Source organism: Hemicordylus capensis, chromosome 5 (genome assembly GCF_027244095.1).
Source record: "Hemicordylus capensis ecotype Gifberg chromosome 5, rHemCap1.1.pri, whole genome shotgun sequence".
Taxonomy (NCBI): domain Eukaryota; kingdom Metazoa; phylum Chordata; class Lepidosauria; order Squamata; family Cordylidae; genus Hemicordylus; species Hemicordylus capensis.
This window is the reverse complement of record NC_069661.1, coordinates 12335977-12407852: the sequence shown is the minus strand read 5'-3', so window position 1 is coordinate 12407852 and position 71876 is coordinate 12335977. Positions and strand designations below refer to the sequence as shown.

The window sequence follows — 71876 nt, the reverse complement described above, 5'->3', positions numbered from 1 at the left end:
CAGGGCAGTCAGTGGCATTTGTGCCCCCTCAAGTGGTGCCCAGGGCACGTGCCCTGGCTGCCCCACCCTGGATACGCCACCAGAGGCATAGCCATCAGCGTGCCTGTAGGCGGCTGCCAAAGCCAGCCACCAGAAGTTCATAGCAGCAATGACAACTATGGGCCTATCCCAATTAGTTTCTGAACCAACTCATGTTGCTGGGCATGGACTCGATTTGGTCTTTTGTTCTGATCAGGGGGTGTTCTGTGGGTGGGGGATCCAGTGGTTTCCCCATTGTCATGGACGGACCACTACCTGGTTAAGGTTGGTTTCACAGCCACAATCCACCCCTGCAGGGGTGGTGGACCTATTAGGATGGTCCATTCGAAAAGGCTGCTGGACCAAGCAGGACCCTAGCCTGGGTTTGGCTGCTTGTGTGCATAGCCTTATTCATTTGAATAATAAGCTTTTGCTTTAACTTGGGGAAATATTTCACCCTTTTAACAGTAACACCTAAAATGTTGCCTTCAGTTTTTCAGAGGGTGTGCATAATAAAAGGATTCATGCCAAACGGGACAGAGGTACCCAAAGTGTTTCTTCCTTGCCTACTACTATCCTTGGGTGTCATGAAATTGGGCTGGGCTGCAAAACCCTTTCAAGGGTAGGGCCCAAATTAAAAGTAATCTCAACACAACGCACTGTAAGGTAAGTAAAGTAAAGTGTGTCGTCAAGTCGATTTCGACTCCTGGCAACCACAGAGCCCACAGGAGGGGTTTACCATTGCCTCCTCCCGCGCAGTGTGAGATGATGCCTTTCAGCATCTTTCTCTATCGCTTCTGCCCGATATAGTACCAGTGGGAATTCAAACCGGCCACCTTCTGTTAGTCAAGCATTTCCCTGTATAAGAGCATAATGAATCCATGGAATTCTCTTCCATGATATGTGGTGATGGCCACCAATGTGGATCAGCGGCATAGTGAGGTTGAAGGCAGCCTGGGTGCAAACTCCAAAGCAACTTCACTCTCTCTGTCTCCCGTTCACTCCCCACGCCACCCCAACAATTTTACAGCAGAGGTGCACCTGTGCTTTAGTCAGCTCCAGCTCCCATGGTCCAGCCAGGTAAGCAACAGGGCCTGAGAAGCAATGGCTGCAATGCTGGGGATGGGCAGCACCGCTGACATGCACCATCCCCTTGCCTCCGCCATGACAGAGGCATGGCACCACCCCAGCTGCAGCTGGAGCTCTGAAGTGGCAACAGGAGATGCACCATACTGGAGAAAGGCAGTGCCACCACTGTGCCAGGCAATATGGGAGGGAAGGTGAGCAAAGCAGCCCTTCTTAGATCCAAGCAGCCCTGGAAAGCTCGGCCTCACAGGTTCTTTGGACTGTCCGCACTATGGACGCTTCGCCCCTGACTTCGATGGCTTCAGGAGGAGCTGAGACAAATTCATGGAGGACAAGTCTAACAATGGCTACCAATCTTGATGACTACGGACTCCCTATATATCAGGGCTGCACAAGTTCAGCCCTCTAGCTGTTGTTGGACTACAGTTCCCATCATTTCAAGTCACCGTGGCCAATAGTTAGGGATGATGGGAGTTGTAGTCCAGCATCTGCAGGCGGGCCAACGTTGTGCAGCTCTGCTCTGTGTTCAGAGACAGGATGACAGTGACTGAATATCAGTTGCAGAGGAGCAGTGGCAGGAGAAGGGGCAGGCCTTCATCTCCTGGTTGTGTTCTAAGCTAGTGCACCTAAAGCTCACCCGCTGACTGTCCTTGCTCATCACATGTCACTATGGCACAGGGCTTATTCTAATGTGCAGCTGGACACGTTTTGTGCAGTGGGGAAAGATTTTGTGCAGTGGGAACAAGGTTTCTGTGCAGTTGGGAATGGGGCAGGGGTTAATAAGGAACAAAGACTCAGTTGTGGAAATAAATGAGGAAAGAAGTCTCAGTCCTCAATATAGTTTGGGAAGGAAGACAAATTCATCCATTCTCTGCAAGGCACCCTCTTTTCTTTCCTTCGCTTACTTTCCTGTCCTTCCTTCTCTCCCCCGCCCCACCTCCACTACCCCCACCGTCTCTTTCTTTTAAATTCTGTATTCATTCTAATTTCTCCTTCGCTGTTCTCTCTCTCTCTCTCTCTCTCTCTCACACACACACACTTACACTCACACTCTCACAAACTCTCACACTCACACAAACAATCTCAATCTCTAAATTAGAAAAAGGTTTGGAGGTGCTCACAGATTGAGGAGGAGGGCCGTGCAAGGGCTTCTTGTCCAGTTGGGGGTCATCCCTGATATATTTTAAGTGTCCAGAAGAAAGAAAATGTTTAAATAAAGGAAAAATCCTGCTGCTCTCACCCTAATGCTAACACACACACACACACACACACACACACACACACACTTTGAAACTTTTTCCATTCCTCCTCATTCCCTCTGAGATCACCTCTATTTGTGGGGTGGGTGGGTGGGCACAATTCCTCTTTCATCAAGTTCAGACTCTTCCCACCAGTGAAAATTTGGCACAGCACTCATTTCTGGAATTCTCTGCAAAATCTGTGTATTTTTAACTATTAATATATTCAAAAGATAACATTCAGCAGGGGTTCATTCAGCGGATAAAAGATAACATTCAGAAGGGCCAGCATGCCTCATTTGGGAAATAGTGGAGTGTGCTAAAAACAATGTTGTTTTTGCAAAGGTCAGGCCAAATTAAGGGACATAAATTATAACCTTCTTTACAAATTGCTTGTATGATATTTGTTGTTGACATTTATTGCCCCCTCTGGTTCTTATTTAGAAGAGCAAGAGACAATTAGCAACATGCTCTGCACTTTCTTCCCACTGCCATTTGAAGTCGTAATAATTATAGCAAGTTTCCATTTTAAGGATTTTATCATCTTCACGGAATGTAATCATCTTTTATTCTATAATAGCTGTTTTGGTCAATAGTTGGATGGCCACTTTAATAAGTTATTTAGAATCCTTGTTACATTTACAACCCACTCAGTAGTGTTAATCTAGAGCAAACAGTATTTACACATTGAGTGCATTGATAGAAGTCCAGTTCCTATCTGTATCGTGAAGATACAGAGGACCTGTAAGGTAAAGTGCACCGTCAAGTCGATTTCGACTCCTGGCGCCCACAGAGTCCTGTGGTTTCTTTGGTAGAATACAGGAGGGGGTTACCATTGCCTCCTCCCACGCCTTTCAGCATCTTTCTATATCGCTGCTGCCCGATATAGTACTGGCAGGGATTTGAACTGGCAACTTTCTGCTTGTTAGTCAAGCATTTCCCCACTGAACCTCACTCAGGGTGACTACACAGAGCCAGAGGACCTGTACCAAGGTTCAATTTCAGTGGAAACATATACAGCCATTCACACAAACACATGTGCATGTGTACAGTCACCTGTGCACAATGTAACATAATGCCTGAATTAGTTGCCCCTGATATTACTTAATTCTAAGTGTGTGCCTGCCCTCTGATGCACTGTTTTGCAATTGGCTACAAGCCTCCTAAGCCCTGGTTCTGCAGCGTGGACCTTGCCAGCATTGCCTAGCAGTTAGAGTGTTGGACTAGGACAGGGAAGACCCGAGTTCGAATTCCCCATTCAGCCATGAAACTCACTGGTTGACTCTGGGCCAATCATGTCTCTCTCGGCCTAACTTACCTCACAGGGTTGTTGTGAGGATTAAAATAACCATGTATACCACTCTGAGCTCTCAGAAGAAGCGTGGGATAGAAGTGTAAAAATAAACAATAAATAAATAGATAGATAGATAGATAGATAGATAGATAGATAGATAGATAGATAAATAAATAAAATAGGTGTCCCTAGTTTAGGTACATGTACAATAACAGTTTCAAAGGGCAGGGAAGAACAGCATTCCAGTCTGAGAATTTGTTGATGCAGATTGTTATTTAGCTTTATCCATCGAGACCGTGGTACTCATAGAGAAGAACCCTTTCATCTCACTTCCAATACTATTACAAGGGTAGTAAAGGAAAGCTAAGCTGGATTCCACCATACACAAGACAAGATTAGATGTATGGGTAGCCAACAGTCCTAAATAAAAAATGGAGGGTGGAAAGTAAATCACCAGCAGCACTTTTCAAATATTAATGATCCAACAGTATTTTAATGTGTTCATAGAACTAAGAAATAAAACTACAAAGGAAAAAAGCAGAGGGCCCTAGTGCTAGCCAGTTCAGAGGCCGTATGAGTGCAGTAAACAGATGCAGCCCTCTCCCCCCCCCACCAGTTTAGGACTTTTGGGTGGGAGCTCCGGGTCTTTTTAAAAACCTACTCCTGTGTTAGTCCAGGGTCTGTTGTGGTCCTCAAGAGGTCTATTTGCAGAACACCCACTCTACTAACAGGAGGAGTGATGTGCATCCATACTTCTGTACAATAAGAGATTGCCTACTTATTGTCAATCCTCATTAACATGAGTTAAGTTGCTTATCATCCAGAAGCAGGGCTGGCTTAATAGGCTCTCTGTAATGCTTTTTATTCCTTACCACAAAGCCATTTTTTTAGTGTTTGGCCTCATGGGCTCCCCAGCTCTCCATCAGGCAAAACACATGATGGGTTGCTTGTTGGCAGCAAAAATTCAAAGTGTTTCAAGCACTGGCTGACATCCAGAGCAGTGTTCCCTCTAACAGGGATTCCCAAATGTTATTGACTGATTGATTAAGTGCCGTCAAGTCGGTGTCGATTCTTTGCGACCACATAGATAGATTCTCTCCAGGATGATCGGTCTTCAGTGTGGCCTTTAAGGTCTCTCAGTGGTGCATTCATTGCTGTCGCAATCAAGTCTATCCACCTTGCTGCTGGTCATATTCTTCTTCTCTTTCCTTCAACTTTCCCCAGCATGATGGACTTCTCAAGGGAGCTGGGTATTCACCACATAATGTGTCCGAAACAGGATAGTTTGAGCCTGGTCACTGGTTTGAGCCTGGTCACTGGAGAGGAGAGCTGGCCTTGTGGCCACAAGCATGACTTGTGCCCTTAGCTAAGCGGGGTCCACCCTGGTTGCATATGAAAGGGACACGAGAAGTGTGAGCACTGCAAGATAGTCTCCTCAGGGGATGAAGCCGCTCTGGGAAGAGCAGAAGGTTTCAAGTTCCCTCCCTGGCTTCTCCAAGATAGGGCTGAGAGAGATTCCTGCCTGCAACCTTGGAGAAGCCGCTGCCAGTCTGTGAAGACAATACTGAGCTAGATAGACCAATGGTCTGACTCAGTATATGGCAGCTTCCTATGTGCAGTATATGGCAGCTTCCTATATTCCCATGTGCCTTGCATGAAAATTCTGGATTGATTTGTTCTATGATCCATTTGTTTGTTTTCCTGGCTGTCCATGGTACCTTCAAAAGTCTTTTCCAGCACCAAAATTCAAAAGCATCAATGTTTTTTCTATCTTGCTTCTTCAAAGTCCAGCTTTCGCATCCATAGAGTGTCACGGGGAAAACCGTTGTCTGAACGATTCTAATCTTTGTAGGGCTAGACACGTCACGGCATCTAGATATCCTTTCCAAGGCCTTCATTGCTACCCTACCAAGTGTTAGTCTGCAGCGTATTTCTTGACTGCTGGATCCTTTACTGACTACAACTCCCATTATCCCCAAGCAAAAGCCATTACAGCTAGGAATTCTGGGAGTTATAGTCCACAACATCTGGGAATCCCTGTTAGAGGGAACACTGATTCAGAGTAATGGTGTGCTTACAGAGCATGCAGCATTGCACTAATACAAGAAGAGATCTTAGTTCTGCTAAAAATGAGGATTTGTGGAATTGCACTTTTACGCTCAACTTCCCTTTAAAACAAAGGAGGCTTGCAACTCATTTGCACAAGCAAAAGCATGCTTGCAGTAGTGCAACACTACTGTGGAGTGCAAGCTCCACACAACAAGCTAGCACATCATTTTTGCACTAGTGCACCATTCTCCTGCAAGTGCACCAATGCTTTGGATGTCAGCTATAGTGTCTGCAACGGCTGTAGAATATATATTTTTAAATGATGTGCTTTTCTAGGTCATTGCTGCAATGCATGTGTTTTATTCTGGATTCTTCAAGCAAATCCATTTGTCCCGTATTAAAGGTAGAGGGTAAAGTTTAAGTGAAAATTCAAGAATATTAATTATTAATTCAATCAATTTGAATTTGGGCAGTGAAATGTTAGCTCTATATTTCAAACGTAACTGCTGCTTAAGTCTCCATATTAACTTGGGAATTAGTCCCTTTGAGCTCAGTGGGACCTACTTTTGAATACAAATGTATAGGACGGGATTGCATGGCTACGTATCTCTTTATTTATAATTTTATTGGGGATCGGATATAAAACCTGTTACCATTTGTAAAAGCCTAAATACCAAGTCAGCTATGAGAATAATTCATTTATTAAATACTGTTGCACGTCAACTAGCCAGTGCTGTGAGATATGAAATCCCACCCCATGTCAGCTTTCAAAGTAAAATATCAGCTACTGAAATTAAAGGGCATATATCAAAATAAGGGATGTCTGGCTGTCAAATACAGATGTGTATTGTGACTATTTGGCAAATATCTGAAATATCTCAAAAGTTGCAAAGGAGAGTTTGAAGGAGATAATTTGTTTCAGCTGGATTTTATATCTTCGTTTCCATCCCCCCGCTCCACACCTTTTCACCCAATGTGCCCTCAAGGCATTTTACAGGGCAGTTGTTCTTCACCAACCACAGGTTTCCTAATTGTGGATTTGAAGATCAGCAACCGGGAAATTGTGGCCGGTCTTGCCAACTGCGACCTGAGTATCTGCGAGATTTTGGTGAGATTTTTTGAAAATTTGGGGGTTGGGGTTGGAAAATATTGGGGGTCAGGAGGTCATTTCTAGGACGATCGGAAAGCTACAACGGGTCCAGAATGCAGCGGCTCGTTTACTTATGGGTGCCAGAAAATATGACAGGGTAACACCTCTCCTGAAGTCACTGCACTGGTTGCCTATTCGCTACCGAGTCCAATTTAAGGTCCTGGTTTTGACCTTCAAAGCCTTGTGGAGTTTGGCACTGTTTACCTACAGACCCGCCTCTCCCATCCAGATACATCCCATCCGGTCAGATCTGGTCAGATGGCTCTCTTGTTGGTCCCCGATTTCCGAGAGGTTCAGGGTGCTAGAACCCGTGAAAGGGCCTTCTCGGTTGCCACCCCACTGCTCTGGAATTCCCTTCCCCTGCAGATTCATTTAGCTCCTTCTTTGTCGATGTTTAAATCCTTATTGAAGACTTTTCTTTTTTGCCAGGCTTTTACCCTGTAGTTTATCTATCCCCCTGTTAGTTACTTTAGTTTTATTTAGAATGCAATTTTAATGCTGTCTTGTTTTGCATGTTTTTGTACACTGCCCAGAGTCTTTGGAGTGGGCTGTATATCAAACAAACAAACAAATAAATAAATTTCTGGGGGCCAGGGGTGTTTTCCTCCTATTTTTAACTGCCCCCCCCGGTCTTTTTGCTTCTGTGATTCCCCTAACCCCCTGTTTCCCATTGGTTTTAATGCTTTGTCAACCACAAATTTGCCAACTGTGAGGTTTTCCAGGAATGGAACCCCCGCGGTTGGTGAGGGACAACTGACAACCAACTCTCAAAACAATTCAATACATTCCAGTTTTTAAACCCTTGAAAGAAAATCAGATTAATTAAACATTCCCAGAGGCGTAACTAGGGAAAACGGCGCCCGGGGCAAGCACTGAAATGGTGCCCCCCCGCCGCCCCCCCCAACATACTACATTATACTTAGGGTTTTCCTCACAAGCGCCCGCCACCGCCGCCAAGCCAGGCCACTGACTGGCCGCCAGGTGCCAGCAAAGCAATGGGGGGGGGGGGGGTTCGCAGGTGGCGCGGAAGGGACCGCTCGTGGGGAAGGGGGCACTGACGCGCTCCCTTGACTGCTGCAGCACTGCTGCACTGAGCAGGAAACATTTGTATTAACAAAAAATTTAAATTTTTTTTTTAAAAAAATTGGTCATGGCGGCGCCCCCCACGTGACCAGAAAAGATGGCGCCCGGGGCACGTGCCCCCCCTGCCCCCCCTATAGTTGCGCCTCTGAACATTCCAACAGGTATAAGAAAGAAAAGAATGAGAGACCACAGAAATACATGATCTTTGATTTGCCCCTGAAAGACCAGAAATGAGCTCACCCCACCCCATAGATATTTTTAGGGGAAGCATTCCACAATCAAGATGCCAATACTGAAAAGGTCCCAGTCCTATGCAAGGGCATAACTGCCCTGAGCCATTTTTGGAAGGGCGGTATAGAAGTAAAATAAAATAAAATAAAATAAAATAAAATAAAATAAAATAAAATAAAATAAAATAAAATAAACCTACTTGGGTGGGCATGTGCAAAGAACAAGAGCCCCCCGGCCCCCTCAAAAAGAGGGACCACTGAGGGATCCTCAACTGTTGCCCCTCTGCTTACCTGCCTCATCCCATCTGAGCAGGTGGATGGATGGACTCTTTGCTCTCTCATGCAAACAAAAAAGGAAAAGGCCCACCCACCCAGACTGTGCTGTATGATCTCTTTATTTTTGTTCCCTCTGAAGTTCATGTCATTTCCTTTGATTTCCATTTGACTCGCTTTCACTAAAAATATCCCCAGATTTTTAATCCCCAAATTATGAAGAACACACTTCATAGAACATCTTCATTAAAGATTCCCTTTATTACGAACAATTTTATTAGGCAATGCCAGGAAGGTTTAAGGAAATATGGGATCAAGGCTAATGTAGTGTGTTCAACCACTACAAAAGTCTTATGTTATACAGTATGTTATCTCTATGAAGAAAAAAATTCTGAATTCCAAGTGAGGGAGAGACAGAAATACCTGGTTAGAAGAATGGTGTATCTTTGTTTCTGCCCCTTGCCTTCCTTTTGTCCCCTCTGTGTCTTGTAGGCCTTTTCCTCTCTCTGTTGCTTTCTGTTATTGAGAGGGGAGTTTTATTTGTTGGTTAGCAGGAACCCCTGATAACTGAGCAAAGAGTCATCTTTTTAAAGTGGTGATTCTCTTTATTTATCAGGGGGAGAGCAACTGGCCCTATCCAGCCCCAGCACAGCATCCCTCTAGTGGCTATTGCTGGGGTCAACCTTATGTTTCTTTTTAGATTGTGACTGCTTTGCGGACATGGAACCGAAGATGGCATGTGCTGAGTTGGACCATTGGTCTGTCTAGCTCAGTATTGTCTTCACAGACTGGCAACGGCTTCTCCGGGATTGCAGGCAGGGGTCTCTCTCAGCCCTATCTTGGAGAGGCCATGGAAGGAACTTGAAACCTTCTGTTCTTCCCAGAGCAGCTCCATCCCCTGAGGGGAAGATCTTACAATGCTCTCACTTCTAGTCTCCCATTCATATGCAACCAGGGCAGACCCTGCTTAGCTAAGGGGACAAGTTATGCTTGCTACCATAAGACCAGCTCTCCTCTCCTAATAATACATCTTATTGATGTATTATTTATTTTTCTATGTAAACTGCTTTGAGAACTTTGGTTGAAGAGTGGTATATAAATATTGGTTGTTGTTGTCGTTGTCGTTTATGGAGAGGTTCTTAGCCACTCTCATCACCAGTGTAGATTAGAATCCAGAGGAAAGGTTGTGGTATGGAAGAACAAGACAGTGGAGTTGAATCCAGAATATTAATGGTTAATTAATTAATTAATTATTAATTGGTTTATTATTTATTCGATGTATATATCACCCTTCCAAAATGGCTCAGGACGGTTTACAACAGGATAGAAACAATTAAAACCAGTTAACAATTAAAATCGAAACTATAAAAATGAGACAGATATCATGTACAGAGAGGCAAGTACTGTCTGCCTTCAGTGCTCTTGCAGCTGGCTATTTGTTAGCCCTGCCTCTACTCCAGGACTGGAATAAAGTGGTCGGTGTTGACTCCTGGTGACCACAGAGCCCTAAGGTTGTCTTTGGTAGAATACAGGAGGGGTTTACCATTGCCTCCTCCCAGGGGCAGAGCTACTATTGGGCAAACAGGTTCAAAGAACCTGTGCTGTGCCCAATCAGGGGCCGCGCCTCATGGCCCCGACACCCCCCAGCGTCTGATGTCAGAGGCGGGAGTGCTGGTTTAGCTCCTGAGTGGGGGTTGCGTGCCCCCCCGTTCAGGAGTTAAATGGCTGCTGCATTTGCGGCATGGCCAGGAGAGGCTCTTCCCTGCTGTACTGTGAATGCAGTGCCAGCCTAAGTAGCTCCTGAAGGGGTCGTGCGGCCCCTTCAGGAGTTAAATGGCCGGCGCTGCATTTGTGGCTTGGCCAGGAGCGGCTCTTCTAAAAGGCAGGGAAGAGCCGCTCCTGGATGTGCTGCAAATGCAGCACCAGCCTAGGTAGCTCTTGAAGGGGCCACGCTCCCTTCAGGAGTTAAATGGGCAGGAGCAGCTCTTCCCAGGGAAGAGCCGCTCCTGGCTGCGCTGCAAACGCAGTGCCAGCCTTCGTTTAGCTCCTGAAGGGGCCACATGGCCCCTTTGGGAGTTGGACTCCATCTCCCAAATGGAGACCTGTGGCTCCGTTCGGGAGCCAGACCATGCCCCCCACATCTCACGTCAGACATGGGGGCATGGCTAGCCCAGCGTCTGATGTCAGACACAGAATGCAGGGTGAGCGGGGCTAATGACGCGGCCGCACACGGGCCGCTGGCGTTCAGGCTCGGTGCTTGCCTCCTCCCGCACAGTATGAGATGATGCCTTTCAGCATCTTCCTATATCGCTGCTGCCCGATATAGGAGTTTCCCATAGTCAGGGAAACATAACAGCGGGGATTTGAACTGGCAGCCTTGGCTTGATAATCAAGTCATTTCCCCACTGCACCATTAAAGTACCTTTCAAAAGTTGGCCTGGATCAAGGAATGGATTAACCAAATACACCACACACATTTGCCCACTTGCGCCTCCAATGTTCACACAATCACCATTTTGAATCCAGCAACAAAAAGATGTCAGATTCCAAACGTAGGTCCCAAGCTATTTAAGGCTTTCAAGTTTAAAACCATCACTTAATTTTGCTTGACTATAAAACTGAATTTGAAGTAGTGTTCGAACATAGTCAGTGCAGCCCAGGTAGGATTATTTATTTCTTTTCCTCAGAGCAGTAGTGCAGAGGGAAGGGAAGGGAAGGGAAGAGCAATGCTCTTTTTTGTAGTGAGGGGAGTTGAAAGACCCTTTATTTGTTGGTGAGGCTAGAAGATATAGGTTATTAGGTTTGGTGAGGGAGGGTCAATAGCATGAGGGGGGAATGCCTCTAATGCTTGGGAAGGATCTGCACCCCTGCCTCAGAGTAATGAAAAATATATTCTATAACCCACAGGGTACAAACTATTGTGGGAAGGAAGAGGAAGGTCAGGGCAGAGTCTAGTTTTTGAGACTAAAGTCACAGTTCAATGGGGAATAAACTTGCTGTTCAGATGGTACTTTGGATAGTTCTGCTACTTTCCATGTAGTCCTAATTTCTAATGGTTGGCACTTTTATCTCCTGGATGCCTTGGAAGATCATTTTCAGCAGCTTTTTGACTAGGACAAGTCAGATTGAGTTGCTAACTGACTCTGCTTGTGTTTCTAAAGCTCCAATTATGTCAATATCCAGGGCTGCCATTTTAACCATTAGAGAATTGAACCACAGTGGAAGGGGGAGTGGAGAACCTCACAGAAAGGTCGCCAAATAGTACCTTTTATGCTATATCAGTGTGAGGAAGTGTTTTTAAGTTGTTGGAACATCTCCTTGATGCCACTTTACCTTTTATGTGTTACAGCTGCAGCCAGGCACTTTCCCATCGGTGCATCTCTGGGCTCTGCTGTAATGTTTTTAAGAACTGCAAACGGATATGTTTAGCTAACTGTGTGACTCCTCCATGACTTGTTTTTTTTTTTGGTTTCACTTGCTATGAGCTGCCTTGGGTGGTACTTTCATGGGAGCAGAAAGTAGGGTAGCCAGGTGTCCTCTTTTTAAACCTACTTTCCAGTAGGCTTAAGAGATCATCCAGTATTGTGTGTGTGTTCCCCCCACCAACTTCACAACACATGGACCAATATGAACCAAATCATGTACAGTTGTAGGGACACATAGGGACACCTCAGAAGTGTAGATTGTGATGATGTCATGCACCCTGATCCAAACATAAACTTTTGAGACACAATTGGGCTAACTTGTGAACTGCCTAACTGATTTGAACCAAATCAGCTATAGCTGCAGGGACACATTGATTGATTGATTGATTAGAAGCTGTCAAGTTGGTGGTGACTCTCTGCGACCACATAGATAGATTCTCTCCAGGATTATCCGTCTTCAACTTGGCCTTTAAGGTCTCGCAGAGATGCATTCATTGCTTTCGTAATCGAGTTCATCCACCTTGCTGCTGGTCGTCCTCTCCTTTTTCCTTCAACTTTCCCCAGCATTATGGGCTTCTCAAGTGAGCTGGATCTTCTCATAATGTGTCCAAAGTATGATATCCTTAAAAGTCTTCTCCAGCACCAAAGTTCAAAAGCGTCAATGCTTTTTCTATCTTGCTTCTTCAAAGTCCAGCTTTCACATCCATAGAGTGTCACGGGAAAAACCATGGTCCGAATGATTCTAATCTTTGTAGGTGTAGACACATCACGACATCTAAATATCCTTTCCAAGGCCTTCATTGCAAACTTACCAAGTGCTAGTCTGCAGTGTGTTTCTTGACTGCTGGATCCTTTAATATTGACGGTTGATCCTAAAAGGCAGAAGCTATCCACCACTTCAATGTCTTCATTGTCAATTCTGAGGCTGGTTGCTGTACCCGTTGTCAGTTTTTTCTTCTTTACATTTAGTTGTAGTCCCATGTTTTCACAGTGCTCCTTGACTTTCATTACCAGAGCTTACAGATCATCCGCATTCTCAGCTATCAAAGTGGTGTCATCAGCGTAGTGCAGGTTATTATGTTTCTTACTCCAACTTTAAAACCACGCTCATCTTCTTCCAAATTAGCTTCTCTCAGTATATGTTCAGCATATAAATTGAATAAATATGGAGAAAGAATACAGCCTTGTCTTACTCCTTTGCCAATCTGGAACCAGTCTGTTTCACCATGTTCCATATGGACTGTGGCTTCCTGTCCTGTGTCTAGGTTTCTCATGAGAACAATGAGATGTTCTGGGATGTCCATTTTCCTAAGGCTCTCCCACAACTTTACATGGTCGATGCAATCGAAGGCTTTTCTGTAGTCAATAAAGCACATATTGACATCTTTCTGGTATTCTTTGGCTTTCTCAATTATGCAGCGTGCATCAGCAATGATGTCTCTTGTTCCTCGGCCTTTTCTGAAACCAGCTTGAACATCCAGCATTTCCCTTTCCATGAAGCGCTCTAATCTGCACTGGATTATCCTGAGCATTATTTTGCTAGCATGTGAAACTAAGGAATGGATATTGTGAGATGGTTTGCGCAATCTGTTAAGTTTCCTTTCTTTGGTATGGGTATGTAGACTGACCTCTTTTGATCTATTGGTCACTGTGTCATTCTCCAAATTTGCCAGCATAGTTTGGTTAGAGCCTTGACTGATTCTTCTTCTGTTTCCTGCCATATTTCTGTAGCTATTCCACCAATTCTTGTAGCCTTCCAACTTGGTAATGACCGGAGTGCTGATCTAACTTCAACTTCCCATACTAGAGGTTCTTGCAAGTAGGGAATATCTTCTAGACTATCTTAGATGTTGACATTGCTGCTGTACAGAATTTCAGTATACTCCTTCCATCTCTGTAAATTGCCTAGTGTGTAATGATGTCATCCACTCCCACTCAAGATGGTGGCCGTGTGAACATCCGAGGCACAAGCAGGCTAATTTGTGGACTGTCTAACCCATTTAAACCACATTAGGTACAGTTGCAGTGAGTGAATCACAGGGACACCTCAATGACATAGTTTGTGATGATGTTATCCACACTAATCCAAGATTGTGGAATCAAATCAAATCTTTATTGTTACGGTCATTCGACCAGCAAAACACAAAGTACAAAAGCTCTACATAAAAGCGAGCTTTACATAAAAGCAAACTTGGTCAAATAAAATAATAAACTGTTGAAACATAAAACAGAACCATAACACCCAAGTTCAATCATTACATAAAACAGAGGGCTCTTGCATTGTAATAATCTAAAATTTAATTCAATCCAACCCCATATCTCGCTTCTCAACATTTCTTATCCTAGTCTTATTAGCCAGAAAACAATACTTCACCAAGTTATAAGTCAAGATTGTGGACGTGTAAACATTTGAGGCGCAAGTGGGCTAACATGTGAACAGCTTAACCGATTTAAACCAAATTTGCTACATCTGTAGGGACTCATAGGAATGCCCTAATGGCATTGTGAGTGATGATGTTATCCAATCCAATTAAAAATGGCTGCCATGTGAACATCTGAGGCACAAGTGGGCTAATCTATACTGCCTAACTCATTTGAATCAAATTGGGTACAGTTGCAGTGAGTGACACACAGGGAGACCTCAATGGCATAGTTAATGATGATGTCATCCACCCCGATCCAAGATGGCAGATGCATAAACTTTTGAGGTGCAAGTGCATTAACTTGAGGCGCAAGTGCACTGTCTGACCGATTTGAACTAAATTTGGAACAGCTGTAGAGAGTGACACACAGGGACACCTCAATGGTGCAGTTTGTAATGGTGACATACACCCTGATCCACACCAGTTTGCACTTAATTACACATGTGTGCTTTCCTGTTCCTCACTGAACCCTGGTGGGGGCAGGAGAGAGAGGGGACAATATCTACTGCTGTTAGCATGGCCAGCACATCCAAGGCAGCAAAACCCAGGTGGGCGCTGCTACATTTGGAGCCGCCGGACCTATTGATCCCAAACAATTCAATAATTGATTAAAAATTGTCTGATTGTCCGATTGTTTTGTTGGTTGGGTGGTAGGCAGCATGCATCATGACATACCACCCAACCCATCCTGGTGTCCCTACATTCAGAACCGGTTTGGCCATGGTTCAAATTTGAACTGGACCAGTGGCTGCTTCAACAGAACCAGTACTGAAACTGATGCCCTCAATTTGGAGTCTGGTTCAAATTCAAAACAAACTGCCAGGTCCAGTTTTGCGGATACCTGTAGCCAGTGTGCAAGTTCTATTATTTTTCCAGAGGGAACGGGGGCTCCGCACAAGTGGAAGCCCCATAATTTGGATGGCCTACCTCATGAGAGGGCAATCTGACAGAGGCCCAAAGCTCACAGAGCCTCTGGTCCTGCCCAGTGGACCTGCCCTCTCATGGGAGATCCAACCCCCAGCCTGCAAACCAACAAAGGGCAACAGTATGCTTGGGTGTTCCTGGATTGCTTTGTCTAGGTCTGCCATTGTCACAGTGGACCAGACCCCAGTATCCTGTGCCCTCCCTTATATACATATTCCCTCTTAGGATCCCTTCCAGGAGTAACAGAAAAATAGTGCCTCTCCATCCTCCTATTGCCAGTAATTGTGGTTGTGTGGCACTGTTTTGCTGTGGGCTCTCACAAGGGCAATGGTGCAATTGCTGTCAGGAGAAGGGCTTAAATGCCATTTAAAGGGATGGAAATGCCCTTTCCCGGTTGAGGGCAGGCAGTCCATTCAGAAAAGGGAAGGATGCACTCAGCATACCCCTTTGAAGATCATGGCCAATGGCTGCCACCCTGCAGATATTCTGACGCCCTGCCCACAGTCTGGCAAGTGCTATGGAACTTGCTAGGATACAGCCTCAGTGGACCAGGAAGAGGGAGTGGCCCCCCTGCCCCAAAATCGGAGGTTGCTGGATTACAGTTGGATGAATTTCTGCAATGAGATTCACAGTTACCAACAACCTCAGATTCGGCTACCTGCAGTTTGCCATTATGTGGGAATGTGGCCTATGTATAAAATACAAACAAACTAGTTTACATCCAGTGCCACATTCAAAGGATATGCACCCAAAAGACTTCAGAGACAAAAAGATGGGGAAAGGCAAATTTTATTATCTTTCCAGCAATGCCTTAAGAAATTCTATGTTGCTGCACCCACAGGTTCAAAGATACTTCTCTTGTACTTCTCCATGAGGTCTCCATCACACTTTTGTCTGTCTTATAATTATATGGTTTGCTGAAAGCATGCTTATGATCATTCCTCCTGTGCACATTTGATGCATCGTGTATAGCAAAAACTGTGCCTCCTTGAACAATGTTGCATCATTAGCAGTTCTGTCTAATTATTATTATACCTAGCTACTCAGTAGCATTCTTCTCGTTTCCAAGAAGGAAGTTGAAAAGGCTTTATTTCTTTGAAGTAACTCTCCAGATGCTATCTGTATAGCCACGGGGAGGAGGGAGCTTTTAGGCAAACGGAATTGTAGTGCAGAGAGAAGAAGTAGGATTACAGGGCTTGTACACACAATTACAAGCAAATAGCTGAGAAATGACTGAGTGCCTGTCACACTGCACATAGACAACATTTAAAAACAAAGGCTTGGATCCCAAGAGCCCAATAGAGGGGTGGGGGCACCCAGTTAAAGAAATCTTAACTGATGAATCATACATGTTTCCTATTTCAGTTGCTTGAGTCAGCCCTCGACTCACACAGTTTTAAAATGCACAGGCTCAATGCTGTACACACTGATTGATAAAAACATTTAACACTTATATCTAGGAGCACAACTAGGAGAAGAAAACTTAACTAGCCATTAAAGTTTCTTTTTTAAACCAACTGATGAAGATGGAGGCTGACAGTCAGACTATGGACGTGCCAATGCTAGGTGAAAAATGTCATCCCGATACTGCGTTCTCAACTAGTAGTGGTGATGGGATTTCAATGACCTCTACTTCCTCAGTTTGTGTTGTGTTCCACACAAAGATGTGACCCTCAGGTACATTTTCAGGTGGCACACAGCACTCCTGGAGGAAGGATTCACTCTGATCAGGGTGGTGTTCCGTGGGTGGGGACTCCTGTAATTTCCCCATTGTCATGGATGGACCACCATCTGGTTAAGGTTGGATTCACAGTCACACCCGACCTTCTCAGGGGCGAGGGGCCCATTAGAATGGTCCACCTGAGAAGATTATTGGATGCAATAGGGTGCCAAGAAGCCTTAGAGGGATTTAGTGTTGGCTCGGCTGGTGACCGAGTTGATGCCCTGGTGGAGAATTGGAGCAGCAAACTCACCGGGCAGTAGACATGATCGCTTCTAAGCATCCTCTCCAACCTGCTTCAAAATTGGCCCCTTGGTATACGGAAGAACTAAGGGGACTGAAGCAGCGAGGTAGATGACTGGGGTGCGAGTGGAGGAAGACTTGACTCAAATCAGACAGATTACAACATAGAGCACATATGAAGATCTATGCTCTGGCAATACAGGCGGCAAAGAAGCGAATCTTTTCAGCCCGTATTGTGTCTGCAAGTTAAGGTCCAGCTGAGTTGAATCAGAATTTGGAACCATCAATTACCTGCTGTGACATGTTTAATGATTTTTGTGTGGATAAAATATCTTGTATTCAGGCCAACCTGGATTTAGACTCCACATTTACTGCAGTTTCTGAATCAGAGGTGTCCAGCAACTCCTCTTACGTGGTCAGGCTGGATCAGTTTCAGTTTGTGACTCATGAGGATGTGGACAAGCTGCTTGGAGCAATGCGGCCTACCACCTGTTCTCTTGACCCTTGCCCAACATGGCTAATACTAACCGGCAAGGAGGTTGTTGTAGAAGGCCTAGTAGAGATCATAAATGCTTTTCAGAAGAGGGCAGGATGCCTCCTTGCCTTAAGTAGGCAATTATTAGACCACTTATGAAGAAGCCCGTCTTAGATCCCTTAGAGCTGAGTAACTACAGGCCTGTCTCCAACTTTCTGCGGCTGGGCAAGGTAATTGAGAGGGTGGTGGCCTCCCAGCTCCAGGCAGTCTTGGATGAAACTGATTATCTAGACCTGTTTCAGACTGGCTTTCGGTTGGGTTATGGGGTAGAGACTGCCTTGGTTGGCCTGAAGGATGATCTACAATTGGGAACTGACAGAGGAAGTGTGACTCTGTTGGTCCTTTTGGACCTCTCAGCGGCTTTTGATACCATCAACCATAGTATCCTTCTGGAGCATCTGAGGGGGTTGGGGCTGGGAGACACTGCTTTGCAGTGGTTCCACTCTTACCTCTCAGGCAGATTCCAGATGGTGTCCCTCAGGGACTATTCTTCAAAAACTGAACTTCAGTATGGTGTCTCTCAGGGCTCCATATTGTCTGATATGCCAGCTGTGTTCGGTTTTTTTGAGATAAATGACCTCAGAACAGTAGTACATCAGCTAGTCACCTCCAGACTTGATTACTGCAATGTGCTCTATGTGAGGCTGCCTTTGTATGCAGTCTGGAAATGGCAGATGGTCCAGAATGCAGCAGCCAGGTTGGTCTCTGAGTCATCTCGGAGAGACCATATCACTCCTGTCTTAAAAGATCTACACTAGTTGCCGATAAGTTTCTGGGCAAAGTACAAGGTCTTGGTTATAGCCTATAAAGCCCTAAACAGCTTGGGTCCTGGGTCTTTAAGAGAATGTCTTCTTTGCTATGAACTGCACCGCCCATTGAGATCATCTGGAGAGGTTTGTCTGCAGTTGCCACTGGCAAATCTGGTGACAACTCAGGGACGGGCTTTCTCCATTGCTGCCCCGAGGCTTTGGAACATACTTCCTGCTGAAATAAGGGCCTTCCCAACTCTTACAACTTTCAAAAAGGCAGCCAAGATGCATTTGTTCACCCAGGCTTTTAATTAGATATTGTCTTCTTAGTAGTTAACATTTAATTATCATTGTTGTAATGTTTTAACCTTTTTATCTGTTTTTATTATTTTGTTGTAATCCACCCAGACACTTGTGTTTTGGACAGTATACAAATGTGTTAAATAAAATAAATAAATAAGGAGAAGTCAAAATTTCTCCCCCCTGCACAAGTACCAATGCTGCATTAGTCAAACCCATTGCCAGGACTATGCTTCTCATGTAGCACCATTGTTTTGTTAGTTAGGATATCAGCCAGTGTTTGAAATTGTTGGGCATTATGGGAGTCTTCAGTTCATCAGTTTGTTGATTCTTACTTTATATTAGAGCCTTATTCCAAAGTAAAAACCTTGGCTGACATCCAGACAAATGAAGCACTTGTGCAACAAAATCATGCACCACAAGAAAATTGTGTAGCTTAGCAAATTCCCAAAGGTGCACTCTTGAGCAAACAAGCCCTGCAATGTAAACTGTCAAGGAGGTTTAGTCACACAGGCGCACCACTGTCTGCACACCTAGTTATTTGCAGTAGCACAACACTAAACTGGAATGGAATGCAAGATCTCAACTTAATGCAACAAGCTAACACAACAACCTTGAACTGGTGCAACACTGGCTGATATTCATCTGGATGCCGACTCTTGTGTTTTAAATCTTACACGTTTTTGTTTAAAATGAATAAGGGGAGAAGATCCTAAAACACTTTAGACTAGGAGCATGTGCCAGCCCACTTATTTTCCTATTGCTGCATGTAGTTTGGCTTATAGTTCTGCCCTAATGAATGCAAGTCATCTAGGTAACCTTTTACTTGCGAAAAGCAGCAAAATAGAAATCCCTGCAAAAAATCACTCACGGCCTCTTAGGGATGTGATGAAAAAAGTAAAGTATATTATACATCCCAGATCATTTACAAGAGGTTGCTTGGGGTGTGGATCCAAGAAATATTCATCATTCAGAAACAAAAATGGCTTAAATGGTATAAAGAAGGAGAGATATTTAAGTGTATTATTGAATAAAAAGAGCTTGTTAGAGAATTTCCAACGAGTTGGAGGGTTTTAGAACTTGACAAATATGAGAGGACAAAATGCCCTTGAGAAAGGAATACTATACTTAAAAATATAAATAATAGTCTTTTTCCTACACTAGGGGTAAGTTAGCTTAAGTAACGTTCATGTATAAAGGTAAAGCGTGCTGTCAAGTTGAGTTCGACTCCTTACATATTGTGCCCTGTAAAACCCCTCAAAGCTGTTCAACTTGGCGCTGGGCCAAATATTTTTGCCTCTCGCATTTTTTATGAAGTTTGCCAAGCTGGTGAGTTTTGGAAGAGGAAGGAGAAATGTTTAGACTTTTATTGGGGAGGGGTCCATTTTGGAGTTGTGGAAGTGGTTTACCAGTAGTGGCCAAAGAGTGGTAATCCTATTATTTAAAAATGAAACATGGCGCTACTCCTTGTCCTGGTGTTTGATAGCTGCCATTCTCTTCCCAGTGAATTCTGGGAAAGAAAAAGGCAGCTGGCAGTCACTGGGGGAACAAACCAACAAAGCCCAAGTGCTACTTCAGTGGCCAGTTGCATAGATGGAGCTATTTTTTATTTAAAAATAAAAAGATCATTGCCATGACCCCACTGCTAGTAATTGCTTCCTCAGCTCTAAAACTGTTCACGTTTGTGGGTAGAAGTGATAAATGGCCTCCTTCATTGCCAACTATGTCACGCCATTCTCATGAACTCCACAGAGTCTCCTGGGCTCGCTCTACTATGAACTGCTGGGAAGATGTGGAGAGTCACTGATTACCGAGGCAATGTGGGGACATTTACCTTTCTCCCAGCACTGTGCTGCAAGGCAGGAGGGCAGGCAGCAGTGGACGCTCTGACAGGGACTTCTGAGTTTTGTTTTCAAATGGGAGTCTCCAGTGCTGGTTTGGGGGGCTGCCATTGTTTTAAAACCCAGAAGCCCCCATCAGAATAACACTGCATTGTCACATAGCATCGTTCTGTGGGAGTTCTGAGGGGGGGAAATTGAGTCTGCCAGGTGGAACGCTGTGTACTTGTGCAGTTTGATTCCTCCCTCCCAGTGTTAATTTATTTCCTCTGGAAACTGATGGGCGTTTCAGCCCCTTTGTGCCCCACATACCCTCTAATTTTGAAAAGAAAGTTTTCCAGCAAGAACTGTGGCCTCAATCCAAATATTCTGTATTAGATAAATACATATTTAGACAACATCCTTTCTAACAGCCACACAATTACTAGTCTTTTTCTCGGCACATTCAGTGCCCTACTTTATCTGTGACTCACAGCCTAGTTGGCAGCAATCAAGCAATTCCTTTGCCTTGCATTACTTTATAAGATTCCAAGGACAAGAAGGGGGCTTTTTCACTTTGTTGCTCCTTTGTCAAGGCAGGGCTGCCATTGAGAAAATGGCTCCCTCCTCCACTTTTGGCAAAGCAAAACAGCAGCTTTATAAAGAAAGTGCAGCATCCTTTGTGAAACCTAATAATGCTACAAGATTCGTGATATACAATTTATTCAACAATGCCAAAAGTACTTCTGACATACAGGAGCACTTTTAACCCATGGCAGGAAATCCACCCCCCCGGTAAAAATGACTCACAAGCCCCCACCCCCAAACCAAGACAAACCAGGGTGGAGGTTTGATGGGGGACAAAACCGAACTGGCCCAGTCCGGTTCAGACTTGAACCAAACCGAGCCAGCCGGTTTTGTGCACACCCCTATTGGAACATAGGAACATAGGAAACTGCCATATACTGAGTCAGTCCATTGGTCTATTTAGCTCAGTATTGTCTTCACAGACTGGCAGTGGCTTCTCCAAGGTTGCAGGCAGGAATCTCTCTCAGCCCTATCTTGGAGAAGCCAGGGAGGGAACTTGAAACCTTCTGCTCTTCCCAGAGCAGCTTCATCCCCTGAGGGGAATATCTTGCAGTGCTCACACATCAAGTCTCCCATTCAGATGCAACCAGGGCAGACCCTGTTTAGCTAAGGGGACAAGTCATGCTTGCTACCACAAGCAAATTGGAGCTCTCCAATTTGGAATTGCTCTCTTTTAAAACAGAGGAAGACCCTCAAGACACACCTATTTTCTCAGGCTTTTAATTGAAATTAATTTTAAACTGACTTTTTATCCTAGAGCAAAGAGGCACCTTTTAAAAGCGGCAATTCTCTTTATTTAGCAGGGGGAGAGCAATTGGCCCTATCCATCCCCAGCACAACATCCCTCCAGTGGCTATTGGAGCCCCTGGTGGTGCAGTGGTAAAACTGCCGCCCTGTAACCAGAAGGTTACAAGTTCAATCCTGACCAGGGGTTCAAGGTTGACTCAGCCTTCCATCCTTCTGAGGTCGGTAAAATGAGTACCCAGAATGTTGGGGGCAATATGCTAAATCATTGTAAACCGCCTAGAGAGCTCTGGCTATAGAGCAGTATATAAATGTAAGTGCTATTGCTATTGCTATTGCTGGTGTCTGTCTTATGGCTCTTTTTTAAGATTGTGGGCCCTTTGGGGACAGGAAACCATTTTATGTATATCTATGTAAACCGCTTTGGGAACTTTTGTTGAAAATTGGTACATAAATATTTGTTGTATTCATACAATTGGAATGATTGTGGGACTAATGTAGTCTGTGCAATCTGTAGTTAGCTTCCTGCTGGAAGTTTGGCAGGACCCAAAGAAAATAATTTGCTTCAGATGAGAAGCCAGCTGTGCCCTTTCCTAGAAGAGTGTGATTTTAAGACAGTGGTGCACATGCTGGTCACCTGCACCAGGCTTGACTACAGATCGAGAATCCTTTATCCGGACTCCCGAAATCCAGAAAGTTCAGAAATCTGGACACCATGCTGAGAAAAAAACCAAACCCCACTTGTATTTTCTGCTTGGATTCTCGACCTGTATCCTCAATCTCACAAAGCCCCCAAACCAATCCCAGCCCCAACTCAGCAGCTAACAGTAGCAAAGCAGCAAAAAGCCCCCAAACTAAGCAGAGAGGCAAAGCAGCACCCACGGCTCCATCTGCAATGGCACTTGCCCGGCTCCCTCCTCAGCCTCGGCTCTTCTTCCCTTCCCACATGGATGGGCACTTTGCTGGTGGCATTTAAGGGCACTTGCAGGCAGGGCAGGGGCCAGGGAAGCAAAGCAGCACCCGGGGCTCCGTCTGCAATGGGAAGAGTCCTCCTTCGGGGTGCAGCCAAGCCGGTTTTGTGAATGGGGTTGCACTGCCACTCACATGCTTCTTAATCTGGTCTGCGAGAGGGGAAGGAGGGGAAGTGGGAAGGAGCTTGGCTGGAAGGGGGGGAAGGAACTTCAGGAGTTGTTAGAGGGGGAAAAACAACCAGTAACCTTTCATGCCCAAGATATCTCATTTATGAACATATTCAGAAATCCAGAAGAATCCGAAATCCAGAACACCTCCGGTCCCAAGAAGTCCGGATGAAGGATTCTCAACCTGTACTATAATCTTGATGTGGATGCCTTTGGTTGATGTCAATGTCATCGACCCTTTAGGGAACAGTGACAACAGTGTGATCAAATTCAGCATACATGCAGGGAGAGAATCACCAAGGAAGCCTAACACATATTTTTTGAATTTCAGAAGAGGAAACTTCTCTAAAATGAGGAGTATGGTGAAAAGAAAGCTGAAAGGGAAAATCAGGAGAGTCACTTCGCTCCAGAGTCCATGGAGTTTACTCAAAAGCACAATATTAGAAGCCCAGTTAGACTGTATACCCAAAAGGAGGAAAGGTACCACTAAGTCCAGGAGGATGCTAGCATGGCTAACTATGTACTGTCAAGGAAGCCATAAAAGGGAAGAAGACTTCCTCCCGAAATTGGAAGGCCTGTCCAAATGAAGAAAACAGAAAGGAACACAAACTCTGGCAAAAGAAATGCAAGGTGACAATAAGGGAGGTGAAAGAGAGTTTGAGGAATATTTAGCTAAAAGTATCAAAGGGAATAATAAAAACTTCTTTAAATACATCAGAAGCAGGAAACCTGCCAGGGAGGCTGTTGGACCATTAGACAATGAGGGAGTGAAAGGGATTATTAAGGAGGACATGGAGGTTGCAGAGAAGCTAAATGAGTTCTTTGTGTCCGTCTTCACATTAGAGTATACTGAGCATATACCTGTTCCTGAACCAGGCTTTTTGGGGATGGAGGCTAAAGAATTGAGTCAGAAGGAGCGATGAAGTTCTAAACTGTCTGGAAAAACTGAAAACTAGCAAACCCAAGAGTCCTCCAATAACTCAAACGTGAAATTGCTTACCTCCTTGCTAAAATATGCAACTTATCCCTGCAATCAGTCTCTGTACTGGAGGACTAGAAAGTAGCAAATGTAACACCGATTTTCAAAAAAAGATCCAGGGGTGATCTGGGAAATTACAGGCCAGTTAGTTTAACATCTGTTCCAGGCAAATTGATGGAAAGCATTCTCAAGGATCAAATTGTAAAGCACAGAGAAGAATAGGCTCTGCTGGGAGAGAACCAGCATGGCTTTTGAAAGGTAAATCTTGCCGCACGAACCTTTTGGAGTTCTTTGAGATGTCAACAAGTGTGTGGATAAAGGTGATCCAATTGACATAGTATACCTGGACTTCCAAAAAGCTTTCGACTAAGTTCCATATAGGAAGCTGCCATATACTGAGTCTGACCCTTGGTCCATCTAGCTCAGTATTATCTTCACAGATGGCAGCAGCTTCTCCAAGGTTGCAGGCAGCAATCTCTCTCAGCCCTATCTTGGAGATGCCAGGGAGGGAACCTGGAACCTAGATGCTCTTTCCAGAGTGGCTCCATCCCCTAAGGGGAATATCTTACAGTACTCAGATGTAGTCTCTCATTCATATGTAACCAGGGTGGACCCGGCTTAGCTAAGGGGACAAGTCATGCTTGGTACCAAAAGACGCCTCTGACGCCCGAAGAAACTTAGCAGTCATGGCCCATGGGATAAGGGGTCAAGTACATGTGTGGATTGCTAACTGGTTGAAGAACAGGAAACAGAGGGTAAGTCTAAATGGAGAGTTTTCACAATGGAGGGAAGTATGAAGTGGGGTCCCCCAGGGATCTGTACTCGGACTGGTGCTTTTTAATTTATTCATAAATGATCTAGAAGTTGGGGTAAGCAGCTAATTGGCCAAATTTGCAGATGATGCCAAACTCTTTTAGGTAGTGAAATCCAAAACTGATTGTGAGGAGCTCCAAAAGGATCTCTCCAAACTGGGGGAGTGGGCGACAAAGTGGCAAATATGCTTCAATGTTGGCAAGCGTTAAATGATGCACATTGGGACAAAAAACCCCAACTTCAGGTATACACTGGTGGGATCTGAGCTGTCGGTGACTGACCAGGAGAGGAATCTTGGGGTCGTGGTGGACAACTCATTGAAAATGTTGACTCAATGTGCAGCAGCTGTGAAAAAGGCCAATTCCATGCTAGGAATTGAAAATAAAACTGCTAATATTATAATGCCCTTAGACAAAATGATGGTGCGGCCACACCTGGAATACTGCGTAGAATTCTGGTCACCATATCTAAAGAAGAACACTGTAGAACTGGAAAAGGTGCAGAAGAGGGCAACCAAGATGATCAAGGGCCTAGAGCACCTTTCTTATAAGGCTAGGCTACAACACCTGGGGCTTTTTAGTTTAGAAAAAAGACGACTGCGGGGAGACATGATAGAGGTCTATAAAATCATGCATGGTGAGGAGAAAGTGGAAAGAGAGAAATTCTTCTCCCTCTCACATAACACTAGTCATCCCATGAAATTGATTGCCACGAAATCTAAGACCAACAAACGGAAGTACTTTTTCACACAATGCGTGATCCACTTGTGGAATTCTCTGCCACAAGTTGTGGTGACAGCCAACAACCTGGATGGTTTTAAGAGGGGTCTGGATAACTTCATGGAAGAGAGGTCTGTCATCGGCTACTAGTTGGAGGGCTGTGGGCCACCTCCAGCATCAAGGGCAGGGTGCCTCTGAGTACCAGTTTCAGGGGAGTAATGGCAGGAGAGAGGGCACGCCCTCAACTCCTGTCTGTGGCTTCCAGCAGCATCTGGTGGGCCACTGTGCGAAACAGGATGCTGGTCTAGATGGGTCTTGGGCCTGATCCAGCAGGGCTGTTCTTATGTTCTTATGACCATTGTGACCTATTCCTGACAATGGAATGGTTGATTAGTAGACCTAACAATAGCTTTACTGCTAAGATGACTACAAAGTCAATACAGAACAGAATTTCTGTCACTATTTCTTCCTCAGGATGCCTGCCCAAAGGTAAGGCATAAGTGCCATAAAACATCTTAATTTGATGTCACCACTTGGTGTCTATCCACACTCAAAGAAATTTATGAAGTGAATTTATGAAGAAACTGCTCAGTCCAGGCTTTCCAGCCTTTTGATCTTTTGTTGTCAGGATTGATTTGCATTAAAAACTTTATTTATCTGTAACCTGTTGACAAAGTGTGTGTGTGTGTGTGTGTGTGTGTGTGGTGGTGGCGGTGGTGGCGGGGGGAACATTCCTTCCAAGTCCAACAGATCACTGTCTCAGAGGGAGATGTACGACACCTAAACAAAAATGGTGCTTACATTAAAGAAAACCAGCTGTAAATTTCAGTAGTTGCTGTCAGCTGTGACTGTTTCAGGCAAAAGAGATAGCATGAGTGGAAAGAACTGAAGCTGGCCATTCAAGCCTTCATCATAAGCGTGGACTATAAAAATCTGTCTGTAGTTTGCATAACATAACCCTTGTGCTTAGTATTCTTAGGCCTGGTCTATGCATGCAGCAGAATACAGATGGTAGACTCTAGAAGTTGTTAAGGTGGACTGCAGCATTTCAGGAAGCAGGTGAGAGATACTGCTTTTGAATGCTTCCCCGCCCCCCCAAAAAGTTCCCTGCAGAGAGAAAGCTAGTCCATCAAGGAGAACTGTTGTGGTCCAGTTCATTCATTTCTCCTTGCAGGGAAGTTTTTTTTTTTTTAAAGTACTGTGTTTAAAGGTTTCCTTGTATTTCCCACCTTCAGTCTAAAGTGGTGAAGTTTATTCTACCAGCTCAGAACTCTTCTTCTAGTTCTTTAACCTGCTCCCCAGCTGCTTAGGGCTTTAAAAGGTATCTTAACAACTACCTTCTATAGGACGGACACACACACACACACACACACACACACCAATCCACAGGTGAGATCCTGCTCTGGGTCTTGACATTTCTTAAGTTTGACAGCTGATCATCATAAACAGGGCCTTTTTATTGGGGTGCCAATTCTCTAGAAGGCCTTCCATGCAGAGTGCTGATCCAAATTTAAATACATTTGCATTCTCTGCACATTTGCCATTGAGATATTTGTGGGGAGGGAGGAAGAAGGGTAATAACCCTTGGAGTATTTCTCAAGAGTGGACATACTCAATTTGGTGGTCATGGGGTTTCTTTCTTTTCTGCTTCCAATATAGGGTCTGGAGGAACTTGATGCCTTCATGACCTGCTCATGGGCTTTCCAGAAGGATTTGGCTGGTCACTGTGGTAAGCAGGTTGCCAGCTTAGGTGGATATTGTGTTCTGATTAGGGATGAACGAAACGTTTTGTCCCCAAAATGATTTGTGCCTGAAAATGGCCATTTCGGGTGATTTGTCAACAGAACAAATCACCCAATTGCATTTCCAAAACAATTTGTCCCCCGAAATGAATCACCCCTGCTTCATTGCCGAAGTATTTGTAGTTTCGGGACTCCATTTTGTGACGATCTCTGAGTCTCTCTCTGCTTTCTGTTTCCTTGCTGTCTCTTTAAATTGCCCGAGCTTCCAGCAGCCTTCCAGGGGTGCACGCAGGCATGATCTGACCAGCTGATGACTCCCTCTCCTTGTTCCCCATTGGCTCTTCTCCCTCTTGCCACTATTTGCTGACCCCACATTGGCCAGGGGGAAGGGGCAAGGCTGGGTGGGAGTTCACGGAGGGCTTTTCAAGTTGCCATTCTGCCTTTCTGTTTCAAAGTGCAGCTGTTCTTTATATTGCATGCCTCAAGTTGCTTGCCATGATCATGCCATGCCATGCCAGCCTGACAGCAGAGGAGCTATAGGCCCTCTGAAGGAGCTATGCCTTCATTCTTCCTGACAGCAGAGGAGCTATCAGCCTTGGAGTGGGATGCCTCTACCACATCCCTGAAGGTCTTGTCCGCATGCCTCTCTGTCTCTCTGAGCTTCTCCAGATCCGCCACCTTGGTCTCGAGGGAACGAACCTGTTCTGAGAGCCAGGAGCTCTTTGCACTGAGCACACACCCATGACTTCTGCCCATGGAGCAAATAGTCATACATGTGGCATACACTGGGAAGTGCCCCCTCGCCTGCTGACTTTCTATCGTCATACTGGTTTTGTTGGCTGTTCACAGTACTTGGAGATAGTTTATTAGCAAGTTAGGTCTTAGCTGTATTGGTGATATTTAAATGTTCAAACTTCCTTTATCAAGAATATGAAGGAGGGAGTCTCTTCTCTTCCCACAGGGCTCCTTGTGATCAAGAGGACTTGTTTCAGGCTCCTGTGCACACTTCCCACTAAACTCCCACAAAACTCCAATGCCCTCGGGCCTTCACACTTGTATTCAAGACCAGCAGACAAACTGACTGTGCTCAGGAATGTGACCTCTCCCACAAGCTGAGGCACTCACCTGGAGTGAATCCCCATGCTCTGGCTACTCTTCAGTCAAAGACACAAACACTTCTGCCCAGCCAGAAAACAAACCCTAGAAAATCTCCAGCCCTAACAGACTTAGTTTCTCCTTGCCCTCTTGTTTTCTTGGCAATCTAATTCCTTTGCTGTGTTATCTTGCTTGATGTCTTCTTTAGGAGAGAAATACAAGCTTGTTGCTTTCTCTTGCTCTCAGACCAGCAGGCAACTGACTCTGTAAACTAGCTTGAAAGTGATTTTTGAGCAGAATAGTGACTGCACGTTTTGCTCCATAACTCCACCTCTACAAGGGCTAGAGCATAACTTTCTTTTTTAAAATGAAAGCGGAAATCTGGGCAAATCTGGGTGTGCTAAGCAATCTGGGTGAGATGCTTAAAATCTGGGTAAAACCCAGAATTTCAGGGGGCATGGCAACTCTAGTGTTGGGGGGGGGTAGTTAATGGGCTACATGCATTATGGGAAGAGAGGTTAGAGTTGCAAGTAGCCTGCTCTTTGAGAGAAAGGAGCTGGTTCCAAGTTGGGCTCATTAGAGAAAGGAACCAGTTTAGCCTAGCTCAGGAGGGGTGGTACAGTAATCTTATCTCAGTTGAACCAAAGCAAAAGCAGTCATTAACGGATTAGAGGCCTTTAAGCTCATGTATACAGAGAGTCTTGTGAGCATTGGTCAATTCACATTAGCTCTTCAGGGAGAGTGTGGGAAGAGGGAACATGCTCTGTCAATTTAAAGTTGGGAACGTGCTTAAGCAGCAGCAAGGAAGAGAGGCACAACAGAGGAAGAGAGGCACAACACAGTCTGTGGAAGCTACCATCTGAACTAGAAGACATTTTAAATACTTCAACCACCAGACATACCAGCCACAATACGAGTTTCAAAGTTATATCTGTAGCCAAGTGGAGCATGAATACTCTGAAACCTTGAATCACATTTGTAAATACAATACAATGCAAGTATTGCTGTTTTTACACAGAGTGCAATGGTCACATCTTTTCACCAGTGTCTACACACCTTGTCCTTGCCACGAATGAATTACCACAAACACTTGGTCAACCTGAATTGTGGCAGCATAAGCAGGAGTGCTAAACCATACTGTATCTCTTATTGTTCTGTATTGGGCAAAGAGGCACTAGAAATTCCCTGGACCCTCCAGTTGCCGCCATCATGGCCACAACATCCTGCATTCAGCTGGATAGGGTTCACAATGCTTTCAAAAGCTCAAGAAGAGAGAGAGAGGACTCAATACAAGCTCCTACCTGAAGAGGCACAGCCTCTCTCAAGTCAGCTCCAAACTACTGAATTCTGGGGTGGATTCCAAATGGCGCTCCTTCAACCAGCTTCTGCCTTCCAGTCCCATCCACACCAGCAACAAAGCTTTCAGATGGAGACATTGACGGTTTAGACAGGAATCACATGCTAGTTTGCAACTATGGCCAAGCATGCTCAAGGGCACCATTGGCCTTATAATCTCTATTACTTTTCCAGGTAGGAGTAGCGTACTCTGCAGAGAGCTTGCACGAGAGCCAGCGTGGTATAGTGGTTAGAGTGCTGGACTAGGACCAGGGAGACCCGAGGTCAAATTCCCATTCAGCCATGATACTTGCTGGGTGACTCTGGGCCAGTCACTTCTCTCTCAGCCTAACCTACTTCACAGGGTTGTTGTGAGGAGAAACTGAAGTATGTAGTACACCACTCTGGGCTCCTTGGAGGAAGAGCGGGATATAAATGTAAACAAACAAACAAACAATCTTGTGTGATCTGTTGGGGACATCACAGATGTAGCTGACTTCTTGCAGTCTTTTCAAAAGTGATAGATTAGTCACAGAGTCATGGCTGGTCTTGTGGTAGCAAGCATGACTTGTCCCCTTAGCTAAGCAGGGTCCACCCTGGTTGCATATGAATGGGGAGTGTGAGCACTGTAAGATATTCCCCTTAGGGATTGAGCCGCTCTGGGAAGAGAAGAAGGCTCCAAGTTCCCTCCCTGGCAGTATCTCCAAGATAGGGCTGAGAGAGATTCCTGCCTGCAAGCTTGGAGAAGCCGCTGCCATGAAGAACAGGGACCCTTAGAGTCCCCTGCCCTGAAGAACAGAGTTTATGAGTCCCCTTCTCAAGTAGAGTTCAGGAGTTTTTTTAGGGAGTACTGAAGATTTTAACCTGACAAGCATTTTGAGGTGATCACTGGCCTTCCAAAGGAATTGGGAGTACTAGGTTTCTTCCCCAGATCTCTCCTGGTTTGTTCAATCTCACAACAGAAGAGATGACCTAACACTTTCAAGAGAGACCAGTTCATGTGGAGAGGCAGAACACAATAGAGGAAAATACCTGAATAAGTACATTACACAACCATTAAGAAGCATTTATTATTTTTATTCACCTGCTTCAAGGACAAAGTTGAAGCAAGGAGCACGCAATCTTATATTTTTTAATAATCTGTGACTAGTCACTAAGCAGACATTTCTTTAATAAGTGCACAGACACCTCAGGGTTTATCAGGCCTCAGAAGAATTCTTATTTGGAAGCATACACAGATGTTTCACACATATTTGATTGGGATTAACTAATGAAAAGGTGAAATAGAGACTGATCATTTGATGAGCTGCAAATGAATTCACACAAGCAAGCAGTAACCAGATTTGTAGAATTAAGAGAACATAAGAACAGCCCTGCTGGATCAGGCCCAAGGCCCATCTAGTCCAGCATCCTGTTTCACACAGTGGCCCACCAGATGCCAATGGAAGCCACAGGCAGGAGCTGAGGGCATGCCTTCTCTCCTGCTGTGACTCCCCTGAGATCAGTAAACAGCTCACCATAGACAGATAAACATAGCTGGCACACAGCTTCATCATTTGGTTCACAGCAGCCTCACACTCAGCATGGAAGTTTTGGCACACCTGAGATGCCATCATCACCAGGACACTGGACCACTAAGGCAAAACACCAATACAGCTATTACTCAACTACTGCTCTCAATTGTGGCCCAGGTAGCATTTATACCATTTAGCAGTAGGGAAGGCTGTGATTAGAAGAAGTGCCCACCAATGGAAATTCTCTCCCTTCTCCACCAACCAACTTTGTGGGTGGGAGGATGACTCAGAAAATGGGATTTCTTGGGGGCAAATTTAGCAACTACTAAGGTGAGGTGGGTAAACCTGGCCCTTCAGCTGTTGTTGAACTACAGCTCCCATCATTCCCAGCCACAAGTTGTTGAACTACAACTTCCATCACCCCCACACAATTTATTGTTGCCGGGGATGATGGGAGTTGTAGTCCAGAAACAGCTGAAGGGCCAAGTTTGCCCTCCCCTGAATTAAGGGTTCGTCCTTCACTAATTGCTTTTGAGATGGTTGTATTCTGCCTGTGGTGTTAACTGAATCACCCCTTCTTAGTTCCCTGTTACTGGAGAGCATCTATCCAATTCTGCATGTACAGAGCTGTTTGGAAGACAAACATCTGGAATGGCAAACAGTGTGTACATTTGACAATGATATTACTCAACATCACATCCTCAACAGAGACTGAGAATGTGATTTTGGAGGTAATGAGGCAGAATTAAAGTAGCTAATCCAGTTCTGAGAGTCAATGTGATGTACTGGTGCACTTTGACTGGGGTCACCGGGTTTTCAATCCTTCTTGAACTCTTGGCTGTGGACAAGTCACCAGTTCCCAGCTTCCTCTTCTTCAAAGTAGGAACACAGGAAGCTGCCATTTACTGAGTCAGACCATACAGTAGGTCCAGCTAGCTCAGTATTGTCTACCCAGACTGGAAGCGGCTTCTCCAAGGCTGCAGACAGGCATCTCTCTCAGCCCTATCTTGGAAATGCTGCCAGGGAGGGAACTTGGCACCTCGATGCTCTTCCCAGAGCGGCTCCATCCCATGAAGGGAATATCTCACAGTACTCACACATCAAGTCTCCCATTCATATGCAACTAGGCCAGACCCTGCTTAGCTAAGGGGACAAGTCATGCTTGCTACCACAAGACCAGAGGATAAGATAGGGGGATGCCCATTTCTGCTAAGCTGGAAGGAGGAGGGGGTTGTGATGGGAAATGTGATGGTTATTGGTAAATTCTTGAACTGTCTTTGTGTGATCAAAGAATCATGTGGCTCTGTAGCCAGCTCTAAGGGCAGCAAAAGAGGGAGGAGGTGCATTGCGTGGGATGGACAAGGCAACCGTAGGCAAAGTGAGAAGTGGTGGGTGTGGAAGGAGGGCTGAGCGGTAACTGACTGCTCCCTTGCACTTGTAAAAAGAGTTCTTATAGCCTAGCAACAATCAGATGTGTAGCAGCAGAAGTAAGCCGTTCCTTCCATGGAGATGTGGTGAAAGGGCAAGCTTCACCGGCTGAAGTTCTGTTCCTCACAGAACTGCTGAAGGCATAGAGAGACAAAGAGAGAGAGAGAGAGAGAGAGAGACAGACAGACAGACAGACCCAGGGTTGTGGACACTTCTCATGCAACAAGCCCTTTGAAACACTCTCTCAAGGAAAATAATAATGGAGACAAGTGCATTGGCAGAGATAGGCAACCCCAAGTCCTTTGACATTAATGGACTTCCATGATGTGCCTCCCATAGGAGCGGGCTAGAGCAGGGATCCTCAACGTTGGGCTCCCAGATGATCTTGGACTTCAACTCCCATAATCCCCAGCCAAAGACCACTGGGCCTGGGGATTATGGGAGTTGAAGTCCAAGAACGTCTGGGGGCTAGAGGATTTGCCATACTCTCTCCATGAATGGCCAAGAAAAGAGAGCACCAATGCAGTCCCTATGATGCATCCAGCATTTCTTTCAAGAATTATTGTCCTCACTGGAGCTCTGGTTCCACTAAGGCCTCAAAGAGTCTAAGGAGCAAGCATAGCAAATCTTTATAAAATGGGATACCCAAGGGTATCCCAGCTCATCCATCCCTCCTATTCTTAAAGGTAGCTGTGTAGCTGGCAGTGTGTATTTTCTAAAAAATGGTACACCAACCCCATCTAGAACACTGGAAGACCACCAGGGTGCAAGAAGTGCGTAGATATTCATTCGTATATATTCCATGGAAGAGGTCAGGCTTTCAAAACTAACTCCAAGGGCAATCCTTGTGAACCTTGCATCAAATAATTTCCCAATTCCTGACATTAATCTCTATTTCGATTCAAAATCAATTACAGCTTTGAAAGTTGGCATTTGGTGGCTCATGGGCTATATTGTATTTTCATCAGGAGGCAACAGGGCAGCATACAGAATAGTAAATTAGAAATCAATGCCATAAAAGGAAGCAAAAGAACAGCAGTAAAACAGTAATGAAATAAGATAGCAGCAGTTAAACCATTGCAGGGCAGGGCATAGTAACTCAAAAGAACAAGTATTAGTTTTTCAGACTAAAGCTGACAGGCAGCTTTATATATATATATATATATATATATATATATATATATATATATATATATATATATATATAAAAATAAAAAAGCTGGAAGAGGCTGCAATGCATTGGAATGTCTGCTGCCTCTCTCAGTGATTAGTGGTTAGTGCCTGCCCCCTCTGGGCAAAAGGCACTCAGCTTTGATCAAACCTGAAGGTCAAATAACTGCATCTGTTTTGGTTTTGCAGGTCATTTCCATTGTAGAGAATGTGAAAGTGGTCTTTAAATGTGAGAATGCTCTAAATTGGAGAGGAGAGCTGGTCTTGTGGTAGCAAGCATGACTTGTCCCTGTAGCTAAGCAGGGTCCACCCTGGTTGCATATGAATGGGAGACTAGAAGTGTGATCCCTGTAAGATATTCCCCTCAAGGGATGGAGCCCTTCTGGGAAGAGCATCTGAGGTTCCAAGTTCTCTCCCTGGCAGCATCTCCAAGATAGGGCTGAGAGAGATTCCTGCCTGCAACCTTGGAGAAGCCGCTGCCAGTCTGTGAAGACAATACTGAGCTAGATAGAGCAGTTTCCTATGCTCCTAAATTTGTGAGAGCATCTTCTTAGTGGGGGCTACTCCGAACTTGAGAAATGGAAGCCTGGGACAAAGAATGAGCCAGGTAAGAGTTGTGGTGGGCCACCACTAGCCATGAAGGTGGTGGAGAAATCCGTTCCACCTGCCCCCCCCCCATTTCTACCAAGGCTTTTCTTAGAGGCAACATTGGGCAAACCACCCACAATGCTACTCTGGCATTTTGCTAGAACAGTGAGCAGTAGGTCCGCATAGCGGACATTCCTACACAACTCTTCTAGCGCCCGTTAATGTTACAGGCTTATGTTACGGGCTTAATGACTAGTATATATATATTTTTACAAGTTGCACTAATGTTCCAGATAGTTTGTGAATAATCCAGAGGCTATGTATGGATTGGAACCATCATGGGGCTTTTAAAAAAACAAACAAACCAACCCACAAATGCACTGTTTTCTCAAATATCTTTTCTTTTCAAGTCTGCCTGATATGTTTGCCCATCACTTGCTGCGATTTGGAGCAAGGTGCAAATTACCAACTGCTTGGCTTAATTTTCTGAAGGAAGGAAGGAACTTGGATTAGAACCAATAGGCTGAATTCACTAGGAAACAAGGATGTGGCCTGTAAGGCAAAAATTACCTAGATCCACCCTGGTGCCAAAACATATTGGTAAAATGGAGCACTAGTTCTTTAGGTGATTAAGTTGTAGAAATATGCATGTTCCAATCTCAGAGTTTTATAAGTCCTCCTAGTTCAAGAACTTAGGATGAGTGGGATGCAAGGCACAGCAAACCCATGGGGTAGAATGGGGTTAGGCAGCAGCAAGGTCAACTCATTCCTACCACTATTGCTTCACACCACTATTGCAGCTACAGTTGTTGATAGACTCTCTCCCTCCTGGAGCTTCTGGAATCCTCCCTTAGAAGGGATCCAAGCATATATTTCTTAAATGCTGCAAAGCAAGGCAGCATGCAGGATGTATCAGGACTCTTTATATACATTGCAACTCTGCTTTAACTGTAATCCACACAAGCAATTCAGCAAGTTTAAAAGGCAGTGCCCCTTTAATTAAGGAGTGTAGCAAAGAACAAGCTACTTGATTGCCTTTTTGGTTGCTGCCCTGAGACTGTGGAATGCACTCTCCCTACTGAAATATGATCCTCCCCTTCTCTGACATTTTTTTTAAAAGCCCTTGAAAATCCACCAGGGTGCTTTCCAGTCTAGCTGCTCAAGAGCAGCAAAATGCCTCTGTTCAGGCAAGTTGCATTGAAAATGTAACCAGCAGGGGGAGCAGTCTCACAGAAACTAACAACCCCAGAAAACAACAGCTTCCTTACACCAGATATACAACGTCCTAGCTCTATAATGCAGCAATTAATTTCTACACAAGGCATTGGCAATGTGAACGGCACTCTGCTGTCTGCATAGGATCTGCGGTGTCACAATGCAGGAACTGTTAATACACTTCGAGATCCGACTTGACCCCCCTACAGGGTCTAATCTGGAAAGGGCCCTCTTCACCCGAGCCTTTTCAGCTTTTTAAAATTTTCAAGTTTTAATCTGTTTTGACTTTTAGATTGTCTAAATTGTTTTAAGATTTTTATGTAAGTTTTAACTTGTTTGATGTTATTGTTAACCGCCCAGAGATGAAGGTTTGGGGGTGTGTGTACAAATCCGACAAACAAATAAAGTAAATAAATAAAGCAAGAAAGAAAAAAGATTCCACATTTATAAGTCTCAAAATTGTATTGCTTATAAATATGACCTCTAATAACTCGGAACTGGGCATGTGTGATCTACTGGACCAACTCTACAAATCCACCTAATTTTAAGTGATCTGAAGAGAATTGCTACAGATACAGCAAGTTAAGTAGTGCTGGAAATTGGCATTTTGAGCACTATTATCCCAAAAATCTTTATCCTCCTCATCTTGATTTGAGCCTCAAAGACCAAGAAAAATGTGGGTGCATGGAGGCCAAGTTGTAAGCAAGCAGAATGTCACTGTAAGTGGCGCAGCCGGGAAATGCTTGATTAACAAGACAAAGGTTGCTGGTTCGAATCCCTGCTGGTATGTTTCCCAGACTATGCAAAACACCTATATTGGCCAACAACGATATAGGAAGATGCTGAAAGGCATCATCTCATACTGTGTAGGAGGCGGCAATGGTAAACCCCTCCAATATTCTACCAAAGACAAGCCACAGGGCTCTGTGGGTGCCAGGAGTCAACTTGACGGCACACTTTACCTTACCTTTACAATTTGTGACATTGCACACCATCATTACCGATCACATGGCATCTTGGTTAAGGCAGCAGCCTTAGGTTCTAATTTCCTGGCTTTGTGGAGCTGGAGCCAAAATGAGCTCATTTTGCCCATTTCAGGCCAGAGTTAAGGCAATCAGAGAACAATGCTGTTTTACAACTGTTTATTTTTTTCTCTTTCCACACACAACATAGCTGAGGGGGCTCAGCTGATGAGCCCCAAGGTGAGCCTGTCAAAAAGGTACTCCCCCATGCCACTCTGGGGTACTCCCAGGTGCCTCAGGTTGGTGAGGTGGTCTTCCAGCTGCTTGATGGCCTTCACCTGCTCCTCCAGGTATTCCGACTCCAGGAAGTCACACAGCTGAGTGGTTAGACATAAGTGGTACAAAATGTACTGCATTTGAACTAGCCCCAACACTAGTCAAACGTTATACAAAAGGTGTTTTACTGAAGCACATCAGTCATTTCTGCCAGTGCCCCACTCACAGTTGGAATGACATTTATCTGAAGAGGCACAGCTGAGCATACAAGCTGCCATCATCAAGGATGCGGCATTCGCCTCTTCAGACAAACACCACTCTAACCGTGAGCTGGGCCTCAACAGAGATCTGGTGGGGGTTTGGGTTGGGCTTCTGACCCTATTTTAGGTACTCTATGCATATGGAGTGCCTTTTGTATGATGTCTGAAGAGGGCTTGTGAGAACAGGTTTACAGGCAGCAGCAAGATACATGTATTAATCTCTTTTGGCTGGCAACAGCAGTTAGCCCAAATGGGAAAGAGCAAGAATGGATCTATAACCCTTCTAGGTTATAGATCCAATGATGACCTGCAAAAAAAAAGTGTCACTCAGTTTATAGTTGTGCATACCAGACTTGCACCTTGAGGAATGATAAAGCCAACTAGCTTTCAAATCCAAATCAATGTTCTTCATGCAGTTCATCATGGATGCATTAGTTCCACACTCACACTCTCTATCCCCTGCTAACTGAGCAAAGAGGCACCTTTTAAAAGTGGCGATTCTCTTTATTGAGCAGGGGGAGAGCAACTGGCCCTATCCATCCCCAGCACAGCATGCCTCCAGTGGCTATTGCCGGTGTCTATCTTATGTTTCTTTTTTAGACTGTCAGCCCTTTGCGGGACAGAGAACAATTTTATTCATTTATATCTATGTAAACCACTTTGGGAACCTTTTGTTGAAATGAGGTTTATAAGTATTCATTGTATTTATATTCGCACACGCACACATACCCCAAAAGGAAAGCATCTAAATACCATAGTGCAGGGGTTCTCAAATGAGGGTCCCCAGATAATAAGGCTGAACTATAACTCCCATCATCCCCTACCACAACAGCCTGTGGCCACTGGCGATGATGGGAGTTGTAGTCCAGCAGCAGAAAGGGACCCATGTTTGAGAACTCCTGCCATAATGCTTCTAGTGCAGACTCACGTGAGGGTCTCCCTTCTCCATCGCCAGCTTGTGCAGATCCAGCAGGGCCATGTTCACCTTCTTCTCCAGCTGCAGGGCCTTCTCCAGGGCTTCCAGGCTGCTGCCCCACTCGTCCCGCTCTGGCTTCTGTGCCAAGAGTAACATTGAAAGATTCAGTCCCAGCTGAAGAGATCAGTTGTAGGGGACCATCATCATCTGGGGACCCAAGCTGGAGGACCCGTGCCATAAGGTTTCTAACAAAGACTCACACGGGGGTCTCCATTCTCTGTTGCCAGACGGCGCAGATACTGCAGGCTCTGGACTATCTCTTTCTCCAGCCCCAAAGCCATCTCCACAGTTTCCAGGCAGTTGCCCCACCCTGGCTCCTGTGCCAAGAATCACATTGAAAGAGTCAGTGGAAAATCGGTATACTTTGGTTTCATTCTGAAAGAGAAGCGTTCCAGCTGAAGACCGTTGTAGTGGAACATGATCCGGGGACTCAAGCTTGAGAACCCCGGCAAGGATGTCTCTAATGAAGACTCACAGAAAGGCCCACCTTCTCCATCACCAGCTTGTGCAGATTCATCATGATCTGGTTCACCTTCCCCTCCAACTTCAAGGCTTCGTCCAGGGTTTCCAGGCTTTTGACCAACTCGTTCTGCTCTGCCTTCTGTGACAAGAACCACACTTCAAGATTTAGTGGAAAGCTAGTATACTGTGAAATACAGAAAGTTCCAATAAGTCAGGGGCGTATCAATGGGAAAGTGGGCCTGTGTTCACTTCATGGGCAGCCTCCCCTCTCGCTGCCCCCCTTCCCCAGTGGTGGCGCATTCACTCATATACCCCACTCACGCAGCTCCACCCATTGGCTGCATTCCTGACCAATGGAAAGAGGATGGGTGGAGTCAGGCCAGCTGCTGAAGGCGGCAGCTGGGGGAAGTGATGGGCTACATGTGTGACTTCCTTCCATTGGCCAGGATCCCAGCTGTGGCAGCCCCAGCTGGGTGGAGCTTGACATCCTCCTACAAAGTTTAGGCCAGCTTTGCCATTTAAAACACTAGTAATGCTTCCCAACTTAGAGCAGTAGGGGTATATCCAGCATTTAGGGCAGGCCTGCTCAACTTAGGGCCCCCAGCTGTTTTTGAACTACAGCTCCCATAAATAATCCTCAGCTACAGTGGCCAATAGCCAGGGATTATGGGAATTGTAGGTCAACATCTACAGGAGGACCGAAGTTGAGCAGCCCTGGTTTAGGGCTTGCTCATCTTCATCCTTCTGTGTGTGCTGAAGACTCATTAACATAGCCTTTAAGCCACTTTGAGTTGAAGGCAGTTTTCCTAGAAAGAGTTCTTTAGCAGTTACCATAGTGTTCTGATCCTATACTCCCATCTCTCCAACAAGCCCAGGTTGCCTTATTCAAGTAAGGAAAAGTGCCTCTGAAGAACAAGAAAGCTATCATCTCACTGGTGCACTGGATGCAAGGAACAGGGAATGAACATGTAGACCATTTGGAGAGAGATCACCTCCAGTACTATTGCAGGCATCGCAGCCTGCAGGCCCTACACTGGGCTTACCTTGATGGCCTGGAGGACTCCATGGGCTGCTCGCTTGTTCTGGTACTTGAGGAACTTCGCTGCATGGCCCCTCATTTCCTGGGACTGCTGCTCCAGGAACTTGGCCACATGGCTCAAGGCTACATCATCACGGTTGAAGTGGCAGGACTGAAGAAGAGAACAGGAAGATGAAAAGTGAACCAAGATCATGGTGGGTACAGTTGCTGACAAAACCTTACTGGTTCACGGAATGTCTTTTTTTGTGCCAGTTAAATGGATAATGACAATCTTTCCCACAAAATCTACAAGAGACCAGTCTTGAGCATGCCAGAGCAACTGAAAACATGGTCAATGGTCAACAGAGATCAGGACAACTGAGCAGCTCCAGAAATTCTGCTTAAATCCCCCCAATCTATCCTGATATTAATTGAATCTTTTGCCCATGAGCTCTGTTTGTTAAATTTTCACTACACTTGTAGTGAAAGCTTATATTAAGGCTGCTGTAGTCTGCCCATTCGATGAAACTTCATGGCCCACTGTCTTATTTATTTATTCGATTTCTATACCGCCTTCCAAATGGCTCAGGGCGGTTTACACTGAGAAATAATAAATAGATAAGATGGAGCCCTGTCCCCAAAGGGCTCACAATCTAAAATGAAACCTAAGGTAGACACCAGCAACAGTCACTGGAGATACTGTGCTGGGGGTGGATAGGGCCAGTTACTCTTCTCCTGCTAAATAAAGAGAATCACCACGTTAAGAGGTGCCTCTTTGCCAAGTTAGCAGGGGCTATATAACTAAGTAATCCTTAGAGAAATTTGAGGTGGCTACCTCAAAATAGTTAACTATAGTTAAGCTAATCAGGGACACCTTCAACTCCCATTTCCTCAGATCTCATAGGATTAAACTGAGACCTCTGCAGATAGTGCTTTAGTACCTTCTGGCCACACCACATTGTGTATATACTAGACTCAAGGCTCTTCTACTATATGAACGGAATACAATGAGAATCAAAAGGTCCAATAGATACTGTAATAACAATCCCCTAAAAGTTTAATGACAACAGAATTACAAATATGTCTCCAATTATGATATGGGCATGTAACCATCCATATCATCTATATAGTTGAAAATATAGGAGTTAATTATAACTCCTGTATATTATAACATAACTATCTTCGTTACAAAGAATAATTCTGAACAATATGTACTAGAACACAACATCAAGTGTCTTCTAGGACTCCACTCAGAAAACCAGGATTTTAGGACTACTTACAAGATGATGAGTCCTACCTAGAGACAATTCATGAATAACCAACACTCAGACAAAAGGTTCTGCTTCGGAGTCTGAACTCCACAAGGTTTTTCCCCTTCCAAGCACAGCCTAGTGGTCAATATAGTATTACTGACTCACTTATCTGCATGTGCAATCCAGTGCAACATTTTCAAGTAAGCCCAACTGAAGTCGTAGATACTCTGCTTTCAAGTAATACACAAAATACTTTTCTAATTGAGTTTAAGAAAAAAGGCAATTAAAGAGATACATGGTAGAGGTCTACAAAATTATGCATAATATAGAAACAGAGATATTTCTATCCTTCTCTCACAACACTAGAGCCAGGGTCATCCCATGAAACTGGTTGCAAGGAAGTTTAGGGCCAAAAAAAGGAAGTATTTTTTCACACCACCCATAAATAATTGATGGATTCTCTACCTCAGGATACAGCAATGGCCACCAGCTTGGGTGGCTTTAAGAGAGACAAATTCATGGAGAACAGGTTTATCAATAGCTACTAGTCTTGATGGTTGTTGACCATCTCCAGGCTCAGAGACACAATACCTCTGGCTACCAGTTGCAGGGGATAACCAGCAAGAGAGAAAGCATGCCTTCCCTTCTTGCCTGTGGGCTTTCCAGAGACATTTGGGTGGTCACTGTGGGAGACAAAATCCTGGACTAGATGGACCTTGGGCCTGATCCAGCAGGGCTGTTCTTATTATCAGGCAGGCTGACACACACAAACCAAAAATCTTTCCATGTTGAAAGCAGTAACCAAGAACAACTCACCATGGACAAATAGATACAGCTAACACACAGCTTCAGCTTTATAAGCTGGTTCACAGCAGCCTTACACTCTGAATGGAAATTCTGGTACACCTCAGAAGCCATGGCTGCACTCTAAGAAAGTAAACAAAGACCCTGAAACAGTATACAATCGCAACTACTTACTCTAGGGCAGTGGATGGCCCAGGTGGTATTAATACATGCTAGAGACAAATAAGCATGTGATTGGCAGAATGTCATCCAATGAATGGAGACTTTGTTCTTTAACAACTCCTAATCTCCTTTGTGGATTGCAGAGAAAGGAGAAGATTGCTCATGTGTTGGGTTGAAACAGGGAGTGCAGCCTTTGCTGAAAGCAATTCACAGCTTCATTGCATGCATGTTTGCACTATAGTGTGTGTGTGTGGGGGGGGGCAGCCTTTGGTCCCCAGATGCTGATGGACTACAGATTTACTCATCCCAACCACAATGGCCTTTGGCTGTTGTGACTGGGGATAAAGGAGCTTGTAGCCCAACAGCATGGTTGGGAACTCCTGGTATAATATAGTAATCAAACATTGGATTTAGACTGGGGATATTGATGGGAAAATTCTGGGAATTCTGGGTTCGTTTAATGAGCAGAGGCCCTCACCATTTATCAGGTTCAAGCCTTTATTAATCACGGCATGCCAGTTGTCTCTCTTCCAAGAGCACACACTCAGGCTTTTGGCCAGAGTCTTTTATACTGTTTACAGGCTAGAGGATTGAGTACAGAGCCTATCAGAGGCCAAAGTTCCATGGTATATACCAGGGCTGTTCAACTTAGGCCCTCCAGCTGTTTTTGGACCACAACTCCCATAATCCCCAGCCACAGTGGCCAATAGCCAGGATTATGGGAGTTGTAGGCCAACACCTGCTGGAGGGCCGAAGTTGAGCAGCCCTGGTATATACCAATCATACCAGTACAAGCAGTAGTGGTGTGCACCGGACCGCGGAGCTGCGGTTCGGAGCTGGGGTGGGGGGTTCCATTAAGGGCGGGGGGGGCTTTACTTACCCCTCCCGCCCTTTGCTGCTTTGGCGCCGTAAATATTGCAAGAAATCCGGGCGGCAGGATCCCTTGCCGCCCGCTTCTATTACTAATTATGGCTCTGCTCCTCCTCATTTTAAAAATCGGGGGGCGGCAGGGTGCTTCCCTGCCGCCCCCTCGAAGCCCCCTGCTGCCGCTGAAGCCCACTTAAATCTCGCCCGGACCGGAGGAGAAACCGCTCTCGGGCGGGCGGCAGCGAGACGTCCGTCGGCCCACCCGCTCCCTGCCTTGCGGAGTGCAAAGTGCAGGGAGCCTTCTGCACACGCGTGAAGAAGGAACTAGGAAGCCTCTAATGATCGAATCACCAACTACAAGGAGGCCCCCACCCCCCAGAGGAGTATCCCCCATGCTAGAGGATATGGGCTCATCATCCACGGAAGGGGTCCCTTCTAAAGGAGCATTTCCCTCTTCCTCAGACTGATGTCCTCCTTGTCCAAGACCTTCATTCTCCCTGACAGCAGAGGAGCTACCAGCCCTGGAGTGGGATGCCTCTATCACATCCCTGAAGGTCTCGTCCACATGCCTCTCTGTCTCTCTGAGCTTCTCCAGATCCGCCACCTTGGTCTCAAGGGAACAGATTTGTTCCCTGAGAGCCAGGAGCTCCTTGCACCGAGCACACACCCATGACTTCTGCCCATGGGGAAAATAGTCGTACATGTGGCACTCTGTGCAATACACTGGGAAGTGCCCCTTCCCCTGCTGACCTTCTATCTTCATACTGTTTTAGTTGGCTGTTTACAGTATTTAGGGAGCTTATTGTCCGTTTATTAGATAGTTTATTAGGATAGAAGGTTCCAATTTCCCTCCCTGACAGCAACTCCAAGATAGGGCTGAGAGAGATTCCTGCCTGCAAACTTGGAGAAGCCGCTGCCCGTCTGTGAAGACAATACTGAGCTAGATAGACCAAGGGTCTGACTCACCATATGGCAGCTTCCTATGTTCCTAAGTAGTGGTCTCCCAGGTGTTGTTGGGCTCAGGGCTGTAGCTATAAGTGAGCATGGGAGGGGGCCCCAGCTCCACCCCTCCATATTTTCTTCATTATCTCCCTCACTCCAAGGGGCCACTGGTGAGAGGGGTGAACACAGGCCCCCCCTCCCCTAGCTACATCCCTGGTTAGGCTACAACTCCCATCACCTTCATTGCTAGGAATGATGAAAGCTGGACTCCAGCACCATCTTGGGACCAAGCACTGAGAGCCCTGCTCCAAGAGGCTCCTCTTCACATCATGCTTCTCTTATATTTTCCAGAGGGAGAGCAACTGCCCCTATCCAACCCTAGTGCAGCATCCCACCAGTGGTGCTTGTTGGCGTCTTATGCTTCTTTTTAGATTTGGAGCCCTTTGGGATGGACTTATTTCTTTTCTTTGCAGACTACTGAGAATGGGTTTGGCTGAAAAGTGGTGTATTAACAAACAACCTCATTGAAAATTCACTGTAATTTCATGCAATGAGAGACAGTTAAAGAGTACTTAAGAGTAAAGATAAGGACCTGCTCTCCTTTAAAAAGAGAGAGAGAGAGAGCCTTTCTTGCCTTCCCATGGTGCCAAATCAGTTTGGAGCCAAACCAGTGCACAACCCTTGGTTCGTGCACATTGCTGCCTGTGGGCTCTCTTGACCGCCACAAGGAGGCAGAGTTGTGGGGCTGGGGGATCTCTTCAGTCTTTAGTCCTCTTAGGGCATGGCAAACAGGGTGGCCACCCCAGGCTCTGCTCTTTTAACCCCCATTAGAATTAATTAGAGGGGGGCCCTGCACCCCACCAGGGCTCTCTAAGAACAGCCCTGCCTAACAGCCCTGCAATTTGTGTTCTACAGCAAAGAAATGCCAATGGAGCAGGTGTCACTTGATGAATCTGTTTCTCACAGTATAGAACTGTTAAAGGAAGAGTGCTGGTCTTGTGCTAGCAAGCATGACTTGTCCCCTAGCTAAGCAGGGTCCACCCTGGTTGCATTTGAATGGGAGACTAGAAGCGTGAGCACTGCGAGATATTCCCCTCAGGAGATGGAGCCATTCTGGGAAGAGCAGAAGGTTCCAAGTTCCCTCCCTGGCAGCATCTCCACGATAGGGCTGAGAGAGATTCCTGCTTGCAACCTTGGAGAAGCCACTGCCAGTCTGTGTAGAAAATACTGAGTGAGGCAGACCTATGGTCTGATTCAGTATATGGCAGCTTCCTATGTTCCTAAATCCTTGCAAAGAACAAAAAAATAGGCAAGACTCCTAAGCTGTGGTTGTTTCACATTCATAGTCTACTCTGAAAAGCCCCCTGTAGGGAAATATTCATAGAAAAGGTGTGTATATGCAAGGTTCGACATGCCTACAGTTTCATGGAATAAATAGACTTCTGCATTTTTAATGCTGCACAAGAGTGGCCAGGAGGAATAATTATTTGATATATCTATTCTACTTCCCCGTGAAGAAGTAGAGTATCCTATTCTGCTCTTCAGTGTTATCCCTACTGATGCTTTTTGAAAGACGCTCACTAAAGTTATGGTTCCATAAATCAAAGCTTGCCCGCCTTTAATAAGTGCAAATATTTGACAATGCAGGGAAGGCAGGAGGAATGCTGAGGCAGCAAAAGGGGGGGGGGGAGAATCAGTCCTTGTGAAAGAGGAAAAAGAGGGGAAGCGTACTGTATGCCTGTCCTTTAAAATTTTGCCTTTTCTTTAAAAATGCACAGGGCATCCAACATCACACACAATTGAAACAACCACCACACCAACACAGCTACCAGCACAGAGAAACAGGGAATCTAGAGAACCTTTATTATTAGGTGGGGTAAGGGGAGAGGACCAAGACCTGTGGAAATTGGAAGGAGCGGTGGATGGGGTGTGTAGCAAAGAAGGGGAAAAGAAGGAGCATACTGTGGGTGAGGTTAGCTGTAGAAAGCCCAAATTGGTGCAGAAGGAATTCTGGTTCTCAAGCAGCTCAATGGAATTATTCTATTGGCCACTTGGAGGAATAGCAAGTGGCAAAAGGCACATTGCTAAGGAAGGGATAAATTGCTTAAGGCCAATAAAGGAGACTCAATGCTTGGGATAAACTTCATAAGACAGCATTCTTTTTTTTTTCTCTGTCAGGCTCTTGGATGTGACAGGCAGCTGGAATACAAGAGCTAAAGCTTGCCTAGTATAGAGATGGGGAGAGTTGCATTCCCATCAATCATTTGGTCTTCCTTCCAGGAAGAGAGATGGCCACCCAGTGCAAGGCCAAAGGACAAGAGGGGTACACAGAATGGCCAAACCCCCAAACCTGTGCTTCTATTTATTTGATTCTGACACCTGTTCAAGGGATGGTAAACACTTCCGCTGCTTGACTGATTTTAAGCAGGCCACGCTTCAAGGCACAGGACTATTGCTTGCAAGTTTGCAGGCAAGAAAGGTTTGTTAGAGTTATTGAACTGCCAGGCTAAAAGCAAGACAGATGCTGCACCCTTAGGAGAAGGGAGCTCACTCAGTGTTTAAAAACCAGAGGTCCCTTCACCTCCAGTTTCGCTATGGTGGGGGGGCTAAGTTGAGCAGGCCTGATCTAGAGCAGAGATTCTCAACGTTGGGTCCCCAGATGTTATTGGACTTCAACTCCCATAATCCCCAACCAAAGGCCATTGGGGCAGGGGATTATGGGAGCTGAAGTCCAATCATATCTGGGGACCCAGGATTGAGTATCCCTGATCTAGAGGTGCCAGGGATTGAAATTGGGACCTTCTGCATGTGAAGCAGACACACTACCATTGAATTGCAGCCCCACCCACAAGTGGCAGGGACTGGCAATGCACAGCCTTACCCGGCTTCAGCTTCAGCCCCTGTCCCTTTCTACAGGGAAAGACTAAGATACACCTCCAAAATGTGGAAATATTTAGAGTTCCAAGTATGGTCAGACAGTTGCAAAAGGATTCATCCACAGAGGCTTTTACAAAGAGTGTTTAACTTGCAAAAGCCTTGCACACAGGAAGGGCAATGCAACATAAGCATACCTAGAGCTGTTGCTAAAGTTGGTCAATCCCTAGCTTGGAATAGGAGCTTGACTGATTTAATGCTCCCCTGCAATATCAAGGCAGTTATTACAGCCTCTCATTTTCTCCAGTTCAGGTTGCTGAGCCAGCAAAATAATAATAATAATAATCATCCCTCCCCCACATCATCTCATCCCTCCCTACTGCCTTACATAACTACAACAGAAAGTAGGCTCTTCCCCTTGCTTCCAACAGCAAATATAAATATCTATTAGTTTACAAGCAGTGCCAGGAAGGCTTGCCCATCTGTGGATGTGATTATGTAAATGTGTAGCAAAATAGTGGGTGATGTACAAGAGCACATTAGTAAAGATTGCTTTCTTTCTGTGGTCATATAGGAGTGCACAAGATTGCCTTTTGCCACATTTTCCCATTAACTCTGGCATTTTCTACCAGGATGCTAATGAGCTGAAACAAGCCAATATGAGCACGCTCCAGTTTAGGAGAAGGAGAATGCAGAAGGTCAGTGGAACAGGAAAATCCATTTATCCTTGACCACATGGCTTCAGAACATGGAGATTGCAGCCATCAAGGCTCGCTGGTGTGGTCAGACTGTGTGGCTGTCCCTTTAGAGAGGAGCTATGGTGTGACCTCTTGTATAGCAAAATGCTGGATGTAGCCAGTCTTTGTATATGGTGCTCTTGGACCCCTTTGAGAACCAGAGACAACAGTATAAACCTTACATGCCAGCATTCTCATTTATTTTTTGGCAGTGCACACACACCCTGCAGTGTTTCAGGGATGGGATCCAGCTGCTCTCCCTCAAGGTCAGCTTGTCAAAGAGGTACTCCCCCATGCCGCTCTGGGGCACTCCCAGGTCCCCCAGATTGGTGAAGTGGTTTCCCAGCTGCTTGATGGCCTTCACCAGCTCCTCCAGGTATTCTGACTCCAGGAAGTCACCCAGCTGAGGGGTCAAAGACAACTACAGCTAAAAGTGACAGAGATGAAGGGTTACGATTAAGCTTGTCTTTGATAATGCTTGTCATGGATAAGCTTATGAAGAAACATGGTGTTGATCCACTGTGCCAGCTGACAGCATCAGCAGATCCTAGAAACTAGCTCAAGTTATAGGACAGGCCATTAATTAGTGGCTTACTGAGATCTCTCACCTCCAGGTTGTGAATTTGCAGCTAACTCTTCTTCAGTATGAATCTCTCTCAAGCTATCCTTGGAGCCATATTATAGATTTTTAGAGTTAAGACTCACATGGGGGGGGGTCTCCCCACTTTGTTGCCAGCGTGTGCAGATCCAGCAAGGCCCGGTTCACCTCCTTGGCCACCTCCAGAACCCTCCCCAGGGCATCCAGGCCGTTCTCCCACTCCTCCTGCAGTGGCTTCTGTGCAGGAAGCGAGATTAAGAGATGAGATGTACAAGTGCCAAGGGTCATCTGCAAGAAGCCCCAAGAATTGTTTGCAATGTTTATAGCCTACACTTCCTCCAAGGAGCTCAGGATAGGACACTTTGTTCTTCTTTGGCCCAGAGGTTTAGCCAGGTAATTTTGGAGTCTGGATCTAGGGGGCTTTGGGGGGTGGGGGTGCTTGAAAAATAAGCATCACACTCTCTCCATGGTTTCACACAGCATTCTTGAGCACACAATTCCCACTGTATAAATATATATTAAAAAATCAACGGATTGACTGATCTGCTTCAGTTTAAATATACAGAGCCCTCCCTTCCTGTCCTACATCTGTGCCAGATATCAAAGCTCTAGGCCAAGCCATTCCAGGAGATTGAAAGGATTGGGCAGAAAGGTTGAGTACTTTACTCTTTGTGAAGGTAAAGGCAGATTCCTGGTTGGGGGTGAGGGCGTCAGTACCAGAAGCTTTTGTAATTTCCTGCCATGATGCCATTCATTTATATGGACTTCTTTGAAGTTTAAGAAGTTATTAAAATCCAACAGATTCATCAGTATGCTTCAGATTAAGTATATTGATTCCCCCTACCCTGCCCTACATCTGTGCCCGATATCAAAGCCCTATGGCAAACCAATCCAAATATAGAAAGGGGGGATAACTCACATATGCCCCATGCTATCCAGTAAGAACGAGGCAGGCAAAGGCTTCTCTCATGAAGGAGGCAGTGGCAAGCAAGGCAAAGGGCATGCACAGTGTTCTGTATCTGTAGCCAGCGCTGGCTGCTCTGCCTCCTTTCTTTGCCCTTCTGCAGCAGGAATTCTCCCATGCTGGAGAGCTTCGCGGAGGCAGACACGCCTTCACAAGCCCCACCCACCAAACAGTTCATCAAGTATTGTTTAAGCACTCAATCAACACTTGGAGGGAAGGAGTAGCAGACCTGGCCGGAACTGGCAGGACAGGGAAAGAGCCTCTCAATCTCCTGATGGCCAGCATTGCCAGTGAGCCCACACTGGGTGCAGAGGAAACATTCTGGAGCCCATGCTGGCTGCAGCTCAGGAAGGCAATTGCTAGAGCTGGCACTTCCCGGCTGAGATGGCAGGAGAGCATTTGCACTGGGGCTGGGCTGTAGCCGGCCCACCTGGCCGCACTGTCTTGGGAGGGAGAAGGCAGCAGTTGAGGTGCTCGCTGCCTGCCTAGGGAATTCTTGTAGGCTGGTGGCGGCAGGGTGGGAGTGGCACAACAGCGTCCTGCATGATTGGCTGGGGGCCAGAGATAGCAGAGGCTGCCACCACCCGGCCTTCTGCCCTGCAGTCCGGTGGGAATGGCACCCGTGCCTTCACCTTATCTTCACAAATACCCGGTGATGTAGGTTAGGCCAGGAGAAAGCAAGTGGCTCAAGGTCACCCAGTAAACTTCATGGCTGACGGGAGCAACTCTAGAACAATTAGTTTGTGGGGAACAAAGGTATGGCAAACAACATTAGTAGTGCAGCAAAGATTTTGCTATGCATTAAGCCCTGCTAACTTGACCCCTGCTAACTGGCAAAGAGGCAACCTTTTAACATGGTGATTCTCTTTATTTAGCAGGGGGAGAGTAACTGGCCCTATCCACCCCCAGCACTGTACTTCCAGTGACTGTTGTTGGTGTCTGTCTTATGTTTCTTTTTAGATTATGAGCCCTTCAGGGATAGAGTTCCATCTTATTTATTATCTTTGTGTAAACCACCCTGAGCCATTTTTGGAAGGGTGGTATTGAATTTGAACTAACAGCAACAACAAGTCAAGAACCGAGCAGAAAAAAGGAAAAAAGCCACTGCATGGTCATATTTGCACAATATAAGTGGAAAATCAGACATCACCAAGACCTGGCACTGGCTTAAGAATGGCAACTTGAAGAAACAGAGGGTTTAATACTGGCTGCGTAAGAACAGGCACTAAAACCAAATGCAATAAGAGCAAAAGTAGAAACAACAACAACAAACAGCAAGTGCCGCCTTTGTAAAGAAGCAGATGAAACCGTGGACCACCTAATCAGCTGTTGTAAAAAGATCGCACAGACTGACTACAAACCACGGCATGACAAGGTAGCAGGGATGATACACTGGAACATCTGCAAAAAAAATTACAAGCTACCTGTAACCAAAAATTGGTGGGACCATAAAATTGAAAAAGTTGTAGAAAATGAAGATGTAAAAATATTATGGGACTTCCGACTCCAAACAGACAAACATCTGCCACACAATACACCAGATATAAAACTGTAGTCGAGAAGATAGATAAACAAGTTAAAATAATTGACATAGCAATACCAGGGGATAGCAGAATAGAAGAAAAAGAAACAGAACAAACAACAAAATACAAAGATCTACAAATTGAAATTGAAAGGCTGTGGCAGAAAAAGACCAAAGTAATCCCAGTGGGAATTGGCGCCCTGGATGCAGTTCCAAAAGACCTTGAAGAGCACCTCAACACCACAGGGGCCACAGAAATCACCATCAGCCAATTACAAAAAGCAGCTTTACTGGGAACAGCCTATATTCTGTGACGATATCTATAATAACAGCAACAATACTGATGATAAAATTCAGCCATCCCAGGTCCTTGGGAAGGACTCGATGTCTGGATAAAACAAACCAGTCAATAACACCTGTCTGACTGTGTAAATAAATAATAATAAATGTTGTTAGTTTCCCCTATTGGGAAAGTTTGCTCGACATTGTCAAACTTATTCAGAAAATGAGTCAGGTTCCTCTTTGAAAATACTCTTTATGGATTAGGCCAAACCTTCCAGATGGCTTCCCAAGCTAGATTTCTCTTCCTGTGCAAGGCCATATGGCAGGAATGACTGGGGTGGGGAGTGAGTTAAGTACTAGGCCTGGCCAAGTGAAATCTGCAGGGGGAGATGACCCTGCACCCTGCTGCACACATGGTTTCACCCAGCCCAGTTCCTGCACAACAAAGGGGTTGGCCTGACTCCAGGCTGGAGGAGTCTCCTACCTGTTGGAGTTCCAGTGCATTGACCTTTTGTGCCAACTATCCTAATGACCACTAGGGGCATGGGAGTAAAGATAATGAGTAAGGGGCTCCCTAGCTGTTCTATCTGTCTCTACTCTATGACCCTGAAGGTATTTCGTGCGCCAAGTCAGAATCCCTATCCTTTTGGGAAATGATATATAATGAGCTGAAAATTTTTTTTAAAGTGACATTTCCTAAGAGGCCAGAATCCTTCCTGCTGGGAAGAACTCAAGGAGAGTTCTCCAGAATAAATTTATTTTTTTTAATATATGCAACCACGGCTGCTAGAATAGTATATGCGCAGAAATGGAAAGACAATAAAATGCCCTCAAAAGAAGACTGGTTGATAAAAATTTTGGAATATGCTGAGATGGCAAAGCTTACAGCACTTATAAGGGATGAAAATTTGGAATGTTTCAAAGAAGATTGGGAACCACTTTTATTTTACTTAAAGAACTATTTTTCTAATATGGACCTTTCAGCAGGGTTTGAAATATAGTACTAACAGCAGGTTGAGTTGGGTAAAATCGAGTAGTAATGTGGAGTATGTATGTTTTGAATTAGTATAGCAATGGTTTATATGTATAATTAACATGAACCGCACAGACAGGTAAGCGGGAAGTCAATATTTACTTAATCAAATAAATGAATGTAATTTGACTGTAAAGTTATTGTAAAAGCCAATAAAAATTTTTAAATGCAAAAAAATAATTAAATGCAAGAGGTAATGAGTAAGTGTCTCCCTAGCTGTTCTATCTCTACTCTATGGCCCCTGATATGACTCTGAAGGTATTTCGTGTGCCGAGTCAGAATCCCTTCCTTTCCTCATACAGAACAGATGGAAAAATCTCTCTCTCCCTACCTATTCATTATGCAGTCCTTTAGATTAGGATTAGGTCTTTCCTATCCAAAGTGTACTTCACCAATAATATTTAATTCTACAAGAATCTCCATGTGTCTTCTCTAAATAGCTGCTACAACCAGAGTTTGCATTCTGCTCTGTAACTGGAGGGGAAAGCTTCTTTAGTGCTCTGATAATTAACTGGGAGATAAAAATTACAACCCCCAACACTACATATCTGCACTAATGTCTGCTGCTTGTTCTGTAGTAGAGAAGTGAATGAACAAAGCTTTAATTAACAAAGACCTTTAAAGTAATTCAAGCTATTTGACTGTTTTGTCTGACATTTTGCCCTAAAATTGCAGCCTGGTGGTGGATGGAAGAGCAGGAAATATTTTGGGGAGAGCACCCACTCCCCCTTGGAGTCATCACTGGTGGCAGAGCAGAATTAGAACCCAAGAATCCCCAATCCAACTCAGTAACCACTATACCACACTAGCTCTTTTGTAAAGCACAGTCTAGGAACATCGTCACCCAATGAGGTATTAAGCAAATCTTTACAACCAGAATGGCTTCTATTGACTCAGCAGTTCAGAGAACGACAGGCTAGCGATTCAGTCCAGCCCTCTCCACAACTGCTCTAGGAGGAAGCACATCTGGACCACATCAGTTTGAGCAAACCCCATAGAATCACTGCTGGGGATTATTAGACAGATTACCCTTTTTCTCAACTAGGGTGGAGCACGAGTCCAGAATACACCTCTTTCTGAATAAGCACTACATCAGACTCAGCAGCAATTCTGATTTAGATGGAATTCACATCACCACATTCAACAGCAGAAGAGTGACCAAAGGCAACTTACCATGTCCAAGCAGGCATAGCTAACACACAGCCCCACATTTGCTATTTCATTAATGGCAGCCTCACACTCAGCATGCAGATTCTGGTGCACTGGAGAAGCCATTGGGTGGCCATCCTGCCTATCACATCTTTACCCGCCTCCAAACTGTATTAATACCAGCTGGTCCATACATCCTTCTGTATCAGTAACAGGCCAATACTTGGGTGGTTGTATCCTGGTATTCAAGGAGTGTGGTTATGGCTTCTCAAGTGGAGAAGAGCAGCAGTAACTGTAGCAACGGCTTTGTTCCTTGCTTAGCAAGCACGCTTGCTGTCTCAGAATGTGCGGCTCTCACTCTTTCATCTGTGATCAGACTATTAGGAGAAGACAGGCACAGATCGGAGCCTCTTTCTTTCCCCTGCCCCATGGATTTCCTATGCATGGATCAAGCTGCAAGTCTATAAAGGGATGAGGGTTGGGGTTGAGAAGCACACAAAGCCCTCGGACCTTCTCCCTCCACAAAGTGACTCCCTTTAATTTCAGGGGCACTCCCAACTCCTTTTGGCCCACACAGAGCAGATCTGGGGAGATTCACAGAGCCCCTGACTGTGTCCAAGCTGAAGTTTGTCTCTTGGTGTGTGTAGAAGGATGTGCAGGAGAAGCATAGCCCAGGGATTGCATCCCTCTCCCTCTTCAAGCTAGCTGCCTGGAGACAGAGTGGAACCTCTTGAGTCAGCTCTCCTCTTGAGAGAGAAGAGCTGGTCTTGTGGTAGCAAGCATGACTTGTCCCCTTAGCTAAGCAGGGTCCACCCTGGTTGCATATGAATGGGAGACCACATGTGAGCACTGTAAGATATTCCCCTTTGGGGATGGAGCCACTCTAGGAAGAGCGGAAGGTTTCATGTTCCCTCCCTGGCATGTCCAAGATGGGGCTGAGAGAGATTCCGGGCTGCAACCTTGGAGAAGCTGCTGCCAGTCTGTGAAGACAATACTGAGCTAGATAGACCAAGGGTCTGACTCAGTCTATGGCAGCTTCCTATGTTCTCTCTTCCCTCCCAGCCTGTCATCTCCTCATGCTGCTACTGCCTCCTCACTGTTGCCAGAGGAGAGGTGGAGCTCTGGCTCCTTATCCAATCCTGACCTGCGCTTAGCTGTTGCTGCTCAGGGGCTTCAGGAGTGGTAGCAGTGACCCAACCAGCCTTAGCAGTCTCAGCAGCTGCCAGCCTATTATACCAAGTGGCCCTGCCATGGTCTCCCCAGTCGCCCTATCCTCTAAGCTGCCTCGCAAGCTATCTCACCTGGGCCGATTTGCCACCCCTTGAAATTTGCCACTGTAGGCAAGTGCCTACTTTGCCTATGTGGCAATCCGCCTGTGAACGCAGATCAATGGAACAGAGAAGTCCACTTGTCCTTCATGGCAGGACCTCATAACATGGAGATTGCATCCAGTGTGGCACATACGGTAGTTATGGACCAACTCTTAACTGGAGCTGTTCTCCCTCTGAAGAGATACATAGCATGTACCCAGGCATAGAGACGTGGTGTCTGGAGCCAGTCTTTGTATATGGTACTCTTGGAACCCCTTGAGAACCAGAGGTAACAGTGCAAGTCCCAGGTGCCAACATTCTCATTTATTCCTCACAACATGTATCCCATACAATATTTCAGTGATGGGGTTCAGCTGCTTCCCCCCAGGACAAGCTTTTCAAACAGATACTCCCCCATGGCCCTCTGGGGCTTGCTCAGGTGCTTCAGGCTGGTGAGGTGGTTTCTCAGCAACTCAATGGCCTTTGCTTGCTGCTCAAGGTATTCCGATGCCAGGAAGTCACACAGCTGGAGGGTCAAACACAACCATAGCTAAAAATTACAAAGGTTAAGGGCTAGGGTTGAGCTAGCCTTTGAGAAAACTCAACAAGGATAGGCTTATAAGGGATATGCATTGAGCCACTGTGACTGCTGACAGCATCAGCTATTCCTAAGGACTAGCTCAAGTTATAGGAGGCTCCATCAGCTATTGGCTTACAGCCCTGAGCCATTTTGCATTCAGATTGTGAATTTGCAGCTAGCTGTCCTTTGACGTGACTGTTTCTCAGGCAGTTTTTGAATGTTTGTTCTCATTGGAATCCTATTGTAACATTCTCAGAATTAAAACTCACATGGGGGTCTCCCTTCTCTGTTGCCAGCACATGCATATATAGCAGGACCTGGTTCACCTCTGCATCCACATGGAGGACCTTCTCCAGGGCATCCAAGCTTCCATCCCACTCGTCCTGCCCTGGCTTCTGTGCAGGAAGAAAGATTTAGAGACTAGATCTACAAGGAGCCTCAAGAGTTACTTTATATCCCATGCTTCCCACAAAGAGCCCACAGCAGCATACATGGTTCCTCCTCCCCACTTTTATACTTACAACTACCCTGTGAGGTAGGATATCCCTGCTAACTTGGCAAAGAGGCACCTTTTAATGTGGTGATTCTCTTTATTTAGCAGAGGGAGTGTAACTGGCCCTATCCACCCCCAGCACAGTACTTCCAGTGACTGTTGCTGGTGTGTATCTCATGTTTCTTTTTAGATTGTGAGCCCTTTGGGGACAGGGAACCATCTGATCTTATTTATTTATTATTTCTCTTTGTAAAGCGCCCTGAGCCATTTTTGGAAGGGAGGTATAGAAATTGTATGAGTGAGTGAGTGAGTGAGTGAATGATACACCTGAAGGGAGCAAGTGCCCCAAGGCAATCTGAGCAGTGAGCAGGGATTTGAACTCATGTCTCCCCAGTCCAGCACTTTAATATACCACACGGGCTCTTGTCTGAAGTATGGGCTAGGACGGTGGTAGGCAACCTTGACTCCCCATATGTTGAACTGCAACTCCCATCATGCCCAGCCACAAGAGGTTGCAGCTGGGGGTGGGGCAAGCTGTGGTTCAGCAGCTGGAGACACAAGGTGGCCTACCTCCAGTCTAGGAGGTCTCCATGTCACCTACTTGGATGTCCTGCAGCACAACATGACCCCCACGCTTGTTCTGGTACTTGAGGAGCTTCTCTGCATGCTCCCATGAGTCCTGGGACTTCTTCTTCAGGAACTTGGCCATGTGGTCCAAGGCAATGTCATCACGGTCAAAGTGGCAAGACTAGGGTGGGGAAAACAGAGGGGAGCACAAAAGCATATCAAAGTCAGAGGAGGCCTTAAGCCAACATGCATTGCTAAAAGGAATGATTCAATCTCCCAACTTTGCTGGGCTCCTCTACTTGCTGGACTGCAGGTGGCTATAGCCAACTGACCAAGTCTGGGCTTTCTCCAACACCTACATGTCAAGGTCTTCTTTCTGTTATCTCAAAGAAAATCCATTCCAAATGTTTGCACTTGTTTGTTACTTAAGCCACAGTAGTTATTTGGTCACCCCACATCCAGGGTTCCAACGCCCTAAGAAACTGGTTAGAAGTGTGAAACATCATGCAACAGTGCTACAAAATTAAAGAAAGCTGTATCTTACATTTCCCTCTGACCCCGCCAGGACCACAAGAGCTCGAGCATCTTATTATTCTAGCCACCCCAAGTAGAATATTCCAAGATATAATACAGGGGGGACATAGGAAGCTGACTTATACAAAGTCAGACTATTGGTTCATCTAGCCAAATATCTACACCAGGGGTTCTCAAACTAGGGGGGTTGGGACTAGTGGAGGGGGGGTCTCAAACTGTTGGAAGTGAAGGACTCTGCACTGACTCATGTCTCAGTGACAGAGGGGGACAGACTAGTGAGTCAGAGGGCTAGAGGGGTCAAGACACTGGTCATCCCTTCTCTACTGCTCTGACACTATCTCTTTGGTATGTAGATTGCTACTCAGGGACTTCCTTCCTTCCTGCCTGCCTTGCCACTTCCTCCTTTCTCTCTTTCCATTTCTTCTCCCTTGCAACGCCCATGCTTCTCTCACCCTGCACCATGTGTGCAGAGATGCAGACCCCATCCCTCTGCATCCAGCTAGCTAGCTAGATTAGAGATCCTATCTCTCCACTTTACTATCTAGAATGGAGTTCACTAATAAAGACTCCTTATATTGACTTGTAACTATAACTGGCTCCAAGTTATTTTACTCTCAGCATACACGCATGCCTAAGCAGAATCCGCTGTGTTTTGCCTCTGCGCACTTTGCTGCAATAGAAGGATATCTCTTACCAGAGAGAATTCCCAACACAAATGAGTCAAGGAGGAGCTGTCAGGAGGGCAGGGGCCTTACCCAATGTTTCCAAGGTGTGGAGGCAGTCAGGGATGCTGGGAGGCAGAGACAGATGCCAACCACTATTGGGCTTCTCTGCCACTCACAGAGCTAAGGGCAGGCACAGCAGTGATACCTTGGCTTTGTGAACAGCAGAGGACCCAGGTGGCTGACAGGACTGGAGAGAACTCCCTCCCAGGAGACACATGCTAGAGCTCATCTAGGGAGTAGAAGTGCTCTTGCTGTGCTGCCCTTGGCCTTGTGAGCAACAGAGGGCCCAGGTGGCTTGCAGCTCCTGTCCACCTCCCAATGCCTTAGAGAAGTCGGAGCAGCTCTTAGCTTTATGTTCAGCAGTGTCTCTTCCTGGATTTTGGATTAGTGTGCAAGTGGAGTACAGATAATTGAGAAAGCCATGAAAATAGCGACTCCTGTTCCTCAGTTGTGTCAAAATCAGAGTTTTCAGCAGTTGCACAAATACTTTTTCGAAGCTTGCCTGAGCTCCAAGAGTGCCTTGCTAGACTGGAAACAGGTTGCTTGACCCTTGGTAACCTGTTTCTGGTCTACACATCATTAGTCAGGATGTCAACCAGTAGGTTTTAAAAGGTGGGAGTCATGTAGCATTTTAAGGGGGTCACTGTATCAAAAGGTTTGAGAACCTCTTCCCTAAGCAGAATATCTTACAGTAGATAGTGCTCACATGTAGTCTCCCATCCAGAGTTGCCAGAACCTAAGGGGTATACTCATGGGTCAAATGGGCCGTAAGCCAGAATTTGGCTTTTTAAAAGCCAAATCTGGCCACCTAGCTCCCATCCAAAGAGAGACACTTTTTAAAAGTGGCAATTCTCTTTATTTAGCAGGGGGAGAGCAACTGGCCCTATCCATCCCCAGCACAGCATCCCTCCAGTGGCTGTAACTGGTAACTGCCTTATGTTTCTTTTCATGATTGCAAGCCCTTTGGGGACAGGGAGCCATTTTATTTATCCGTGTAAACCTCTTTGGGAACTTTTTGTTGAAAAGCAGTATATGAATATTCATCATTTATTTATTCATTCAATTTTTATACCACCCTTCCAGAATGGCTCAGGGCAGTTTACAATTAAAACAGAAATAATAGAACTACTAACAATTAAAACATCAATTAAACAATCAGAACAATTTAAAAACCCTGAAAAATGAGGTAGTAAAACCATTTACAACTATTTAAAAACCCCAGAAGGCCAAGCCAAATATATAGGTTTTAAGGGCTCTCCTGAAGGCCAATAAAGAATTCAGATTACGGATTTCTGTAAAGAGTGCATTCCACACTCCAGGAGTGGCTATAGAGAAGACCCACCTCTGAGTCGGAGGCATCGTACCCTCCCTCAGTGATGCATTTATACTAGGCCATCTCCAACAATCTCCCTGCTAGATAGAAGCAGCCAAGTTGGGCAAGGATCCAGAGAACAAGTGGCCCCAAACAGCTTGTCCACACCCTCAGGAATCACAGATTGAAACAGAAGCAATCCAATACTGCAAAAGGGATTGCTTGACACCTCCTCTACAGACCCTGAAGAAATAGTGGAGTCCAAGTCAGCTTGAATACAGATTTTATCTGCAAAGAACCCATTAAAAGCGTCACAGAATAACACCTCCGGGAACTGTTTTGAAGCAGAAATTAAACTCCTCATGACCTGGCATAGCTCTGCTGAACATGAACCCGCAGATTCACTTTGCTACCTTTAATCCAGCTATAGTTTATGATCAGCAATAACCCTGGAATTATCCGGGCAAGGAAAGCAATGAGGCCCCTCCATTGGCCTGAAGAGTGTTGTAATTTGCGATTGTTTGGCAAAGCACCAAGTGGAAGCTGCCCACTCCAGTTACGAAGTAGTGCAGAGCCTTATTGTTACAGTAAGTCAAGAACAAGCATAGAGATTGTAGTGCAGTATAAAATAAATAAGATTTATTAGGTTAAGTACATTTGAGATAGGAAAGACCTTTCCTAACTATGAGCTACATAGTGAATAGGACGGGGAGAGTGAGAGCGAGAGAGATACTCCCATCTGCTCTTAGGAAGTAGAACTGGCTCACTACAGGAAGTACCTGAGGAGTCAAGGCAAGGGTCATAGAGCAGAAGCAAAGCAGGGACAGGTAAGGAGACCCTCACTGGCTACCTCTACTCCCAGTGCCCCGAGTGGTCATTCAGATAGTTGGTGCAAAAGGTCAATGCACTTGAACTCCTTCTCCAACAAGGAGGAACAGCCATCATTTGGCCCCTCTGCTCTGCAAAGGACCAAGTCCTCCTCTACAGGTCATCAGGCTGCAGCAGATGGTGAGGCAAGAAACAAGGTCTCTCTGTTGGGATGAGGAGGACCAAGTACTTTCTGGACCCTTCCCTCTGACAGCTCCCCCACACCCCGCAACATCCTCTGCTTTAAACTTTTGTTTGATTTTTTAAAAAAACCCCACCCACCAAACCAACAGGGGAGCCCTTTTGGGACAGGATGATCAATTAATAAAGAATGCTGTAAGCTGCTCTGAGCTTTTCAGATATAAAGGTAGCAAATAAATCAATCCCACGTGTGTGTCTGCATACACAAGCAAACACACTCAAGCAGGGTTGTAGCTAGGGGAGAGGGGAGCCCTGTTCACCCCTCTCCCTGGCGGACCCTTGGAGTAAGAAATAGGGAGGGTGGATCTGGGGGCCCCGGGTTCTTTGAACCCATCTGCTCAATTATAGCTACACCCCTGCCCTCAAAGTAGCCCCATTGAAGTTAGAATGGGAAATTGTGCCTTCCCTAGCTTGTCCTAACTTCAGTAGCACTATTCTGAGTACTTTTCCTTCTCATAGAAGCCATGATCATTATCCCCAATAACTTCTATCCTTTGCATACAACAACAGGAGTGTAGGACACCATTTAGGTCAAGGACAAGCAACCTTGGCTCTGCAGCTGTAGTTGGAGGACACCCATCACCCCCAGCGGCACTTTAGATGACTGAGAAAAGCTGAACTCTCACTCCCCTAGTATTCCAAGAGGCATCTGGATTCCCAGAAAGGTATTAAGGGAGTCTTTACAATAAGAATCATTTATACTGACACAGCAGTCAAGGTAAAGATGCCAACTACTGAGCTGAGATTTTTCCAACTGCTCTAGAAGTTAGGACTTGTAAGAATTTTTTAAAAAATCCCTTCATTTATATCCTGCTCTTCCTCCAAGGAGCTCAGAATACATGTAATTTTTATCCTCACAACAACCCTGTGTTGTAGGTTAGGTTGAGAGATACATGACTGGCCCAGAGTCACCCAGTGCATTTCATGCCTGAATGAGGATTCATACTTGGGTATTCCCGGTCCTGGTCCAACACTCTAACCACTACACTATGCTGTTCATCTATACAGCATCAGTTTGAGCAGGCAACATAGGAATTGCTGCTGGGGGTAATTACAGACATACTACACTTTTATCCAACCAGGGTACAGTTGGGTATACACCTCTTCCCAAATAAATGCCACCAGACTCTACAGAACTTACTGTGCTTCTGAACAGAAGGTTAGACTGAATCCAGATGAACCGCTACTATGAATATTTATATACTGCTTTTCAACCAAGGTTCTCAGTTTACACAGAAAAATAAACCAAATGGTTCTCTGTCCCCAAAGGGCTCAGAAGCCAAACAAGGAGAGCTGGTCTTATGGTAGCAAGCATGACTTGTCCCCTTAGCTAAGCAGGGTCCACCCTGGTTGTATATGAATGGGAGACTTGATGTGTGAGCACTGTAAGTTATTCCCCTCAGGAGATGGAGCCACTCTGGGAAGAGCATCTAGGTTCCAAGTTCCCTCCCTGGCAGCATCTCCAAGATAGGGCTGAGAGAGATTCCTGCCTGAAACCTTGGAGAAGCTGCTGCCAGTCTGGGTAGACAATACTGAGCTAGATGGACCTATGGTCTGACTTGGTATATGGCAGCTTCCTATGTTCTTAAGTAAGGCAAACACCAGCAACAGCTACTGGAGAAATGCTATACAGAGGCTGAGTAGGGATACTTGCTCTCCCCTTGCTAAATACCAGAGAATCACCATTTTAAAAGGTTCTTCTTTATCCAATTAGCAGGGACAACAAACCAGCAGTGCAGAATCCCCCTCATCAGGAGAAGCAGCCAAAACCAACTTACCATGGACAAGTAGTTGTAGCTAACACCCAGCTCTATATTCACCACTTCATTCACAGCAACCTTACAGTCAGCATCAAACTTCTGACACTCCTTGGCAGCCATAATGTGACTCCTAGAAACTAAGATAAGACAACCCAAGTATTAGTCTGCCACTGATATAGAAAAATACATGGACCAGGTAGTATTAATTCAGCTTAGAGGCAGGTAAAGGTGTGTGATTGGCAGGAGTGCCACCCAATGGTTGTTCTCCTCCTCACCAACCCACCAACTAGCCTTAAGAGTGAGAGGATGAGGACTCCACAGAATGGGATTTGCTGGGGCAATGCTAGCACCTGACAGGAATAACAGCCCTTCCTCCTCTAAGAGCTGTTTATGTGTTTGTTTCCTGCTTTTTTATTTTCTTTAAAGGGACCTTTTTGGTTTAGTGAGGCATCAGGGCTCAGGGGTAGATCTACAATAGAGGAAATTTGTGCAGTGCACAAAGGCTGCCCCTGGAGGGGTGCGTCGAAATTTGACTTAAACATAATTCCCCATAGGGATTAATGCGAAACTCAAAACTATTAATTACTCCAACAGTAGGGCAGAAAGCTCTGAAATTTCAAATGATGTCTCTACATGAAGGATACATTACTTGTGAATGCCTTCAAGAAGATTAGTCCATCTGTTTATTTTTAATGAATCTTTAATAAGTTCTAAAAACTTCTTTTGAAATGTTTTAAAAATCAGTGGGTCAGCTGATCTTCTTGAGGGTGTGCACAACTGATGCTACCATCATGTGCTACTGCCGTATGAATATTGAGAACTTTCTCCCCATTCTGAAGTTATAACATGGGGAGTTAGATACGAAGATACAGGCCAGCTTTTGTATGAAACTTTCATATGAAGGTAAGGGACAGTTTCCTCCAGATGAAGCTTGAATGATGGGCAGAGTCAATTCCAACACTTTTTTGGGTACCTTTCTGCCTTAAAACAAAGCAGTTATGAGTGACACTTTAAAAAAGTGTCACTACTTAATGCTATTATTATGGAGGAACACTGGGTGAAATTTCAGAGCTTTCTGCCCAGCCAGGAATGATTAAACTTTTTTATTTATCTATTGACCCCGATGAGTAAATTATTTAAGGGGCGTGTGTGTGTGTGTGTGTTCAATTCTTGCACATGGGTCCCTTCAGAACTTGTTACACCACCATGAGGCATTTTCTGTTTTTCTCCATGAGGGACTTATTTCTCATGTGAGGACATTTTAAGGAAACACCAGTCAAATGCCAAACAGTGTTACTATTAACCTAGAAATCCCCAGTAGGGAATGAGAATTTGTTGATAGGCTATTGATGCAATAAGAGATGGCTGGAGGTGGCTGGTTCTGTCCTGAGGGCCAATGTAGTGCAGGGGCTGTAATGGGGCACTTTGAGTGGGGAGACCGAGGTTCAAAAGTCAGACCATAGACGGAGCAATGGTCTGACTTGTATAAGGCAGCTTCCTATGTTCCTATGACAGACAATAATATAAACACTTTAATGCTTTAATGCTTAATGGGTAGGAGAGCTGGTCTTGTGACCCCTTTGCTAAGCAGGGTCCACCCTGTTTTGCATTTGAATAGGAGACATGTGTGAGCACTGTAAGATATTCCCCTTTGGGGATGGAGCCGCTCTGGGAAGAGCAGAAGGTTCCAAGTTCCCTCCCTGGCAGCATCTCCAAGATAGGGCTAAGAGAGACTCCTGCCTGCAACCTTGGAGAAGTCGCTGCCAGTCTGTGTAGACAATACTGAGCTAGATGGACCTATGGTCTGACATGGTAGAAGGCAGTTTTCTATGTTCCTAAAACACTACTGCTCAGCCACCAGCTGGGCTTGGGCCATCCTCAGCTCTCAGGAAATATTTATAGAAACAGGATGTCATATGAAGCCAATTCCCCATGTCCTACCATTTCATAGCTAGAAGGCGTCAGGGCTTGATTTCTAAAATAAACACAATGAACGTTGCCAGCAAATTAGAAGCCTGGGGTGACAGCCGACTACTCTGTGTATGATCTCTCTGTTATTAATCCACATCTTCCAGGCAGAAGCCGAGGTACTCAAAACAAACACCAGCCCTCACGATCCCTGTATGATATCATTCTCTGATTGCCAGTAGTAGGTGGTCCTGACAATTAAAATGAAAATGGGCTTGAAAGTAAGCTAGTTACTAATTTATAGGCTAGATTTTTAATTCAGTAGTTTGCACTGAAAGGGAAACTGGTAATCAAGGCAGCTCTGACTCTGACAAGGCAGAGTCTGACATTTGAGTTCTCCTATGAATTCGTAACATATCATTTTGGAAGTTTGCTTCCAAAAGCACTTTTCAGATGTATGGTAGCCTCAAGATCAGTTTACTTAATTGCTGCTTCAGCAGTTACTCCGAAAGGGTATGTCAGGAATGTCAAACACTCCAGCCCTATTATCTATATATTTAATTCTCTAAGGCATAACCTGTGGCTAATGGAGCCAACGTGGTATAGTGGTTAGAGTGCTGGACTAGGACCGGGGAGACCCGAGTTCAAATCCCCATTCAGCCATGAAACTAGCTGGGTGACTCTGGGCCAGTCACTTCACTCTCAGCCTAACCTACTTCACAGGATTGTTGTGAAAGAGAAACTCAAGTATGTAGTACACCGCTCTGGGCTCCTTGGAGGAAGAGTGGGATATAAATGTAATAATAATAATAATATTAATATTAATATTAATAATAATATTAATAACAATCCCATGCATGGCAGCTCTTGAGAAAGTTCAAGAGCAGCTGCCAGATAGCCACGGGGATGCTGCCGTCGGCTGTGGGGCTCAAGGGAAAGCTCCGAGGCGCCCGGGGAGGGAAAGCATCGGCCAGGCCTGCGGGTGGGGAAGAAAAGTGCCGGGCTCCAGCCAGGCCAGCGGGTGGGGAGGGAAGGGAAAGCAGACTGGGAGGGGGAGAACGGACTGGGGCTGAAGGGGGGTAGGAGAGACAGGGAGGACTAGAGGCACAGATGCTCTGCACCAGGTCAAATTGTGTTCAATATTTGTACAAGTGTATAGTGTACACAAATACAGTTAATCACATGTTGAACACAGGTTGTTACTGAGATAGCTTGTTGGGCGGCTCCCAGGAACACCCCTACACCTGTTTTGGAGCTACAGGTTTGTAGTTTCCATTTTTGCCTTTCAGAACTCACAGGATTGTGGGCTCATCATCTGGTTTGCATAAGCTAACTCATGGACTATATCACCTGGCAAAAGGTGGCTCTAGGTCCAAGTTAAACCCGAGGCTGCAGGAGGACAATCCCTGTGCTCACCTCCCTGATTGCCTTTCAGGCGGGGAAGCTGGAGTAGACACAAGTTTATTAAGCACGATCAGTTCAGTTCAATCCTATCACCTTCGCAGGAAGGAATAGATAAGAGGGAACAGGCTCACCTCCTTCTCTAGCAAAGTGCTAATGGCTGGCTTAGGGCATGGAAAGCAAGCTTGTTAAAATACTCCTAGATGTTCCCAAGGTCTCTTCTGAAAACATGAGATATGTTCTGATGCGCCCATTTCATTTCGCCCCACCTAGGTTTCTCAAACCTATTCACCTATTGTGCTGAAAGAGCACACCTAGCAAAGCTGAACAGGACAAGGATGGACTCCTTTGTCCATCCCTATTGTCGCCTTTATCAACAAAAAGATGTGGTTAGCATGCTGCCTCAGGGCAAGACGTTGAGGCTTTCCACATGAGCAGTGTGGAGAGCCTACAGGGCTTCTGCAGGGAGAATGGGCTTAACCCGCTCTCCCTGCAGATGAGCAAGGAGCCCGCCCTGGGTGGTGAGATCGGCTGCCCACACAATTACTGGCTCTGTCATGGAGCCGGTAGGGGCGGCGGGGATTGGAGGCTGCTTGGCCCCTGGAAGTCACAGGATGCCCTGCACGAGTGTGTGGGGCATTCTGGGGAGACCCCCCCGATGCCAGGAAGCTTGCTGCAGCCTCCCAGTTTGGGATCTACTCACTGCGGCAACTCATGATCACGATAATGGGGTTAGCAGGGCACTCGCTCCTCTAACCTCATTTTAGGGGAAGGGGAATTTAGCGGGCGAGCCACCGGGCAGTTGGCTGGTGGTTCCCATGATGGCTGCAAAGTGGGCTGGGCTCCCTTAGCCCTCTTTCTAGCAGTCGTGAGAATAGCCTCATTGTCTATTTCTAGTCAAGACACAATGGATCAGTGTGTCTTTTCCTTGGATTCACCAGTTGCATGTTCGTAAACGACACTGGTCCGAAATGGACAGGCCCAGCATCGCTCCGGTCCCCACTGCTGCCAGGGGAGGTGGGGAGAGGGGAGAAGGACTGATCTGCTCCCACTCCCACAGCCACCACTCAGCCACAGTAAGAATTTAAAAATACCAGCAGAGATTTGGGGTGTGGGGGGGGGCTGTGTGGGAGGAAAGCCCCTCCCCCTATCCTCCTTAAAAACCACCACTGTGCATGGTGGGAGAAGGTCAGCATTATGGGCCCTAACGAACTGCAGATGGGCAGTGCAGTCATTTGGGAGGGAGGGGGGAGTTGGAAGGAGCTCTCCCTCACTGCCTGCACAGCGGCATTACTAAAAGGGGGACCTTTCCCCTTGGCACACTACCACCCTCCCTACTGCAGCTGCTGCCACCCCGTCACCTGCATGGCATTTTAAAGGAAAAGGGGGGCTTTCCCCTCTCCCCACCTCCCTGCAGCCGCTACTGTGCGGCCTTCACTGACTCTATCCTGCCATGCACACCGACGGTCTTTAAGGTGGAAAAGGGGGGGTGCTTTCTCCCCCACCCCTACCCCTGCTGCCGCAGTGGGGGCAGCAAATCTTTGGTGCCTACGGGCAGCAAAAGGCTTAATCCGCCCTTGGTAACAGGTGCACAGCAGCTTTTCCTATCATATACATCACCGTGTCAGGGATATCTTCTACAGCTTTAATCCTGCAGTTCTCAAATAAAGTAACAACATCAACCCACTAAAGGGCTAAGAAAACAGATGGACAAATATACAGATTTGCTCTTTTCCTGGTCCTGTGTCTTTAAATAGCAGGCTGAGCAAGCTGTCTCTAGCTCCTGCTGGATACAGAACCACCTACTTAAGGTCTTTTCAGGAGATCACAGCTTCTTCTGCAGGGTTGATTACACGACTGCATCTTAGCCATCAGTACAGCATTGGTCACTAGAGAGCTAAAGGGTCATCCGTGTTTTGTCTTCCAAGAGAATTGTGCCCTGTCTCTGAAGTACCACCCTGCCCCACACACTCTGCTCTTATTTCCTGGGTGAAACCCTGCTGCTGGCCTGCATTAAGAACCCTGTGTGTAGGAAGTGCTATATTGCCCCATTATGTTTTCAGGGATTGTGTGGACTAGCAGCAGCCAAGGTTCAACAGGCAAGACGGAACGGGCTCCTGTTCCTTAAAGAGCAGGCTTCACCAAGCACTAGCACACTCTATGATAAGCCCTACCCTAGTGAACTTCCCTTCTCTCTGTCTGTGCCATGCAGAGGGACACCAGTAGAATCTGAACTTGGGAAAGCCAAGTATTTATTAAACTTGTATACCGCCCGAAGTCTCTGGGTGGTTTACAGCATAAAACCAACCAAGAATTTAACAGTTAAAACATATACAAAAATCAAATTAAAATATCCATAAAAACATACCAACATTGGCTGATAAAAATTTTGGAATATGCGGAGATGGCAAAACTTACAGTATTGATAAGAGATCAAAATTTAGAATGCTTTAAAGAAGATTGGAAACCATTCTTGTTGTATCTAACGAACTATTTTCCTACTATGCATTTTACAGCAGGGTTTGAAATTTAGTAATAATAGCAGGTTGGGTAGATTAAAATCGTGTTTGTAAGGTTTAAATTTATGTTTTGAATTATTATTATAGCAAAGGTAAATTTTATAGTTGATGATTCACGAAGAGGTGTGAGCGGGAAGTCCATATTTGTTTATTTGTTGTGAATGTTAATAAGAATATTGTCAAAATCAATAAAAATTTAACTTGCATAAAAACATACCAATTAACTAAAAAGCTTGGCTGAAGAAATGTGACTTTAGTTGTTTTCTAAAAGCCAACACGGATGGAGCAGCTCCAATCTCAGCAGGACTTGCATTCCACAGTCCTGGGGCGACTACAGAGAAAGCATGCCTTTGAGTCGCCCCCAGACGAGCTAGAAGCACCCTCCGATGAAGCCCCCCTGAATATCTTAATAGGCAGCGGGGTTCATAATGAAGAAGGCGTTTTCTTAAATACTGTGGGCCCAAGCCATTAGGGGCTTTATAGGTAGTAAGCAGCACTTTGTAATTTGCCCAGATACTTATTGTTAGCCAATGTAGATCTTTTAAAACAGGAGTAATATGGTGTCTGAGGGACGTCCCGGAGACCAGTCTGACAGTAGCATTCAGCACCAATTGCAAGTAGATAGCAGGGAAAGGAAATCCAAGTCATGGCAAACCAGTTTTGATGTTGCCAACCAAGTTTACTACAAAGAGTAAACAGAAGACCCCTCTGGGCATAAGAACACCTAACAGGGCAGGATTTCTGAAGAGCATCCCATCCCCATGATGCACAGCTAAGTCCACTAAGAAATCCTGGCATGATTCCTTGTAAGAATCCTAACCCAGATTCTGCATTGCTCTTGATCCAGCATTGCATATCTATGTAACACTTCCACAGAAGCCAGAGCAGGACAAGTGGGGCAGCAGCCTGGATGCTCTTCTCCTGGTCTTGTGGTAGCAAGCATGACTTGTCCCCTTAGCTAAGCAGGGTCCACCCTGGTTGCATTTGAATGGGAAACTAAAAGTGTGAGCACTGTAAGGTATTCCCCTCAGGGGATGGAGCCGATCTGGGAACAGCATCTAGGTTCCAGGTTCCCTCCCTGGCATCTCCAAGATAGGGCTGAGAGAGATTCCTGCCTGCAACCTTGGAGAAGCCACTGCCAGTCTGTGAAGAAAATACTGAGCTAGATGGACCAAGGGTCTGACTCAGTATATGGCAGCTTCCTATGTTCATAGAAGGGTTGCCTTATACCCAGGGGCGTAACAAGGTTGGAGTGGGCCCAGAGACAAGATTTTAAAATGGCCCCTCCTCAAAGAAGCTCAGCTCTTAAATGAGGCTGAATAGTGGTAACAAAAAGCATAGTAAAAGTTTATACATACATACATACATACATACATACATACATACATACATACATACATACATATCTATCTATCTATCTATGTGCCACAAAAGAACATCATCCTAAATTATTTTTTTTATGGTTTTGTAAATTGTGGACTATACAAGTCATTTAATGGTACTAGAGAAAGACATGCTGTTCTGGTAGCTCCAGGTCTTAACACACACATCAACTTCGGAGGATGAATACAACTGAATGAAGCCCGGGCGGGTGCGCAGCTGGGGGAGTCAGTCATGTGACTTGCCTCTGGGGGGCCCCCCAGACAACTGTCTCCCCTTTCCCCATTATAGTTACACCTCTGCTTACACCTCAAAAAGCAAGTGCTGCCTCTGAACAGGGAGGTTTTCGGTTATGACAGCAAGGTCCTCAGCCCCGTGTCCCCAGATGTTGGACTGCAGTGCTGATCATGCCCAGCCATACTTCGCGAGACCCAAGGTCCCCGACTTGCAGGTGGAGAGCCTGTGCCTTTATGAGTTAGTCTGATCCCTCTTTACAGGGGTTAGAGAGTGTTTCCAGCTGCATCCATTCTAAAGATTAAATGTTCATTTTCCCACCTGAAAGATGCTCAAGGACAAATAGAGGAATTCCACTGAAGTTTCACTGGACATACTGTTTGTATTCATGCCAATAGTTTATTTTCCCCTCTCGGTACATGGTATGTAAGGTTTCAATGTAGCATTCAGCTGCTCTCTGCCAAGGTGAGCTTGTCAAAGAGGTACTGCCCCATGCCGCTCTGGGGCACTCCCAGGCACCTCAGGTTGGTGAGGTGGCCTCCCAGCCGCTTGATGGCCTTCACTTGTTCCTCCAGCAGGTATTCTGACTCCAGGAAGACACACCGTTGAGGGAGAGTCAGAAGACAAGCACAGCTCAATTGCACAGACTATTTCAGAGGGTCGCTAGCATTAATTGGTGTCTTTGTGTATTTACAAGGAGGAACATTGCATCTGTCATTAATCACCTTTGAAGTGAGCCAGCATGGGCAGGTGCTGTAAGTTTCAGCTCTGTTCATGGATTAACAGCATTAATGTGCTTGCTGAAGCCAGGAAGCTATTCAGAACTCATGTCCCTGGTTTGACAGCTGTATACATAAGTCTTTTCAGTTGACTTACCCTCGGAAGGGGAACGTAGTACAGTTGCACATCAGAATGGTTTGGACATGCATCATTCTCAGAGCAATCTCCCCTTCAGCTTCCTGGTCACCCGAGATTACAGTGGTATTTCTCAAATGAATCTTTCCTTATACTCACTTTAAGAGGAAGTTGCCCCATGCAGACTGGTCAGGCGAGAAATAAAAATATTTAAAGGACACACACAATGCATTTGGATCCCTCACCTTGCTAATACAAGGAAAGCCCCAAGTATGGCAGCATGCTAGGTTTTAGCAATTACTTCTCACATGAGGGTCTGTTGCCAGCTTGTGTAGGTCCATCAGGGCCTGGTTCACCTTCTTCTCCAGTTGCAGAGGAGAAGGGCAGTCCAAGCTGCTGCCCCTTTGTCCTGCTCTGGCTTCTGTGCAGGGGCGTAACTATAATAGGGCAAGGGGAGACAGTTGTCTGGGGGCCCACTGCCTTGGGGAGCCCTCCAGAGGCAAGCCACATGATTGACTCCCCCAGCTGCGCACCTGCCCGATCTTCCGTCAGTTGTATTCATCCTCCGAAACTGATGTGAGTGTTAAGACCTGGAGCTACCAGAACAGCAGGTCTTTCTCTAGTACCGTTAAATGACTTGCATCATCCACAATTTGCAAAACCTTTTAAAAAATAATTTAAGATGATGTTCTATTGTGACACATAGGTTATTATATATAATTTACTATGCTTTTTGTTACCGCTATTCAGCCTCATTTAAGATTTCTTTACTTCATGAGCTGAGCTTCAGTGGGGGGAGGGCATTTTAAAATCTTGTCTCTGGGCCCACTCCAACCTTGCTACGCCCGTGCTTCTGTGGAAGTGTTACATAGATACTTCATGTCTAGCCAAGGCACAATTCAAGGCCAATTCACTCCTTTAAGTGGGAGATCAATACATTTGGTGGGTCTCATTTCATAAATAGCCAACCCACTCATTATGAAGTCTAGCCTCTAGTTTTTTTTCTAGAGAAATTCTGAAGCGCAGTTCCACCAAATTAGGAACTTCCTTGTTCATTATGTGGAAAGATCAGATCAGATCAAAAGCACAAGTTCACAGATGTTGATTCCCCCCAGTTTTGAGGAGCTTCTATTAGTCAGAAACACTTACAAAACTCTAAGAAGGAAATTTTGCTCAAAGCCCCTTTTTTAGTCACACCCTTAACAGATATGGAAACAGCCACATGCCTGAGAGTTATCTGCGCTTGGCTTCAGGAGAAGCCACTTTGAACTACGTCAGTGCTTCTCCCATTTGCTCCAGCATTTTCAGAAAAAGTAGCTTAAAACCAGCATTTTAAAAACCCGGACATACGTCGAGAGGAGAGCTGGTCTTGTGCTAGCAAGCACGACTTGTCCCCTTAGCTAAGCAGGGTCTGCCCTGGTTGCATATGAATGGGAGACTTGATGTGCGAGTGAGCACTGTAAGATATTCCCCTTATGGGATGGAGCCGCTCTCGGAAGAGCATCTAGGTTCCAAGTTTCCTCCCTGGCTTCTCCAAGATAGGGCTGAGAGAGATTCTTCCCTGCAACCTTGGCGAAGCCACTGCCAGTCTGTGAAGACAATACTGAGCTAGATGACCTATGGTCTGACTCAGTATATGGCAGCTTCCTATGTTCCTATGAGATAAGCTGGAGTTCGCATCACAAAGCCTCGTTTGTGTGTGGAGTGGGTCCAAAAATCTCAAAGGGACTTTTAGGTAAGTTTGGCTGGTGTGTGAATGCACATATTCTCTTCTGAAGGAGATTTGGGGTAGAAGCCCTGTGTGTAAATCTCCCTGGAGTCTCAGTCAGGCAACAGATGTTTTGCTTTTCAGGGCAGTAGAGGCTATCTTCTGATCAGGAAGCCATTTGTTTGTTGCGGTACTCAAACATTTTATTCAATTGTTTCATTCAATTTCCCCCCATAAGACATCTCAAGCTGGTTTACAAGAGTTAAAATACAGTAAAACGCCATAAAAATCATATTAAAAACCTTCCAAACAGTAAAAGCCATTAATTTTTTTTCCCTTTAAGATAACCAGGCCATCCACAAAACAGCACCACATTTTATACCCTTGAGCCCAATAAGGAAGAGCAGAAGCATAAGAGTACATGTTTTGATCACTGCTAATTATTGAAAATACGATAAATAAATAAATTATGAATTCAAGAGGGCCTCCTCATGATCCCAGAGAGCAGACAACTCTTCCATTTTCCTATCAAAAGACTGCAGCTACTCTAGGAAGGGGGCCCGCTCGTCTTCTGAAATTTAAATTAAGTCTCATTTTTCTCTGTAGCCAACATCCATAACATTGGGGGAAAACATTGGAAGTCTTACTTCAATCCCTGCTCAACGCAGGAAATCTGCTGCAGCAGATATAGCTATGAAGGATTTTCCTTCTATGACAACACAGAATGCAAGCAGGCATTCTGCCCTCCTGCCAAG

The 71876-nt window shown here is 45.5% G+C and overlaps 1 protein-coding gene across 4 annotated transcripts; it reads right to left on the bottom strand.

Annotated features, from left to right (window-relative positions):
• Window positions 1-36753: 36753 nt before the first annotated feature.
• LOC128328507 (ferritin heavy chain A-like) lies at window positions 36754-61396 on the bottom strand. Of its 4 annotated transcripts, none has more exons than XM_053258565.1 (8): window positions 61135-61394; window positions 55752-55898; window positions 54927-55052; window positions 39606-39752; window positions 38576-38701; window positions 38301-38417; window positions 38053-38178; window positions 36754-36965 (listed from the first exon to the last, which is right to left on the bottom strand). In XM_053258565.1, exons 1-8 carry the CDS (start codon window positions 61234-61236, stop codon window positions 36810-36812), a joined length of 1047 nt encoding a protein of 348 aa, XP_053114540.1. In that variant the 5' UTR covers window positions 61237-61394; the 3' UTR covers window positions 36754-36809. The 4 variants fall into 4 exon arrangements, with proteins under 4 accessions (XP_053114540.1, XP_053114541.1, XP_053114542.1 ...); XM_053258566.1 differs by having other exon boundaries at window positions 54927-55049; XM_053258567.1 differs by having other exon boundaries at window positions 38588-38701; window positions 61135-61393.
• Window positions 61397-71876: the final 10480 nt, after the last annotated feature.

What these genes read in the sequence shown, in the direction of transcription:
- LOC128328507 (XM_053258565.1), bottom strand. Translation starts at nt 61,236, where the DNA reads ATGGCTGCCAAGGAGTGTCAGAAGTTTGATGCTGACTGTAAGGTTGCT. An exon ending in CAGAGAATGGAGACCCCCGT is followed by an intron (nt 38,179 to 38,300) that starts GTGAGTCTTTGT and finishes CTCTTGGCACAG; the next exon opens with AAGCCAGAGCGGGACGAGTG. An exon ending in TGGAGAAGGGAGACCCTCAC is followed by an intron (nt 36,966 to 38,052) that starts GTGAGTCTGCAC and finishes CTAACCACTCAG; the next exon opens with CTGTGTGACTTCCTGGAGTC.